The sequence below is a fragment of the Macadamia integrifolia genome, chromosome 9 (assembly GCF_013358625.1).
Source record: "Macadamia integrifolia cultivar HAES 741 chromosome 9, SCU_Mint_v3, whole genome shotgun sequence".
Taxonomy (NCBI): Eukaryota; Viridiplantae; Streptophyta; class Magnoliopsida; order Proteales; family Proteaceae; genus Macadamia; species Macadamia integrifolia.
Window position 1 is genome coordinate 38,019,446 of NC_056565.1, and position 72,089 is coordinate 38,091,534.

At 40.2% G+C, this 72,089-nt stretch overlaps 1 protein-coding gene across 4 annotated transcripts; it reads right to left on the reverse strand.

Annotated features, from left to right (window-relative positions):
- Positions 1 to 3,549: 3,549 nt before the first annotated feature.
- LOC122089195 (protein CMSS1) lies at positions 3,550 to 54,676 on the reverse strand. 4 transcript variants are annotated; one of them, XM_042658734.1, is made up of 7 exons: positions 54,212 to 54,673; positions 40,754 to 40,946; positions 40,495 to 40,567; positions 31,658 to 31,707; positions 16,748 to 16,861; positions 16,506 to 16,645; positions 3,550 to 3,870 (listed from the first exon to the last, which is right to left on the reverse strand). In XM_042658734.1, the coding sequence occupies exons 1-6, from the start codon at positions 54,510 to 54,512 to the stop codon at positions 16,522 to 16,524; spliced, it is 855 nt and encodes a 284-aa protein (XP_042514668.1). In that variant the 5' UTR covers positions 54,513 to 54,673; the 3' UTR covers positions 3,550 to 3,870; positions 16,506 to 16,521. The 4 variants fall into 4 exon arrangements, with proteins under 4 accessions (XP_042514668.1, XP_042514666.1, XP_042514669.1 ...); XM_042658732.1 differs by lacking the exon at positions 3,550 to 3,870 and adding an exon at positions 3,896 to 4,336 and having other exon boundaries at positions 54,212 to 54,672; XM_042658733.1 differs by lacking the exon at positions 3,550 to 3,870 and adding an exon at positions 8,017 to 8,222.
- Between the last annotated feature and the right edge of the window lie 17,413 nt (positions 54,677 to 72,089).

The following is a 72,089-nucleotide window of genomic DNA, read 5'->3' on the forward strand; positions in this document are numbered from 1 at the left end:
AAACCCACCCTGGCCCTCCCGAACAGAGCCTAAGCTAATATTTTTGGCCCTGAGGGAGGTTTGGGTTAAAAAACAAAGATGTTGGGTCAAGGTTGAGCTAGTCCTACATTGAGGCCTAGCCCAGCCCTGATTTTAACCCTAATTTATATAATATAATTAAAGGTTTTCATCCTATCCTTTAATTCTGAAAAATGAAACCTAGGTCAATGATTCTTATGGTCAGTTGTCCTGAACTTCTGTTATATGTTGCACTTCATAATTTAATTGTGTATTGACTAGGGGTGAAACAAGGCCAGGTTGGATTGAGTTTCTTCCTAATCCAATCCTAATCCCCCAAAATTCAACCTAGGCCCAACAGGGTTGGGTCGGCATGAGCCGACCCAACCCTAATTGACCTTAATTGGGCTGCATTAGATCTGGTTGAACCTAATTGGCCCTGATTTTTGCCATGATTGGGCTAACCTTGATTAACCCCGTTTTTACCGTTTGTGGCTAATGCATTAAAAAAAAAAAAAATGCATCAATAGTTCAAATGATAAATATATAGTTAGAAATATGAAGTGCAAGACATTTGACCATAAGAATCAATGACCCAAATTTCATTAATCTGAATAAAAAGATGGGATGATATTATTATTATATAAATCATGATTAAAATTAGGGTTAAGCTAAGCCTACGCCTCAAACCATCCCCAACTCAACCCTAACTTAGGGTCAATGTTTTTCAACCCTAATCCACCCCCAGGGTCAATCTTAGCCCATGCCCTATTCAGGCTTAGGGCGAGCCAAGGTGGGTTCGAACTGTCATGGACAAACTTAGGGTCATTTTTTTTTTTAATTTTATTTTATTTTTTTACAAATGGAAAAAACATGTTTAATCAGGGTTAACCTGAACCTGGCAAAATCAAGGTCAATTAGGGCCAGGTTAGGTTGGCATGAGCCCGATAAGGTTGGATTGTGCCTATATTGAGTTTTAGGGACTTAGGATTAGGCTGGGTTTTTAAGAAACCCAACCCAACCAGGCCTTTTTCACCCTTACATCAAACTTTATTGGGTTTTGAAGGAAGTGTTGGTTTTTGTGTTGATTTTGTAAAAACGGTCAAGTAGGCCTTTCCCCACCGTCAGATGGCGTTTAAAAAATGTGTAGTATTGGATTTGTTGGAATAAAAAAATCAATTTGATTCTTTTTTTTTTGCTAACAGGTATCCAGGTCTTCGGCCTGACTACTCTCGTGGGTCCATACTGACCCACAACTGCATGGGTTGGATCCTACCGGGGTTGAATGAGAACCATTCAACTTTCACTGAAAGCAAAAACAGTGAACAACACTAAATTTGATTCTAGCTTGCCAAATGAAATACATAATAATAGAATTGGTTATGAGAATCTCTTGTTTTCCTTATTTCTCAAAATCTGATGTGAGGTGCACCAATACTTAAAAAAAGTTCATGTATAACCTAAAAAAAAGAGTTCATGTGAAGATGGCGTTCTTTTATTTTCAGTCCTTTCTTTAAAAAATAACAAAATCAGTCCTTAAAACTTAAAGATATGGGTGTCCATATTCTCTTGGATTATGTTTAGTTGCAAGGAAAATTTAAAAGAAAAGGAAGTGAAATTCTGAAATTTCAAAAAAATATAATTTTGTAATGGTCCCAAATGACTGTATAAACTACTTAAATATTTTGTCAAATTTAGTACTGATACATTTTACATGTAATTTTTATTTTTTATTTTATAGTAAAAGATTTTGGATGCAAAGTGAAGTGATATTTAATAACTAAATATGGAATAATTTAGAGTTAAATGAAATAATCACATGAGGTACGAGCCGTAAACTAGGACGTCCTGAGTTCGACTCCCCCTAGGCACACCTTGGGCCACTCACACAGGGGTGTTTAGTGCTCTTCACTGCTTTCAGTGAAAGTTGAATGATTCTCATTCAACCCCGATATGACCCGGTCCATACAGTTGTGGGGTCAGTATGGACCCGCGGGCTAGTTAGGCCAAAGGACTGGATACCCGTCGTTAGCAAAAAAAAAGTTTCTTTCTAAATTTAAAATTTTCACTTCCCTTCCCTACCCTTTAATTGCCCTTGCAACCAAACGAGGCCCTGATGAAGCTGCATGAATAAATAAAAATGTCATACTGTCTCATGCTCGTGGGAGCAAAATGAGGACAATGGATTAATTACAAAAACCTGATTTGACAAGGATTTAGTGAGTATAATTCCTTCCACTACTTTCCAAATGAACATCAATTTTGGGTGAGTCTAATTTCCACATGCATGACCAAAATTTACAATCTAAATCACTAGAAGGATTTTGAAAACGTGGGATTAGATAAGAAAGCCATTGTAAGTTTTGAACTAAACCTCCTAGATACCAATATCCAATCATACTCACTGATGCAATTATTACTCAAAATGTTTGTATTATAGATGTTTTCATGGTTTATGGTTTCGTAGGAAGTGCACAGGAAGCTGAAGCTAAAGAAATCAAGCAAGGAATTAAGTGGGGAATACCAATGGATGTGCTCACACTAGAAGTATGGGCCGACTCCAATAGTTAGTAGACTGGTTCACATACAGAGAAACATTTCATTGGCTTAGAGAGCTTTTATAAATTCTTATATCTTTGGACTAATTTAAAATCCATTACTTTCATTTTTGCCTAAATAATTTATTTCCAAAAAAAAAGTAGTAGTGTTCACTCCAATCACATCTCTCTATAACTTAATAGTTGGATATTGACAAACTTTTTGCCTCTTTTTCAAGGTTTTGGTTTTCTAAACCTATTTCAACTTCCAACCAATTTATTGGTTCACTGCAGCTTTCCCAAGTTCCCAACCCACATTTTTAGTAGCCATGAACATGATTTCTTATTAAAATAATAATAATAATAATAATTCAAGAGTTTGCTGATCTCAGCCCAGGCAGCCCCTGGTAGAATTCTCAGCAATGGCCGAGCCTGAAGGATGAAGAGCCCACCCCAAACACTGTTTTGCGTAGCCAAACTTGCACCTACCCCTATTTCAAAGGTTAGATGGATGTTGATAAAAAAAGATGTTGGAGGTATTTCAAGTTCAATTAAATATATAAGTTTCAAAATTCTTTTTCTTATCTCGTAGATCTAGAAAATTTTCTCTTTCAAAATTTGGATCGGTTCTGATTCCAAGGTCAACAACATTCAATGAGTACAGAGTCCAACCAAGCTAAGCCAATTCCAGTTTAATCAAACCAATTTTGGCCAAGTCTGAACGATTGATTTATATCAGAATCGATAAAAACCAATCTCGTCCCAGATTCCAAGATTTTAAAACTTGGACATATCTTACCCAAAAAAAAAAACCGGTCATAGGTTGATTTGCATAGAAAAGTGTAAGGATCACTAAATAAAGAGATCAGTAGGTATTGCCTTTAAAAAATAATTCATAAACCCAAAATTCCTTACCATACACACACCACACCGGTGTACTTTCGAAGTTCCCAGTTGCTTTGAAACGAATTAATTACTAACCATCCACTCTTACTTCTTCAAAACTCTCCTTATCTAATTTCACCCCAAAATTCTCATTTAAAGAATTAAAGCTTTAGGGTTCGGTTAAACCAGTATGGCCAAACTGATGAACCAGGCTTGACCCTAATGTTTGGTGCAAATTCCAAACTTACAAAAACATAGGCTGAGCTGATCAAATCAGCATGTCAAACCAATAACCGTGGTTATTTGTTAAGTGTGGATGGGAAATTTTGATATAAATTTTTCTGCTGATTTCTGTGTACTGAGTCTGACCAAATTATCTGAATCTAGCCGAATAAGATCAACTCAAACCAAATTTAACTGATTCTTGGACAGTTACATGCCTATGATACACTTGACATTGCCAAAAAAAAAAAAACTTTTCTGGTAAGAAAATGAAAATAAATGCATTAAAGTAAAGATAGAGGTAAAGTATCATACACAGAGCATGAAATAATGTTCTTCCTAGCATTTTTGGCTAGCTGATGGCTACTTCAACCAGATTTCTGTTTTTCTTTTCCAACTTACTACAACTAACTAATTTAACAAATCCCTAACATCCATCAAAAAAAGGAAACATTTCCCAAGGCCATTCATCCTCTCCCTGCTGCAACATCTTCACCAATCCTTTGCAGTTGATCCAATTGGTGATGACTCTGATCTCTAATCACCTTGTGTGAGACAATCCTTCGATGATTCCTCTGGTTTCTAATTCCTATGTGCTCCTAGAGCTTCCTAACGCATTGCAAAATTTTCTGGTAGTGCAAAGTTGACCTTTTAACACAGCAACAAGGGAGTGGCCCACGGAGGTCTCTTGAAGTCTGTTGAAATCATTGTATAAAAAAAATTCTGTTGAAATCATTGTATAAAAAAAAATTCTGTTGAAATCAGTGTATAAAAAAATTCTGTTGAAATCAACTCCATCTAATAATGGTTCTCATGCATTCATTCATGTCTTCTGCATTATTTATTTATTTATTTATTTTTCTTTTCAGGCATCCATCTGCTCCATCTGAAGCACCGCAATGAATGGGCGCAGCCTTTGAGAAAACTCTGTCTATTAAAGTACCAGGAAAAACCCATTAAATTACCGACAATCAATGAAGGATAATTTACCAACAATCAGCAATTTTACCATGGACCCACATGAATCATACTCGGTTCCAGCTCCATCAAACCCCAACCTTACAGAACTTACTAGGATCATGGTGACACTGATATGGATGGATGAAGTGGATGACCACAGTGACAGTTCGACCCATGGAGTTTGCTAATGTAGGGTCCACAAACCCTAACCCTAACCTTAACCACTGAAATTAGGAAACTGAACCAGAGTTAGCACTGGACAGAATAAGGTTCAATAGGGATAAAACTAATAACTGAAGACAGGCCTAGGATGGGTTTGAAACTCAAGCAGAGTGAGAGCTTCCGGGTGTGATATGCCTGTTAACAGGTTGCTGCCAGAACAGAGCAGTCTGTAACAGGGTCCAAGACAGATATATTCCACTATGATAATTGAATTCAACAAGAAACAGTAGCACATGTTGAAGAATAAGTTGCAGAACACTCCAAACTCAGTAACAGAAGTTACAAAAAAAAAATCGATAGATCCAGAAATAGCTAGGAAAACAGAGCATCACAGGCTAGGGAAGGAGGGGTCAACCTGATCTTTTACTGTGGAAACAGAACCAGAATACAAGGAAACAAGAACAAAAATCACCCAGACTATGACACTGGGAATTTATCAACAGAACACCCGCTCGAGATTAACTCTAAACTCCCACTCATTCAATTCCTAAAAACACACGACTGATCATGCCACGTATTTATAGACTTCCTCCTTTCTCTTTCTAAGCACAACTCAGGATTACCTAAATTTATAGACTTGAGAACCAAGGAATCTGAAAATAGAAACTCTCAGAGCTTCTTAAGTATCTAAAAGCAGATTCAATAGTTCTTCAAAAAAAAAAAATAATAACGAACCCAAATAGAAACTCAATATAGACTAAATCTAAGCCTAAATCCTCCAATAAACCCAAACTAGAAAGTAAAACTAGCACCTCATCCATGTAGAATCAGCTACCCCACGCTATGGGCTTATAAAGTTGGCCCATTTACAATACAAACCTATTATGTTAAGCCCAATACCATTATGTTGGATGGAGTAATGACTTGGGTCAAATAGGACACTCCCCCTCAAGTTGGTGATATCTCATATGCGCAACTTGCAAACAATCAGATGAAACATCTTACTACTAAAACCTTTAATAAATACATCAGCCAATTCACTACTGGGAACAAAAGGCACAGTGATAAGACCCATATCCAGCTTCTCTTTGCTGAAGTTTTGATCGATCTCCACATGCTTAGTTTGATCATGCTGGATAGGGTTATGAGCAATGCTAATGATAAATTTGCTGTCACAAAAGAGCTTCATAGGAAGGGTGGCAAGGACAACCAAATCAGTGAAAAGACCATGAAGCCATAGGAGCTCACAACTATTATGTGCTATAGCACAGAACTCTGCTTACAACCACGGCTTGCTTCTTGCTTCGCCATTTAACAAGGTTACTACCAACAAAGGTGTAATAACCAGTAGTAGACCTACGGTCATTAGAGAAACTTGCCCAATCAGTATCCATGAAGGCCTCCACTAGAAGGTGATCATGAGGAGAAAAAATGATGCCACGTCCTAGGGCAGATTTCAAGTACCGGAGAATACGCAGCACAACTTCCATATGAGTCGAGTAGGGATCATGCATGCACTAACTAACTAGGCTAACGGCAAATGTTATGTCAGGGCATATATGAGAAAGATAGATCAAGCACCTCACTAATCTCTGATATCTCCCCTTATCCACAGGATCACCTTCCTTGCTACTTAGGTGACTGTTAGCTTCAATAGGAGTGTCTGCCGGCTTACACCCCAACATGCATATCTCATAAAGAAGATCAAGCATAGACTTCCACTGAGAGAAGTAGACCCCACGAGAAGACCAAGGAAGTAACGAAGTTGTCCTAGATTTTTTATCCCGAATTCCTCACTCAAGTATCTTTTGGGCAAGAGATTTCTGCCAGATCATCACCAGTAACAACAATATCATCTACATAGGCTATCAGAATAGCAATCTTCCCACCAGATCTCTTGATAAACAGAGTGTGATCCGCATTGCTTTGGGAGTAGCCTGTAGCAACCATAGCCTTATAGAAATGTCCGAACCAAGCACGAGGGATTGCTTCAGCCCATACAATGCACACTTCAGCTTGCATTGCTTACGTACATTCCCTTGGGTTTTGGAGCAAGTGAACCTAGGAACAATGTCTATATACACTTCATCCTCAAGTTCCCCATGAAGGCATTCTTCATATCTAGCTATTGAAGATCCCAATCTAAGTTAACAGTGACCCAAGGATTAAAGTATCGGTATCGGTCGCCGTATCGGTCTGCCAAAATTAAGATACGTATTGAAAGGTATCGTATCGTATCGGAGATACACTAAAATACACTAAAGATACGCATATAAATGGATATGAAACACCTTTTTAAACACTTTTTCATAAAAAAATTTGTTAAAAAAAGCTACTGATAACATGTATTATGCATAAACACTAAACGCATCGCACTACGAATTCAAGGTTTGTAGTTGTCCCATAAATATAAAATCCTTGTTCCCAACCTTGATTTCTACTTTAGTTAGAGAGAAATATGGCTGGCAACAACTTTGGAACAAAAATCCCTTAAAAAATCGTGTTTTTTAAAAAATACCCATCTTAGCCATTATATGACCATAGAGCATTGTATCGGTACATACCGATATGTACCGATCGATACTTACCGATACGTACCGATTGATACATACCAATATTCACAGATATGCACCGATACATACCAAAATGTATATTTCACCTCGATTTTATATTTTTTATAGAGTATCAATACATATCGATGTGTATAGGTGCATATTGGTATGTATCGTAGCATATATATCGATACGAAAGGATTTTAAAATTTTCATGTATCGTATCGTATCGGTGTGTATCGTATCGGTCGGCTAAATTTAAGATACGTATTGGAGGTATCGTATCGGTATCAGAGATACTTTAAACCATGAGTGGCACAAGCTAAGATAACACAAATTATGTTCATCTGAGCAACTAGAGCAAGAGTCTCCTGGTAGTCAATCCCATAATTGTGAGTGAAGCCCTTGGCAACAAGTCTGGCCTTGTACTGATCCACTATACCATCAACCTTCTGTTTTCCTGTGAAGATCCACTTGCACCCAATTGTCTTTTTTTGTGAGGGAAGACACACTAGATCCCATATGTCATTCTTCTTCAAAGCATAGTTGTCATGACGTCATAGTGATCCGAGGCGGTAGAGGGGTAGCTAATCAATTCGGCGATTAATCGCCTGTTGCGGTCAAATTGCCCATGTGTTATTTTTTATTTTCCTATTTTCTAAAGTTATTTAGTATGCTACAAGCCTACAATATATATCCTATAACATATAACATCAACATTAAGCATTATCAAATCATCAAAAATCATCATGAATTATTGACTTATACAGTTATACATCAATTCATAAAAAAAAATTAACATGTACATCAAGTCATAAAAAATCAACTTATTGGCAGGATTTAATGTGTGACTGACTCCTTAAAAAGGATTTAATGTGTGACTGACTCCTTAAAAAAGGACAGGGACCTGCAACATGTTATTCAAGAATCAATCATGAAAGCAAACCAAGATGGTTGATTATTATGGCTCTAAATATAAATGAGAAGAAATGAAATTATCCTAAGTTCCTATGAGGAAAATTTCCGGAGAACAGCATTTGACAATTGGTAGCTCAACCAAATTTAGGCCTCATATATACAACTTCTGCTAATGGACGAGTGCATTTTTTATCAGCAAAAGCGCAATTCAATGGATGTATTTAATCTGGTAATGATTTGAGATCAGGTTCCTTCAAATCCGAAAGAAAACTTAAAAGATGATTTTTTTTTTTGGGCTGTTTACCATTATTGATTATTGAAGACTTGCAGTTGCAGTGTTGAAGGGTTGAAGAAGAAGACTGAAGAAGATGAAGTAGTAGAAGAAGAAGAACTGAACTAATGAAGAGAAAGAAGAACTGAAGAGTGAAGACAAAGAAGAACTGAAGAGTGAAGACAAAGAGGAAGAGCAATCGGGGAAAAGAAAAACCAGAGTATTATGGAAGAAGAATAAGTGACGAGTGAAGCCAAAGAGGAAGAAAAGTCGGCCAAAAAAAAAAAGGAGAGAGGATTAAGGAAGAAAAAGCACTGAAGAAGAGGACTAGAGCCATAGAGACTTACCTGAGCTGTCAGAAAATGAGAATGTCGCGACCTATAATCTATCTAAGCCAGATGAATACTCGCCAAAGAGTACCAAGAATTATCGAAGCCAGCAATGAAGAACAGTTTCACTTTCACTATCGAGGGTTCACAGTCGAGGGCTCGAGGGTTTCACAATTCACAATCAAGAGTCGAGGACTCTAGAGGTTGAGGAATGAGGATTTTAGACAAATTTGCCTTTTGGGCTTTTACACTTGTTCAAATGTAGTGGCGTGTATGGAAGCATAATACACCTACAAATAACTTGTCAATAACAATCTAAAAAAGAGAATCAATGTTAATAACTAAAATAAAATAAATAAAAAATGCAAAGAAAAAACAACCGCTATGTACCCTAATCTTGTATAACACGCCGACTTGGCGACACCAATCTTGATATGGCGCACGCCAATCGTAACTCAAGCAAATCGGCCTACTGATTTGTTAGTTTTCCGCTAAGTCGGCGCCTTGGCGACGCCATGACAACTATGCTTCAGAGCCTGTATCTCTTCAACCATAGCTGCCTGCCATTGTGATTCTACACTCGCTTCCTGCCAGGTATGAGGAATGGGCACAGAGGAAAGAGAAGACACAAAACTATAATAGGAGGGAGAAAGTGAGTCACAAGAAACAATTTTAGCAATAGGATGTAAAGTACAAGACCGAGTGCCTTTACGAACAATAATAGGCAACTCAAGAGACAGAGCAACAAAAGGAGAATAACCTGGGTCCAAGAGGACAAGATCAATCTCGAAAGGAGACAACTGGCAAGGTAGGGTAGATGTTGGAGGTAAAGTGGTTTGAGTCCGCTGTCTGCAACTATAAACACATATCTCTGGCCGAGGCAAAGTAGGACTGTCAATCTCCCCCTGAAACAGAACACTGGCAAGGATAGAATGCTCAGGAGGTGGCGGCACATCTTCCACAATGGAAGGAGAGTCCCCCTGAAGAGGTTTCGCAGTATAATATGACGCAGGTTTGTGGAAGACAACATCCACAGTCACAAACCAACAACGAGTGGCAGGATTAAAACAACGATAGCCTTTCTGAGTAGGAACACACCCCAGAAAAATGTACCAGAGATCACGAGGATCAACCCTTCCATGAGGATGATGGTCGCGAGCATAGCAAACACTACCAAATACCTTAGGAGGAACAGGAAAATCAATGAAACCTTGGAGAAGATCCAGAGGGGAGCGGAAGGAATGGATTCAAGAAGGCATTCTGTTGATAAGAAAGACAACAGTGAGAATTGCGTCACTCCAGTACCAAGGAGGAACATGCATCTCAAATATGAGAGAGCGTGCTACCTTACAAAGGTGGCGATTCTTTCGCTCAGCAACCCTATTTTGAGCCGGAGTATCCACACAACTAGTTTGATGGATCATCCCATGATCGAAAAGGTAAGCCTGAAAGGACCCTTCGAAGTATTCAAGACCGTTGTCACTTCAAAGGATCTTAATGGTAGCACCAAACTGAGTCTGGACTATGTGGTGAAACTGCTGAAAGAAATAGGTCTCGCCCTTGGTTCGCATCATATAAAATCAAGTGGTCTGAGAATGACAATTAATAAAAGAGACAAACCACTGACAACCATTGACAGGCACATAGCGGGATGGACCCCAAATATCAAAATGTATCAATAAAAAAGGCGTGGTACTTTTATTTCCAGATTCAGAATAAGGGATCCAAGTTTGTTTGTCCAAAACACATACCTCATAAAAAAAAAAAGGATCAAACTATAATTTTTAAAAAGAAAAACCCTAGCAAAAGTTCCCAAAGGGGGATGTCCTAATCGACGATGCCATTGTAATAACCCAGACACGGGAGGTGACGTAGAAGTCTGAAGAGCCTGACCAGAGACCAATGCCGAGTCATCATCAAGCAAATATAGACCACCACACACCTTGCCAGAGCCACTGATTTCTCTTGTCACCAAATTTGGAAAACACAATGAGACGGGGAAAAATGTGACTTTGCAATTAAGACTGGAAGTAAGACTACTAATGGACAAAATATTAGTAGGGAAAAAAAAACGAACATGCAAATACAGTAGAAAGAGATAAAGAAGCGGTACAACTAACAAATCTCTTTCCTTAAATAGTGGAATAAGTCCCGTTAGCTAACTTGACCTTACCATTACAAGGGTAGGTAGTGTACTGTGAGAAAAGAGGCATGCGGCCTGTCATATGATCAGAAGCCCCAAAGTCTATAATCCAAGGGGTAGAAGAGGCAAATATAATATGGCCACAGAAGGAGATACCTAACCTAGAAGGGGTAGAATGTGTCGAGCTCACAGTGGCTGGCACAGGAGAGTCCGAATGTGTCAAAAGGCATCGGAGGTCAGTCAGCTCATCAAATGATAAAGGTTACTGAGGTGCTAGGAGCAGAGTCAGAGTCAGGGCTCTCAGTATGGTTGGCTTGCCAGGAGTACCGGCACGACCCTTCCCTCAACCCTTGCCAGATGTATCAACAGGACGGCTATGAAGTTTCCAACATTACTCCTTGGTGTGACGCTCCTTCCCACAGTAATCGCACTTCACTGAAGCTCTGGTAGAGAAGCCACCAAACTGTGAGGCTGCACTAAGAGACTTAAGTACCAGAGACAAGTGCAGATCTCTCAGTAGGAGTGGCAGCAAGCTATGGAAGCACAGTGGTATGTCAATTGTCCTCGAGTTGGATCACAGCATAGGCTTGATCCAAGGTAGGAAAGGGGTCACAATTCAAAACCTGGGACCGTAGCTGATCAAACTCCACATTAAAACTTGCCAGAAAGTCATAAATCCGAATCTTGTCCTCTTGCTTCTGAAAATGGTGACATCTGCAGGGGTGTAAGGAGTATACTCCTCGCAAAAGTCCAGCACAGTCATAGTGTCCACAAATCATAGTACTATGATATAGTGAGCCTCTTTACCTCAGATCATGAACCTTCTGGCAAAGCTTAAAGACCTGAGCATCATTCCCCGCCTGGGAATAGATATCCTAGACAGATTTTCAATTCTTCACAATGGAGTCAAGGAGATAACCACGTGAAAGTTGTAGCAACATGGAGAATTATTAAATAGGGTAAACAACCCACGATTCTGTTTTGGGGTTGTCTTCAACCTCTAGACAAAACTCAGAGGCGTTGGTTCTAAGGGGAAAATCTCAGCAAGCAAGCTTTCCTCTGATCTGAAATCTGGGGTAAAGCTTTGTAATCTCCAAGTCTCTTGAGATCAACTGAGCACATCTCCAAACTCCAAGTATTACTCGACCAAGTTGATGTTGAAACAAATCTGGCGTTCATTGGGATTCAGCCTTGTTCCTCACCACAGGGAAGGGTTTCAGCCTAAGGGCTCAAGGGTTTGAATCGTCTAGAGCCAAGCTTCCTTAAGTCCAAATCTTAGGGGTTAATCTTTTGGAACTAATGTTTCAACAAAGCTTTATTTTGGATCTGGTAATATCGCTCAGAACAGGGTATGGAAAGAACAGACAATAATAAGGTTGAAGAAAGAGAATGGAAGAAATAAAGTGAGAGAGAGACTGATATCGCAGGGAAGAAGAGGGCAGGGGAGGTGATCGCACAAGGGGGGTTTGCATAGATTAAAAGAGAAGGGGCAGGGGAAGAATCTCACAGATGAAGGAAGGAGAGGAAGAGAGGGGGTGGGGGAAGAGTCTCACAGAAGAAGGAAGAAAGGGTAGAGAGGTCGCTTGGAAGAAGGAGAAGGGGGGGGGAAGAAGACAGCAACGCAGGGGGGTTCCAATCAATTCATTCTTCGTTAATCAACTAACTCATTCCTTGGGTTACATGCCATACTTATATTAAATCAAAATAAAACTCCTAAGATTGAAATAGAAAATCTTAATTGCTTCTTAAATTAAAGTCTAATAAAATAGAAACACAATATAACTAAAAATTAGAAATTTCTACTTACCTAATAGCTACCCCAAAATAACCTAAAATAAAATATAACAAGTATTCTCAGACAAAATAAAATCATAAAATATTCTATTAATCTTGAACCCAAATTAGTAACTTGGAACACAAATTGGATATAGGTCTTGGTCCAGGTTCTGGAGCGGGTTTGGGTCGATCCATCAGAGCGCCGCTGCATCAACTCCCTTATTGTTTAGAAAAACTCGTCCACGAGTTTTATAGAAAGAGAAAATCAACACCACTCGATCAACATCCTCGATCAATGGCTCCAATGGGGTAAAGATCTAGCACACCTCGCGATCAATGGTCACAATCTTCTGATGGTCAACAAATGATACGATTTTGATCATAATCGAATGGTGGGGCTTCACAAATGAGATCGGGCCATCGATTAGTTCTTCAGAAGCATCCTTCATCGAATCGTCCCGTTCATCTTCAACATCGATAGCAAAGCTTGATGTAATAGTCTCTAGATGGGGGCACAGTTCTTGAGGTGTCGTCCCAATGTAATGAGTAACGTGACATTACTGTCCACCGGATTTCCAAATATGTGACTCTAGGGCATCAAGTGTTGTGTTAATGTCCTAGAGGGTAACAGCTTGTGTTTCCCTTTCTATCCTATATGCTTCCCTTTCTATCCTACTAGCAACCAATTATTTTTTAAAAGCTCTAATCATCTTCAACATCTCTTCATTCTATCGAAGTAACCGAGTCCACAGTACAGATGAGGGGGTGGTGTAAGCAACCATTGGAGTAAACAAGTTGACAGCAAATTCGCTCTGATACCAGATAATGCGGGGCCGGTGGGCCCAAAAATATTTGAACCTGGTTGACTGAGAATTTAAGCAAACCAGTGGCAATATTGTAATTTCTGGCACACTTTAAAACCCTATTAGAGTAAAATAGCCGAGTGGGGACAGATCTGGAATTAATTCCAAAGAGAACTCAGTTTTGGAAATTAATTTGGTGTTCTTTACAAAAAGTGGCAAAATTGCAATTATTGGAAACCAAGCTAAAAATTTGAAAACAAGTGAATGGAGAACGTGAGCTGAGGGAGGGGAATTTTTGGAAAGATGGGTAAGCTGAAACTTAGGTAATAACTAGGTAAGGGGAAGGGCAATAGAGGAAAAAGGGGTTAAATTATTAAATAGGGTAAACAACCCACGATTCTATTTTGGGGTTGTCTTCAACCTCTGGACAAAACTCAGAGGCGCTGGTTCTAAGGGGAAAATCTCAGCAAGCAAGCTTTCCTCTGATCTGAAATCTGGGATAAAGCTTCGTAATCTCCAAGTCTCTTGAGATCAACTGAGCACATCTCCAAACTCCAAGTATTACTCGACCAAGTTGATGTTGAAACAAATCTGGCGTTAATTGGGATTTCAGCCTTGTTCCTCACCACAGGGAAGGGTTTCAGCCTAGGGGCTCAAGGGTTTGAATCGTCTAGAGCCAAGCTTCGGTCCAAATCTTAGGGGTTAATCTGTTGGAAATAATGTTTCAACAAAGCTTTATTTTGGATCTGGTAATATCGCTCAGAACAAGGTATGGAAAGAACAACAGACAATAATAAGGTTGAAGAAAGAGAATGGAAGAAATGAAGTGAGAGAGCGAGACTGATATCGTAGGGAAGAAGAGGGCAGGGGAGGTGATCGCACAAGGGGGGTTTGCATAGATTAAAAGAGAAGGGGCAGGGGAAGAATCTCACAGATGAAGGAAGGAGAGGAAGAGAGGGGGTGGGGGAAGAGTCTCACAGAAGAAGGAAGAAAGGGTAGAGAGGTCGCTTGGAAGAAGGAGAAGGGGGGGGGAAGAAGACAGCAACGCAGGGGGGTTCCAATCAATTCATTCTTCGTTAATCAACTAACTCATTCCTTGGGTTACATGCCTTACTTATATTAAATCAAAATAAAACTCTTAAGATTGAAATAGAAAATCTTAATTGCTTCCTAAATTAAAGTCTAATAAAATAGAAACACAATAAAGCTAGAAATTAGAAATTTCTACTTACCTAACAGCTACCCCAAAAAAATCTAAAATAAAATATAACAAATATTCTCAAATAAAATAAAATCATAGAATATTCTATTAATCTTGAACCCAAATTAGTAACTTGGAACCCAAATTGGATATGGGTCTTGGTCCAGGTTTTGGAGCCGGTTTGGATCAATCCATCAGAGCGCTGCTGCATTAGTAAGCTTATGGGTTTTTGCTCTTGGTCCTAGAAGGCAGCCTCTAGGGAGCCAATCCAACCAGAATTTGTCAGTTTGGAATCTTTAACACCTCTAGTGCAACAGCGCAGAAGCCCATCCTTCCAGCATCTTTGCTTCTCTTTATTCAGGTGGTAAAGATTCCAAACTGAAAAATTTGGTTAGGTCCAAATTTTTGCTCCAAGAATCTGGCTTTGGGAACCCCAGGAGAAGAAGCTCGAGAAGCTTACCCACCAATGCGGGTAAGCCATCTTTCCGAAGACTTTCTAGCATAGTTTTTAAGGCGCTGGTAAGGCAATCTTGGCGTTGATGCGGTCTATAGATGGTAAGGCAATGTTCTGCCTCATGTGAAGTGGCGCCTTATGGTTTTTTTTTTTTTTTTTTTTTTTTAACACATTTTAAAATTACTTGATGAAGATTCCAAATATATATTTTTTATTGGTAGGTGTATGGTTTTTATTAACACTTGAGATGTATGGGATCAGCTTTACTCCACCAAAAATAACAAAAACAAATAAAACAAAACACAATTCACAAACAGGGTTTGGATTTTATCAAGGGTTTTAAGAAAGGGCTTTGAGAAGGAATCAAGGAACAAGGAAGAACCACTGATCCAGGCGATCATTTTGCTCCGGCAGCGGTGAGCTTCATTCTTCTTTGACAGGAGTAGAAATATAGTGGATGACCTTAGGGCTTAGGCACTCATTTTGGCATCATAGAGGTAAGTATAATAAATACTAGTATTTTTTGCCTTCTTTTCTTTATATTTATAATTTTGTTTCATAATTATGTATTTATATTATATGTTAATATGATTGATGATTGATGATTGATGATTGATGAAGATGAACTTAGTTTATTCACTTTATTGATTTGTTTTCTTGATGAATATCTTACATTGGTATGAATATGAACCTTTAATATTTATTTAACATCTGAGTAATAGGATTCAACTAGGATTTGAGCCAAATAGATTGGTTTTATAAAAAAATTACACAGGAACGCTTTAGTCGATAAGGCGACGTTTTATGCCTGCCTTATAGCTAAGGCGCTCCAAAAGACCCTCAAATGCCTCCATTGCCTTACCGCCTTAAAAACTATGCTTTCTAGTGATGAGAGCCTTGACCATGACCACTGGATCCTTTATTGCTGAAAGGGGTCGAAAAGAAAGCAATTTAGATGACTCCTAACATGCCAACTTTAGGCTGTCTAGCCAGATACTGGACTCTACAAATTTCCTAAATTTGATTGTGGAATGGTGATGATTTATGATGCATTTACCTCATTGGCTCTGTCCTTTTACTTGGCTTTAACAGAAGCCAATCAGATGACAGGATTACAGCTTCAAGGCTCAAGCATTTAATAGTGCCATCTAACATTGAAGACATAAGCATCCAAGAGAACAGCAACGGTGAAAACCTCAAACATATAACTGAATGAACAGAAAACATTATGGAAATGTAAGCTGAGCTACATGAATTATCAACATGATGCGTATATAGCAACTCAAAGTTAGTACCTTGGTGAACTGGGACTCATTCATCAGGAACTCCATTTGTCACCTCGGTGCCTACTGGTATAGGGCCATAGAGAGAGATACGTAAATCACCCTGGACCACTTGCTGGTGAAAATTTTTATAGAGGTCCCAGAACTCAGCACTGAAAAAAATAAGGAAATGGGAATTGTAATACAATGTCCAGGGATATACCTACTCAAAAACTAAGAAAACTACAAGGATATAGGGGTTTCCAATGTTAAACCTGACTTGTGGAAGAGTAAACAAGGAATATCCCTTGGCATCTGTTTGCATGTCAAGCACAATCAGTGCCAAACGTGAAAGCCCTAATGCATCCATGTCGATCAACTTCTTAATCCTGGAGCCAAAAAGGAGAGAAACATCAAAATAGAACTGACTGAAACAAGATGTAAAATTATAGAAAAATGATCAACTTAGACTGAATGTAAGGCACATCAATTGGAACCCAACATTATTAACTCAGTGCAGTAAATATGAGATCAGGCTGTGGATCTACCACTTTTTTTTTTTTTTTTTGGAGCTACACATTATGCCTATGGGACTAAAATAAGAAAAAAAATTAGGTTATCAACCAAAAAGAAGAGGTAAATGGAAGCAACAGCAATGCTCCCAGCAGTGGGATTAGAAATGTGGTAGTTAAGATTCATCACCAAGACATGTACCAACAAATGATCTATATTAGCTAGGGTCAACCAGTAGTAAAGAAGGAATAGATCGAGCGGGATGCTACCCATAAAACCAGAGCTGTGGAGATTAACTGGAAGAGTACTTCTTGAGTATTGCATGATTAACATATTCCTGTATACCTAAAATTTATGAAAAACATAGAATGCTGTCCATCTAATAACAGAAAATAGGTAATATGTGTACATGACATGTGGATGTTGAGATGGATGGGTGGCATGAGCAGAAAGTGTAAATCAGAAATAGAAACATTTGCAGGAACATAGAGGTAACACCACACAAGATGTCAGAAAGTTGATTGAGATGGTTCAATCATGTCCAAAAGGCAAAATGACTGTGTTGCTGAGAACTGATGGTGCAAGCTGAAGGAATTTAGATGATGGAAGAGTATTGGTAAGGGATGAGGACACTGTGAAGAGATGGGATGAGTATATCTATGACCCTACCAAATGGGGATGGTTCGAGTAGGAATGACACGGAAGATTGGATTATTCATCAAGACACCACACGTCATAGATAAATATGAAAGGTTGGTGTGGCGGAAGTTAAAGAAGCCTTAAGAAAGATGAAAGTAGGCAAAACATCAGGCCCAAATGAGATCCCAACAAAAGTGTGGAAGACCGTACGAGCATATGGAGTATATTGGTTACCTAACCTATTTAACAAGATTATGAACACACGGAAAATGCCAAATGAATGGAGGAGAAGCATTATTGTTCCGATCTACAAAAATAAAGGTGATATGCAGAGCTACAATAACTATAGAAGCATAAAACTAAGGAGCCATACCATGAACTATGGGAAAAAAGTCATTGAAGCCCACCTAAGAGAGACTCATCTCAGAAAACCAACTTGGCTTTATGTCAGGTAGATCCACAACAAAAGCTATTTACCTATTGTGAAGGCTCACGGTAGATCCACAACAGAAGCTATTTACCTATTGTGAAGGCTCACGGAAAGATATAGAGCTAGCAAGAAGGATCTCAATCTGGTCTTTATTGACTTCGAAAAAGCCTATGATAGAGTCCCTAGAGATTTAATTTGACACATTTTTGTGAAAAGTGGTGTGTCGAGTAAATATATGGATGTAATTAAAGATATGTGTGAAGGTGTGGTGACTAGTGTCAGATTTGTGGGAGGTCAAGGCAAGGAATTCCCAATAACAGTTGGGTTACATCAAGGATCAGCCTTAAGACCTTATTTGTTTGCGCTTATCATGGATGATTTAACCAAAAGCATTCAAGACGAGGTCCCATGGTGTATGCTCTTCGCCGATGATATCGTTTTGGTGGATGAGACAAGAGCAGGGATTAACGTTAAGTTAGAGCAATGAAGATCAACCTTGGAAACAAGAGGCTTTAAGATTAGTATATCGAAGATGGAGTATATGATGTGTAACTTTAGTCATACAATAATGGATAATGACACGGTGAAAATTGAGGAATTGAGGAGAGAGAGATACCACAAAGTAACTATTTTAGATATCTGGGGTCAACTATAAATAAATGTGACATAGAGGATAATGTTTTACAGAGAATTAAGGTGGGATGGATGAAATGGAGAGGGGCGACTGGAGTGTTATGTGACTGACGTATTCCTTTCAAGCTTAAAGTTTAAATTTATAGGACTGTTATATGACCGGCTATGATGTATGGGGAGGAATGTTGAGCAGTTAAAAAGTGTCATATACAAAAGCTATGTGTAGTAGAGATGAGGATGCTAAAACGGATGAGCGGAAAAACTATGAAGGATTAAGGAATGAACATATTAGAGCCGATTTGGGAGTTGCCCTAATTAATGACAAGCTCTGACAAAATCATATAAGGTGGTATGGCCACGTTCAACGGAGGCCTAGCTCCTGGGGATGCCCCAATAGGGAGTGATGAGTGATCTGATTCCAATTGGAGCTAAAAGAGCCAGGTGCATGCCTAAAATGACCATAAGAGAAATAGTGAGGAATGACATGCATAGTCTAGGTCTTCTCCCAAGTCTGACCTCGACTAGACCCTATTGGAGGGCAAGGATCCATGTAGCCAACCCCATTTAGTTCAGATTCTCCTGACTTGTTGGGTTATCCCTCCTCTTACTTTCATTTTTCATTTTTTTCATTTTCATTTTTCATTTCTTCATTTCTCCTACTTTGTTTGGACCTCAGTTTTTCATACTTTGTTTTGCATGGATCCATGTAGCCGACCCCAGTTGGTGTTGAGTTTGTTGATGCTGTTATAAGGCCTGCATAGAAGAGAGTAGGATGGTAGACAGGATTGTGTAGCGGGTCTCTACTAAGAAGATTAGGGCTTAGTTGAGTAATTCCAATTGTAATCAACGGTTACTGATCCATGAGAATTAAGGTATTTTAGTATGATACTGGTAGAAAGAATATAGCCCCTATTTTCCAATAGGGTATTCTTCCTCATCGGTGTCCTCCACAAGCCCAATGAAACAGTACTGAAGAGCAAAATCTCTGCTAAATCGTTGCAAGTACCAGATCTCCTGTTGTAAGCATCTGTTCTGTTGGCGGTTACACATGTTCTTTCAACTATTGTTTTGGTGTTCTTCCATAGCAGCTTTTATCTTTTGTTTTTCCCACGTTGATTGTGTGTTGAGACTTGATACAATTGCTATAGCCCTTAGTTAAGAGCTGGAGCTTTTGGGATAAGCGGTTGGAACATCACATCAAATCCAGGAAATCAGATGTTCGATTCCTAGTAAATGTGAGGGGTTTGTGTTATGTGTTGTCGTGCCCCTATGCTTTGTGCCCCTTGGTGCCACGTGATGATGTCACATGCAGAGTCGTGTGTGTGTGGACCTGCACGTATGAGGGGGTATTTGATATGTGTTGATATACATTGCTATAGCCCTTACTTAACAGCGCAAGCTTTTGGGATAAGCGATTGTAACAGCCTAAATATTTGATCTCTTTGCTTTGGCTGTACCTACTTCGTTGTACTTCACAGAATTGAAAGAACAGAGGTAGTTGCACAATGGCCTTTGGAAGTCTGAATTGACTGATTTTAATCAGTATACATTTGCTGCTTTATTTGCTGCTTTATTTCAAATCTCAACGGTCCTGGTGTAGGCAAAGGATACAAATCTGTCTGATTCGGCTTCATTAGTTCTAAACTCAAAGCATCAATGAGTTACACGGGTCACGGGATTAGCAGTTTTGGGATTTCTAATGTAATGAGGCAATTCTAAAAGACCAAAGGAATTGGTGTCCTATACAGGATTATGTGCTAGCTTTACCTTCTTAGGGTTTTTAGAAGGTTAAAGCAAGAATCAATATTTGGTTTCAATTTTTCAGTCCAAGTAGTTTCTAGGAAATTCTATTTACATGCCTACGTGACCTTCAAGTCTACATCTTTTGGAAAGTCTGAAAATTGTGTCGATCTTAAGAATAGAGGGTTTAGGGTAATTTAGTCAATAGATATGGAGTCTTATCATAATTTCAGTTTTTTGAATTGAATAAATGGAACATTAGAGGACTGGAAGGATAGCTATTCGGTGGAGCTTCAAGTGGGTAAATTCCCAGGGTCATAGCCTGAAGAGTTATGTTCTCACAGTCACAGCTACTGTTTGTTACCATTGTTTTTTCTATTCCAGTGTTATTTCAGATACTAACAGGTCCGATCAAAACCCATCCCTTACTCTGCTTTTTTTCCCGTGATAACCTGTTTGGACGTTGATGTAGGTTGAGTCGCAACTAGAACCAGTATTGCATCCCAGATCTGGTTCCAGGAAGTTCTGTCCAAATCTTGTTCAGTTTGATTTGGCTTGCTATGGTTCAGCTAGCCCATCGAGCCAGCCTAGATCTGGTTCAGTTTGTTTCCTTTTTGACTCCATCGATCCAACAATAGATTAGGTTACTTCTCTCCATCAAGCAGAAATATTTTCTCATCAGTTTTTGTCCTCGAAAGGTTCTTCTAGAAGCACTACAGCTCCCTTAGATTGAAGAAGAAAGAGACTTCTAAAAGCAGCCCCTTTAGCTCTATTGATTTCACCATCAATACTGCAATTTTGTCTTTTGTGAATGCTTAGCCCCCCAGTATCAATTTCGAAGGAATTTTGTTTCTATTTTATTATTAAGTCAGGTAGTAAGATTTGTTTCCTATTTTAGTATTTCTTGCTAGGCAAAGACTAAGTCATAGTTAGTTTCTAATTTTAAATCTTTCTTGGTTAGCAAGTTACGAAGTCAAAAGTTTTATTTCAGTTTTTTTGTTTCCAAATTTAGAATTTAAAATTGTAATTCAATTTCACAACGCTATTTGGTCAAAGAACGAAAGAGAAGTTTTTGAGAATCAAATTTTATGCTTGTTATGCATATTGTTTCCTGAGAAAGGATGATCAACAGCTAAAATAGCTGTGGGTGAGAGACCTAGGCTGAGATAGCCATTCCCCCCACCCACATCTATCCCTCTATCCTTTCTCCTCTCTATTTCTTCCCTCTTCTATTTTACTTGTTTTATTTGAAAGTTGAGTCACTAATCAAGCCCTGAAAAAGCAGCCTTGATCCGCCTAACAGCACCAATAGAATGAAGAACAGAACCTGCCCTGCTGCTCAGATCGATACTTTTTTCTCTTCGAGATTTCGACCTGCTGTAACTCCCAAACCAGAAGTCAGTTAGAGACAACCTTTGAGGGTTTTATTGGACCCCCTAGGAGAAAGACTCGACTAGCATTGGGGGCCTATCCGTGGGCTAGTTTGTGAGATATTACAAATCTCCCATGTTAACCCTAATTCTGCACTAATTCAGGTTAACGTTGTATGTCCTCAACCTGAGGTCAGTTCCTGCACCTGTTTGGAGGTTTTATCAAGTATTATAAGAGCCACACTTGACCAGAATATTGAGCCCAGATTCGTGAGTTATCAGGTGGAGGTATTTGATCTAATTTCTGAGTCTATTTCCCAGATCTGTATTTTCTATCGAATCTAATCTGTTCTAAGTGTTTGTTGGAGCTTGTTATGGACTTTACTGGGGCTGATTACCCCATGGTAATTTAGTCTGACATCAATTACTTGATGTAGGTAGGGTGACAACCCGAATCAGTATTGCAGCCCAGATCTGGTTCCAAGAAGTTCAGCCGAGCTCTGTCCAAATCTGGTTCAGTTTGATTTGGTTTGCTATGGTTCAGCCAGCCCATCAAGCCAATCTAGATCTGGTTCTGTTTGTTTCCTTTTCAACTCCGTCGATCCAGCAACAGATAGGTTACTTCTCTCCATTGAGCAGCAATGTTATCTCCTCATAAAGTTCTTCTAGAAGCACCACAGTTGTTCCGATCGATTGAAGAAGGAAGAGACTTCTAGAAGCAGCCCCTTCAGCTCTATCGATTTCACCATCAAATCTGCAAACCTACAATTTTGTCTTTAGTGGATACTTAGCCCCAAGTATCGATTTCGAAGGATTTTTTTTTTTTTTTTTTGCTATTTTAGTTATTAAGTTAGGTAGTAAGATTCGTTTCCTTTTTTAGGATTTCTTGTTAGACAAAGAATGAATTCTAGTTAGTTTCTAATTTTAAATTTTTCTTGGTTTGCAAGTTAGGAAGTTAGGAGTTCTATTTCAAATTTTTTGTTTCCAAATTTAGATTTAAAAGTTGTAACTCAATTTCAAAAGGCCATATAACCTTGGTTGATGGATTGAAACAGAAGTTTTTGAGAATCAAATTTTATGTTTGTTATGCAAATATTTTCCTAAGAAAGAATGATCAACAGCCGAGATAGTTGTGCTGAGAGACCCAGCCTGAGAGCCATTCCCCAAGATCAGCCTAACAGCAGCAACAGATTGAAGAACAGAACCTAACCTGCTGCCTAAATCAATACTCTATTATCTTAGCGATTTCGACCAGATGTAACTCCCAAACCTGAAGTCAGTCGGTCTGTTGGCCCCTCTAAGAGAGAGACTCAACCAGCATGGGGCCTGTCTGCGGCTAGTTTGTGAGATATTAAAAATCTCCCAAGTTAACCCTAATTCTGCCCAGTTCTGGTTACCTTTGTATCTCCTCAACCTGAGATCAGTTCCTGCACCTGTTTGAAGGTTTTATCAAGTATTATAATTTATAAGAGCCACACTCGACAGTCTCGACCAGAATATTGAGCCCAGCAGAGCCGTGATTAGTGGGTTATCAGGTGGAGGTATTTGACCTAATTTCTGTGACTATTTTCCATATTTGTCTTTTATATCGAATATGATGAGTTCTAAGTGTTTGTTGGAACTTGTTATGGACTTTATTGGGACTGATTACCCCTTTGTAATCTATTTTGACATCAAACCTAGTTATCAGCATACAAGTTTCATTCATAACTTAAATCAATCCCTTTCTGTTTCAGTCCATATTTGGCATATATGGAACCCCAAAATCTGTCAACCAACCCCTTTGGACGCCACCTTAACACCCTCTTTTTTAAAGTCTGTTTTATGCAATGCCAGAGGCCATACTCTATTCAAGTCACAACCCACTAGTGGGCCAATCACACTCCTTCATTTGTGGTGGATTTCAGCCATATTTTCGGACTGGTTGGTTCCTAAAGGTGGTTCAACCAGATTTTCAGCCTAAAAGAACGCCGGTTTATGAGTTATTCAGCCTTCTCCTAATCTGTTCTGCGCTAGCCCTAATCTGATACAAATTTTAACCCCGATTACTTACTTTAGGGTCAGAGTTTGTGCCCCCCCCCCCCAAAAAAAAAGAAGAAAAAATCAACTCCCCTTCAACGGATTGTTCATGTACCAACAACACCTTCCGAGTCCTGCAATGGATTGTCAATCAGTCAAAAATTATTTTTGAGCTACTCAAAATAAACTTAGCTGACTCGATGTTTCAGACTCAAGCCTAGATCAGCTTAGATTTCTCTGGAATATATTTTCACTCAAACAACCTGATTATTTTGTCCAGTGAAACTCAATCTCATAGGAGGCTTATGGACTATCACATTTGGAAACATAACATGGTACTACAAATATGATTTTGAGTTTGATCATGTCTGAGGATCTAGTCAGAGGAAGGCCAATATATCTCAGTTTACCAGTTAACTGAAATTTACAGAAATCAATTAAGTACATATTTATCGAGTTCAAACGATAGCAAATGCCTTCCCAAGCATGGATTGAGTTTGATCATGTCAGAGGATCTAGTCAGAGGAAGGCCAATATATCTCAGTTTACCAGTTAATTGAAATTTACAGAAATCAATTAAGTAGATATTTATCAAGTTCAAACGATAGCAAATGCCTTCCCAAGCATGGATTGATTTCCAATCATCTTTCCTGAGGTGGTTGTATCTACATCCTTATGAATCGAAATTCTTCTTTTATCAAATAATAAAGATGCCACCTCCATATTGCCCCTTGAATCTGGTTTCAGCTCCTCACCCTGAGAGCGACATCTCACTGCCAATTGACATCGATCCCTTGCCCCTTGCCGAAAATATGCCAACCTTGGAAACCTCCCTGACTCCCTCTTCCTGCGATACTCTCTCCACTGCCAACCTAACCTTAACCGATCGTCCTTCCTCTTATTCCATCCAATCCTCGGTTGGGCCCTCCTCTAAAATGCCCTTGGGCCTTACTGAGCCTCCTCTTAACCCTCTTCTTATTGGGCCTACCCACTCTTCTCTCCTAAATGAGCCTTCCCCGAATACTCTTCCTTCTAGGCCTCGAACTAAAACCCATCTCAACCATCCTCTCCCTTCGACTGAAGCCCATTCCTCTATTTTGGGCAACCCTCCCTCTCCCTTGGCCCACCGTCTTGCTCTGGCACTTAATACATCCAGGCCTACTACCAATCTATCCAATTACCCGACCCATGAGTCCATGTCCATCCATCCTGACCCTCACCCGTTGGCCCCTCCTCCTCCACCCGATCGCCCCTTGTCCCCTATTGCTGCCACTACCGCCCGAGGTACTACAAATATGCCAGCTCCCTTCTTCGGCAACGTCAGTTCAGCAAGCCTCCCTCGCACTGCCATTCCGAATCCCTCATCCGTCCAAGACACCATCTGTCATGCTTCCCTCGACACCGCGACTACCCAAGATACTGTTCGGCGAGATCAGGACCCAATTGATCTCATCGCCCCCTGCACGATGCCTTCTGATGAATCTGAGACTCACTGAGTTCCTGTTGGGCAGCTTGTCGACCAAGACCCCCCTATCCAAGCTGCCATCATCGTTCCTGCAGCCCCTCCGCCTCTCAGGAAACCTGCTCACACTTCGACCCCTCCTGGGTCCCTTATAACTGAAGACGCCATGACCCCTCCTGGGTCCTTGGCTACTGAAGGCGCCAATGCCCCTGCCATCGCTGTTCGGACTCCAGTTCAAGACCTTCTCTTTGATGCTTTGATCCACCACATCTCGCGAGCTCCTCTCGCCATTGTTGATGACCAATTAAGATCTTCTTGCAGGCCTGAAGCTCAAGGGCTTGCTCTGCACAGTGCAGAAAGGATCTCCCCCAACCCCTCCACTAATACTATACCCCCTATCTCCCCCATCCCTGAGACTACCACGACCTCTGCTCCTGAGACTAACTCGACCTCTGCCCCTGTGCTCCAGCTAGCCAACTTCACAAACCCCCCCCCAAATCCTCAACCAAATCCAAGCGTCCCCCCAAGTGCCTGCAACCTGCATCAACCAAAAAGTCCAGCCCGAAACCCTGCATCACCTCTGTTCAATCCTCTACCCCCAAGGCCACCACCACCCAACCTTCCCCCATTCGCGAATACCATCGCCGTACTAAGGGCTCCTCTTCTGCTAGCCAACAGCGTACCACTCTCAGTTCTTCGGAGTTTCTGATCCTATCTCCCTCCCCTTCCTCATGATCCCCTGGTGCATTTGGAATGTCCGAGGCCTAAACTTCTCAGCTAAACATTCATCCATCTGTTCCCTAATCAAATCCCCCCATGCCCCCCTTTGTTGCCTTTTGGAAACAAGAGTTCTTGAGCCCAATGCTGCCCGCATTGCCCCCTCTTGGTCTTTTCTCGCAAATTACGCCCATTGTCCCAATGGGCATATTTGGATCTTATGGGATCCTCTCCTTCTCAACATCTCCTCCTCAGGCGATTCCTCCCAACACATACACCTCTCCATCTCAGATTCCTCCGGAACCATCAATTGTTTTCTCTCTATTGTGTATGCCTTCAACCGTGTTGCCGAGGGGATCCCTCTCTGGAACAATCTCTGTTCCTTCTCCCCTTCTGTTGGCTCCTCCCCGTGGGGCCTCACGGGTGATTTTAATGTCGTCAAATTTAGGCATAAGAAAGCGGGGGGTGATCCCATTAACCTCCCCTCAGTTGAGGCCTTCAATGATTGCCTTGAGGACATTGGTATGAACGATCTCCGGAGGTCTGGCTCCAAACTTACTTGGAACAATCGCCGGAGTGGGTCTGATCACGTGGCTTGTAAGCTTGATAGGGTCCTTGTGAATGAAGCCTGGCTTGACTCCTTCCCCTCCTCACATGCCACTTTCGATCTTCCTAACATTTCTGACCACTGCCCCATCTCTCTCCTAGTTCTTCCCTCCACTTCTTTCGATCCCAAGCCCTTCAAATTCTTTGATATGTGGGCTTCTCATCAGGATTTCCTTCCCTTAGTGCGTGAGGCCTGGAATATCCAGGTTTATGCCTTCTCTTCCCCGCTTGTCTCCTTCTCTAGAAAGTTTAAAAATGTCAAGGCTGCCCTCAAAACCTAGAACACCCAATGCTTTGGCAATATCTCTGATAGAGCTGCCTCCTGTAAGTCTAGACTGGATGCTATTCAGATAAGACTGCAGACCGACCCCCTCAATCCCTTCCTAGCAGATGAGGTAAAGTCCCTCTCTCAGGAGCTCTCTACTCTTCTCGCCCAAGAAGAAAGCTTCCTCAAACAAAAATCCCGAATAAAGTGGTTAGAACTGGGTGATTCCAACAGTGCTTTCTTCCATCGTTCTATCAAGGCTCGAAAGAATGCTAACACCATTTCTCTCCTCTCTTCCAAAAACGGTGTGATGCTTAGTTCTTTAGATGAGATGAAATCTGAGGCCTCTCATTACTTCTCTGAGCTCTTTAACCCCTTGGCCGGTCCCACCCCCTCCCTACTATCCCTTGCTGATCAATAAATTCATTCCCGACCACCTTCTCCCCGGCCTTCAATCTATTCCCTCTGATGAAGAAATCTCCTCTATTGTCCTTTCCCATAAGGCTAACAAAGCCCCGGGGCCTGATGGGTTTAGCATGGATTTCTTTACCTCATGTTGGAACATCATCAAGGATGATCTTAACCGGGCTGTCAGAAGCTTCTTTCTCAATCTCAGCCAAATCAATGGTGTAAATCACACCTTTCTTTGTCTCATCCCCAAGACTGAGTGTGCCACCTCTATACAGGACTTCAGACCTATCTCCCTGTGCAATCTGTTATACAAGTTCATTGCAAAAGTCCTCTCCCTTCGCATCCAAAAGGTCATTGACAACCTCATCAATCAAAATCAATCAGCATTCATCTTTGGGAGGAGCATTGCCGATAACATCATCTTATGCCATGAAATCGTCCGCGGTTTCGAGCGTAAATCTCATGGCCCTGCTGCTCTCCTCAAAATTGATATTCATAAGGCCTTTGATTCCATCCGCTGGGACTTCCTCCGTGACACCCTCCTCCAAATGTCCTTTCTACCAAATTTTTTCAGATGGATCTTCGCATGCATCTCCACCCCTCGCTTCTTCGTTCTTGTCAATAGTAGCCCGAAGGGCTTCCATTCTTCAATTGGTATTCGCCAAGGCTGCCCCCTCTCTCCTATCCTATTCTATCTCTATCTAGAAGTTCTCTCTAGATCTATTTAATCTTCCACGGACCTCCACATCATCTCTCCCATCCCCAACTGCAAACCTTTATCCCTCTCCCATCTTACTTTTGCGGATGATCTCATGATCTTCTCGAAAGTTGACCCCGTTTCCATCTCCTCTATCATGGAATCCCTTCAGCTCTTCTAATGCCTCTCGGGTCTCCGCATTAATCTCCTCAAATCTCAGCTTTTCACCTCTGGTATCTTCGAGGCCCTCATTGCCCGCCTTCTTAATATTACAGGCTTCTCTCTGGGATCCCTCCCAATCAAATACCTAGGCCTTCCTCTCACCCCTGCAAGGCTTTCGAGCCACCATTGCAACCCAATCCTTGACCTCTTGCAGAAGAGACTCCAGCTTTGGAAAAGCAAGCTCCTATCCTGTGTGGGTTGCCTTGAGCTCTCCAGATATGTGCTCCAATCTATATAACTCTATTGGTCTGGGATATTTGTCCTCCCCCCCCCCACCATCAAAGCCATTGAGTCTCTCATCAATTCTTTTCTTTGGAAAGGATCTGATACATCCAGGTTCCTTCGTCCATACAGATGGAGCACTGTCTCCCTTCCTAAATCCAAAAGAGGCCTCAGCCTTAGGAAAATCAAAGACATGAATGAGGTGGGCATCAGCAAGCTTCTCTGGAGAATTGTCTCCAAGCAGAATAGCATTTGGGTCTCCTGGGTCTACTCCTACCTCTTGAAGTCCAACTCCATTTGGACTACTAACCCACGCCATGACTCTTCCTGGGTTTAGTGCGGCCTTCTCCGTCTCAGACCGCTAGTGCTGGAGGCCATTTCCTATTCCATTGGGAATGGAGCCTCCACCTCCCTCTGGCTAGATCCCTGGCAACCCTCCAGGATCCTACTCCATCTGCTTAGTCCAAGAACTATTTACTCCTCCAGGTTGGACAGATTATCTTCTGTCTCCTCCATCCTTCTTAATGAGGGGTGGGCTCCTCCCCCCCTTCCCTCTCTGAACAACATCTGGTCCTCTCTCCTTGCCTTCCCCTCTAGGCACAGAGATAGGGAGGATTCCATTCTCTGGAACCCTTCTCACACCAAGTTGTTCAGTTTCTCCTCCGCCTGAAACTTCGTTAGGACTAAGGCCCATCCCGTCCTTTGGAACAAAGTTCTCTGGTTCAAAGGCCACATCCGCTGCCATAGCTTCACAACCTGGCGGGCTCTCTCCAACTACCTTCCTACGCAATCTTTGCTCATCTGGCGTCACATTAATGTCCCCCCTCTTGTTGTCTCTGTTGGAGAGGAATAGAAGATATTGATCATCTGTTCTTCCCTTGCTCTTTCTCCTCCACTATCTGGAAAAAAGTGCTTTCTCGTTGTTGGCCTGCTTCCAGAAGAGTCCTCCCTCTCAAAAGAGAGTGGATTTCAATTGATATGACATTCCATGGCCCCTCCATTTGTGATGTTATCGACAAGCTCACCTTCTATGCCGCCATCGGTTTCTTTGGATGGAGTTAAATCTCCATAGATGGATGTCCAGCTCCCGCACATTCGACGGGATTTGGAAAGCCATCTCATTCGAGGTCTCCTCCAAGATTGCAACCCTGCCTCTCCGCACTGTCCCAGGCTCCCCCAAAAACAGGCATATCATAGATTCCTGGAACCTCCCAGCTTCCATTCTCCCCCCCCCCTTGAGGGGTTGTTTCCATTAGGATTTTGTCCCCCCTTTTGTTTGGGATTCTACCTTGGCTGGCTTTAGGCCTTCCCCACCCCCCTCTTCCCTTGTATATTTTCTTCTCTTGGGTTTATATATATATTTATTCATCCAGAAAAAAAAAAAAAAGGAATATTTTTGGTAAGAGAGCAAACATATGGAGCAAAACCAAGGATAAGAATTTCAATCTCAAGGCAAGTTTCAACCCAACTCAATATCGAGCTATGGGCCGAAACCTGCCAAACCTGGTAGAAACCAGGCATTTTTGGGGCAAAATTCAACATGTCATGGGCTTGCTGAAACTACCAAATGATGCCAAATTAAATTACCAAGCAGTAATCAGTCCCAGTAGGTCCATAAACTCCAATACGGGAATCAAGTCCAGTTTCAATAAAAAAAACTCAGGTCTAGAAAATAGGGTTGAATAGAGAAGATTTCAATTACTCATGAACCACAACTCAGATGGAGATGAATTTTGAGTCGAATGGAGATCCCATATGAGGGAACAAACCATCAAAATCTGAACAAATTCCGCTGGCCAGATTGAAACTTATGCTGGTTGCAACTTGCAAGAAAAAGGAAAGTTTAAGTGATTCTTCAAGAACTTGAGTTGGAAGCGTCAGATGATCCTCAAATTTGGATTGAGTCTCCCTCCTAAGGTAGTAAACAAAACCCTAAAATCCTGCAGCAATCAGAGATCTGATCTGGGAGATATGCACTCGAAATTCTTCCCGGGAAAAAATCTTGTAATTGGATTCAGTAGCCTGGTTGTGTGCTCTTCTGTTCAGCAACGCTGGGACTTTGTTCTCACAATAATAATGAATAAATTGAAGTAGAATAAGAGTAGAAAGCAGATAAAAGAAGTACAAAAGGAATAGATGTGGGTGGGGTGAACTCTCTCAGTCGTGGGTCTCTCACCCACAGCTATCTCAACTGTTCAACATCCTTTCTGAGAAACAAACCAGCAAGCAAAGCTCACAAATGATTAATCAACTTCTTGTTCAATTCTTACAAATAAAGGCCTATTTATAGATTTGGCCAGCTCATTACCAAATAGAAAGTAGTAGTAAATGAAACTAAACAAATAGGAAACTAATTACTAGGAAAAAAAAAATTTCATATGCTAACTAACTAGTTTGCTAAGAAAGAAGTAAAATAGAAACTTAGAATCTTCTAGAGACAACCAGCTAGGTCTAGTTACTAGTCAACTAAGAAAACACAAAAATAGAAACTAAGCTAAGGCTCCTAAAAGGAAACACATCTTGCTGCCGACCTAAGAAATAAAAATAGAAACAAACCTTCTCTTCAACTAAAATCAATGGGTGCCTTTTTCTTGCTGCCTAAGCCACTCCTCTTATAGGCAATAGAGTTACTATTCACGGGTAACTTATGAATAGTAATTTCTGGTTTAGGGCTGGCTTGATGGGCCAACATTGGGGCTGGCTGGTCCGGTTTGATGGAACCAGCAGCCCCCTTCTTTTGCAAACTCGATCTACATCACCGACACTAGCCAAAAGTAGTTGAAACTAGGCTGGTCAAATTTGGTCGAAATTGATCAAAACTACCGAAATGTGCAAAATTTCGTCAAAGCCAACAACATTTTCATTTTTTCGAACCATGGTTTTGTTTCAACCCTGCTCAAAACTGGGGAATTTACAACCAAGATTAGAACAATAAGCAAAACCAAACTTGCAATAGTCGAAGAAGACAAACAGAAAAATACCTAACACAATTCAGCCACTGGATTTGTGAGGTAATCATGCTCTAAACTCCCCCCCCCCCCCCCCTCTTATAGTCATGCATATTCAAATACCAATGGTGATTAAAAGCACATTATTATGGAAAATATATCCCCCATCCTTGTATATCTACAATACGGTGAACTAGTCTTCCATTAGAAAAAAGCTAGCCTCACAGCCGCACTCTCAAAGACCAAAAAGTCATGTAAATCGTTCAATTCTTTGACAAAATTGTATCTCACCTGCTTGGTGTACCACTAGCAATATTGACACGGCTCTTTAACAAGGAAACCTGCATCAACCAAAACAGAACAATCATCTTATATTTCACCAATCCAAGAGATACAAATGGGATTGTTTACAAGAAGTCAAAAACAAAATTCTGTGATTTCATACTAAGACAAGAGAAGTAGAAACAACTTGAAACAAAAACGCCTTATAATTTCTCTTTTCCATTATAAGCTTAATAAAGAAATAAACATAAGCCACAGATAAACACATCCATAAAGAAACAAAAAAAATTGAAGGGGAGTTCATGATATTAATTGAAGGGACAAAGTTTTCTGTCCGAGAGCGTCCCCTGCACCATTAATTGAAGCGACAAAGTTTTCTGTCGGAGAGCAGCCCCTGTGCCACAGACATAGGGGGCACACAATGACCACCGTGCCCCTCTTGGGGGGACATGCCCTTGTGTTTGGGGGCAGGGGCCGCTCTTGGACAGAAAACACTTGCCCTTAATTGAAACAGGCCCCTATTGAAGATTAATGAGACAGATTAACTTTCAGTACAACTGCCACAATGGCACTAGACCAATTTGGGGTATCTTTGGACATGGATTCTGGATTAATCTCAAGGCAAAGAACCACGAATGAAAGACTTGAAACTGCTAAATTTCCTGTCAATTAAACTCATGGTTCAAGGTTTCGGTTTCTCACTTTTTCCAGCAAGTTTCTGGGTTTGGTTTTGGTGGCCACATTGGCCACGTTAGGTCTTGAAACTTGTAGAACGGCCTAGTTTAGGCCTTCTAAACACAATGGAAACATTAGATTTTAAAAATCACACTCAAAATAGTAGTTGACCTCGGACCCTAGGCTCGTAGTCCATGTTGCATACAATCTCTACCCTTAGGCTATTCCACCCAATCTTTAGTACTAGAACACATATAATTTAAGTAAAACAACTTAAATAAGCATTAGGAATTAAGAGACATCAACTTATAAATCATTTAATAAATCAGGCATCATAGATGGTTGAATCATATATACTGATTTACAAAGTCACATATATTAGAGTAAACAATAGTGCAATACATGTGGATGACTCACCTTATGCCCATCCTACAGTCCCAAAATCCTAGTATTGCTGATAGGGAATCAAGTTTTCCTCCGACTGAATCACAAAAGTTGGGTACGATTTTGTTATTGTTGAGCAATAAAGCATCTTGTTCCAAGCTTCTTTCGGTAAGATTTGGCCAAAAAAAGGAGGAAATAGGAAAAGCAAGTGGTTTTCTTCACAAACAGGTCAAACTAGTCGAGATAACTGAGACTGGATTGAATTAGAGTCTTTATATGAAGTGGTGATGCAGATCCGGGTTCCAAAACCAGAATCGAATCGCTTATGGGCCCACAAGATTGATATATAGCGGCAAATCCATAATATCCTAAGCTAAACAGGTCTTTAAAAGTAAACTAATAGCAACTGGAGTAGTTCCGGAATTAGAAATTTAAAAGAGTGGGCTATTCTGGAAATTAAAGAGGGGTAAATAGAATAAAGTTCAGGCACATGGGGTTTTTGATGTAATTAAGATAATATGTCCTTGTGATTTTTGAAACTTGCCTTCTTCAATCTAAGAAACCCACAATAGAACATAGAACCAGCAAGGATGGGTTCTCTTGCAGGAAGGATAGCTCTCTGCTGGGACCCCAATCAAACCTGGGATTTCAGGCCTAGGATCGCACCTTCCAGCTCTATCAAGCCCAGCAATACAAGTTGCAAACGTCAAGGGACAATGAGTATTAACCTCCGCAAATCAGACCTGGCACACGGTACAAAACCAGATCTGAACCAGGTTTCGAATCTCTCAATAGGAGGACCTCTTGGAGATGATAATCTAGGGTTAAGGTCACCCAAGGAGGGGAAACCTTCGACCAAAACCTCAGCCTAACGAGATTAAGCACCAAGGAGATCTGAGAGCTTGATTAGGGCTGCAAATATCACCAGAATCAGAGGATTTCCGGCAAGGAGAGTACAGAAGAAGAAGGAAAAGGAAAAAGGAAAAGAGAGAGAAGAACAGAGGAAGGAGAGAGAGCTACGCATGCCTCTTGGCATCCAATTCTCAAAATCTATTCCAATCGTTGGCTACATTGGAGTATTCAAAGACTTAATGGTCCTACTTTCCTATTCTAAAACCAAAACAAACTTTTGCATCTAATCTAAAATAAAAATAAAATCTCACTCAAATAAGAATAAAATTTGACTACTAAACTAAATTCTAACTCTAAAAAGGAAAGAAATCAAATCAATCCCAATTAACTCAGTCATCCAACTGCATCAAGTGGTATGTAAATTTTTTCCTAAAACATAGCGATATGAAATATTGGAGGAACTGGTATGTAACTTTTTTCCTAAAACACAGCGATATGAAATATTGGAGGAACCTTTCACCAAGGAGCTGACTTTTGACAGACTAAGTCAAAATTCAAATCAAATAAAAACTTAGCCACGTGAAATAGAAATTGAGTCTTCAACAAGTCCAAATCTGTAACAAGAGGTTGGTAGACATTCAGTTCTTCCCATATGCCTTTAACTGCACTATAGTATTCTCCCATTTGACTTGTAACCTCGCCTAAAATTGAAGTTTTTCTCATAGAGATCATATATTTGGGACATATTTTTATCATGAGAAAAACTCTTTCAAATCAACCTAAACTCCTTTGGTTGTCCAATGGAAAAAAACATTCGCAGCAATAGATGGATCGATACTATTCCATAATCAGACTAATAATGTATCATTCTCACTCATCCAGTCATCAGAGTTTATTGAACCAGCAAACGGAGGTGCTGAAGTTAAATACTTCAATTTGTTTTTGGCATTAATATAAACTTTCACAGCCTGTACCCACAATAACTAATTAGTTACACCATATAGCTTGATAGAAATAATTTGGACATTAATAAATGGTTTAGAATTACCCATTATAGTAAAGCAGAGGTAGGTTCAGCACCAAGAACAAATCATAATACCGTCCAACCACAAGGCAGACAAAAAAAAAATAGTAGACAGATCCCAATTGCAGATTAGAAATATATTGGAATTGCCCCACAGAGAAAAGAATTAAGTATAACCATATCTCTGACCATAAACATAAACAATAACCAGGCAAAGGTAGCAATAATATTGAAAATCCACTTAAATTCAGGAACAAGCCATAACCAGAAGTTTTGAGTAGAAGAGGACAGAACTGCAGGAAGCAGAGAAAAACCAAAATTGCTAAGAAGGCTGTGAAATCCCTTGGGGCAAGAGTTGTCTAATAGTCTCGAAATTTTGGTCGAGTATCTTTATGAGGAGAGTATACCTGCAAACTTTCATGGAGTTCTGATATGACGAAGTGGACTTTTTGAATGAGAATTCTTAAAGAACTGCAGCAAACAAGGTTAGAAGTCCTAAAATTGAGATTAATCGACCACTAGAGACAGTAGAGCAAGTCTACAAAGTTGAAATGGTTCTGGCAAAGGGAAGATGCCTACTCAAGAATTTGTCTTCCACAAAGATTCCTCAAATTGAATCACAATATCAGAAAATTGATCAGAACATATCACAGAGAGTTGATGCGGATCCGGGTTCCAAGGACTGAAATCGGATCGCTTAGGGCCCACAAGAATGATAAAATATCTCAATAACAGGTTGAGGGGCAATTTTGCAAATTCAGGAATATTCAAGCACTTAAAAGAGTGGAAAGTAACTAATAGGGTCAAACTGGAATAGAAAAGTAAAAGAGGGGGTATTCTGAAATTTACCAAAGAGAAAAGAGAATATTAGAACACATGTTTAGAAAAAAAGGGGGTTCAATGTAAATATACCTAATTAAGGGACTTAAGAATAAAAGAAGAAGGTCATCTTCTTTCTTCTCACGCTGCTAACCAGAAACCTTGCTGGTTTCGGTTGATGGAACTCAGCCGATAGGCCTCGGTTTGGCCTGAACTTCCAAACGAAGAGTCGCAACGACAGGACGACAAGGTCTCCAGCACCAGCAAACCTCGACTGTTCAGATCTGAACTCGTATTGAACCTGCAACTGGACTTGGCGATGGCAGAACTCAGACCTGATTCTGGTTTGGGTTTCTTCACAGCAGGTTCAAGCTTTGGAGGGGAACTTCTAGGATTGGTGTCGCCTAGGGGAGGGTTACCTTCAATCAAAGTCTTGGCCAAAACAGCTAACACACAAAGGAGCTCAAAGCAGTTGAGTACAGCTGCAAGTATCGCCCAGAAACAGAGTATTCCCATATCAGAAAAGTAACAGTGACTACAATAAAGAATAGAGAGGAGAAGAAGACAAGAGAGGGAGAAGAAGAGAAGATCAGAGAAGAGAACAAAGAAGAAGAAAAGTTCAGGGATGGGAAGGGGGAGATGTAAGCTTCACGGCAGCCATGAAATTCATTCCAACTTTCAATTCTTCAAAATAACTTCAAATCTGTCCACAGTGGACTACACAGTTGTTTATAATGACACCAAAAAGAACCTACCTTCCTAATCTGAAAAAAAAAAAAATTAAACTTGCATCTAAATCTAAAAGAAATAAAAATCTCACTCAATTAAGAATACCACCAAACTAGTTCTAGCCCTAAAAAGGAAAGTAAACAAAAGATATTTCTAAATCTATTGCTCAACTGCATCAGCTCTCCCAATCTTAAAAGAACTCGACTCCGTCGAGTTAGGTCATGCTCCCAAGATTCCCTTGTAAATCGCTCGCCGATGAGGTGGCATATATCTCGAAACAGAAGATAGGAACATAACTCCAAGAGGAGGGAGAGTAGGCTAACGGGTCACTAGAGTAGGAGTCAGCCGACGATGTGGCATGTCTGATAATGCATGTGGCCTCATTAAATACATACAACCTCCTTGCTTCACCTTGATGGTGTTCCGTCCATGTCGCTGCCAAAGTCACCTTAGAAGAATGTCGCAGTGCACCAAAGGGGTGACCAAGCAAGTTACATGGTACTGTAATGGCCCAAACTGTAAATGTACTAGAACAATTGCAGTGGCCTCTTATCAAGCTATGGGTCCAAAACCTTGCACATGAACCTTCTTGAAGAGTTGCTTCTGCGGAAGGTTGTATGCTCGAACAAACTTAGCAGATATAAAGTTTGTTTCTGCCCCAGTATCAACAACTATGTGAACATCACTAGGTTTAGAACCGTGCAGAAGAGTAACCTTCTGTCTAAAGAGAGGAGTCTTGTCAACTAGTCTATTTGGAAAGGATGAAAAACTAGTTGAATGAGCTTCCACATCCTCATTATCATCATCGTCAATATCTTCATTGCCATGTTTAGTATCAACTGGCTCGTCCACCACTAATCCATCCTCGATCATGTTGCACACCTTATCACATAAGCATTTGGTACTCTCAGTAAGCTTTTGAGATTCCAATCGAAGTTCTTGAGATTCCGATCGAAGCTCTTTCAATCCATCATCAAATTTCTTCTTAAATTCTTCAATAAGAGTAATAAATTCAAGGCAAAACGCTATTGAAGTAAAGGATTTCGTAGGAAATTTGCTCTGATACCACTTGATGCGGATCCGGGTTTCAAGGAATGAAATTAGATCGCTTAGGACCCACAAGAATGATAAAATATCTCAATTTAAAGGTTGAGAGGCAATTTTGCAAATTCAGGAATATTCAAGCACTTAAAAGAGTGGAAAGTAACTAATAGGGTCAAACTGGAATAGAAAAGTAAAAGAGGGGGGTATTCTGGAATTTATCAAAAAGAAAAGGGAATATTAGAACACAGGTTTAGAAAAAAAGGGGTTCAATGTAAAAATACCTAATTAAGGGACTTAAGAATAAAAGAAGAAGGTCATATTCTTTCTTCTCACACTGCTAACCAGATGGCGGAAACCTTGCTGGTTTCGGTTGATGGAACTCAGCCGATTGGCCTCGGTTTGGCCTGAACTTCCAAACGAAGAGTCGCAACTACAGGACGGCAAGGACTCCAGCACCAGAAAACCTCGACAGTTCAGACCTGAACTCGTATTGAACCTGCAACTGGACTTGGCGATGGCAGAACTCAGACCTGATTCTGGTTTGGGTTTCTTCACAGCAGGTTCAAGCTTTGGAGGGGAACTTCTAGGATTGCTGTCACCTAGGGGAGGGTTACCTTCGATCAAAGTCTTGGCCAAAACAGCTCACACACAAAGGAGCTCGAAGCAGTTGAGTACAGCTGCAAGTATCTCCCAGAAACAGAGTATTCCCGGATCAGAATAGTAACAGTGACTACAATAAAGCATAGAGAGGAGAGGAAGACAAGAGAGGGAGAAGAAGAGAAGATCAGAGAAGAGAACAAAGAAGAAGAAAAGTTCAGCGATGGGAAGAGGGGGATGCAAGCTTCACGGCAGCCATGGCATTCATTCCAACTTTTAATTCTTCAAAATAACTTCAAATCTGTCCACAATGGACTACACAATTGTTTATAAAGACACCAAAAAGAACCTACCTTCCTAATCTGAAACAAAATTAGACTTGCATCTAAATCTAAAAGAAATAAAAATCTCACTCAATTAAGAATACTACCAAACAAGTTCTAGCCCTAAAGAGGAAAGTAAATAAAAGATATTTCTAAATCCATCACCCAACTGCATCAAGGGTTGATTGAAGACCAATAACCATTCACTCATGATCACAGTGGTGAAGCCTTCTTCCACACAAGAATCCCTTGTTTTCTGTTTCATCAAACAAGAGAATGCACCACAAACAATAGAAGTAGCACCAGTGAATGCACACCACAAATTTTGCTCATAAGGACTCTCAAACCATAAAGAGAACAAACAACAACTAACTGATTAATAGTGCACTAATACCAAGTGACAGAATCAGAAAATTTCTAACCAGCATCTGCAAACCAAGAGAAGAGGAGAAGATATGGAAAAAAACAGAATCTGGATGGGTATATTCATTAATAGCTAATTACAAGAAACCCCTTAGCATGCCCCTGAAATATAAGAAACATAACAAAATACCCCCTGCAGTATAAGTGTATAACTTTTAACAGAGACAATTTAGGAGTGACTCTGATAGAAGATAAGTGAAAGAGATACATTTGATGTGGTATGGACATTTGCAACGGAAGCCTTTAAGTGCAGTGGAAAAAGAGGAGTGATGTGACGGAAATTAGATAAGTTAAGAGACCAACGTGTAGACTAAAAATTACTTGGGAAGAAAGGTGAGAATAAATATGAACAGATTTGGGGTTAATCATATGGCATTAAACAGAGTTGAACAGTGAAACAGGATCCTTGTAGCTGACCCATTTAGTTGGGGGAAGGCTCAGTTGAGTTGTCACCATAGCAATTCAGTCGAAAAGATAAAATATCATAAGATGATACATGCCTAACATAATACTTTAGCAGTGACTCCCACAAACAAGAAGAAGATTATAACAACGACCAAAATTTACAGTAATCCTGTAAAAAGGCTACAAAAGATTATTTATTTGGTTGGTTTCATGTAACATGCAGTAATGCAGTGCTAATCTTGAACTGGTGAGATTTCGTGGGAGATAAGCTTCCAACAGGATGACACGTTAAGGAATAAAACTAGATATCCAATGCATTTGAACAAGGCTCTAATTGGATGAGAGAATATAATATCAGAAATCAGGCTTGATCCAATGGTCAATTTCTTAGGATATGATAATTGATAGTTGGTTCGAACAAATTAGAATAGATTTCAGTATCAAATAACAAGCCTAATGATAGTCAGAAATCTGAGATCAAAATAAGAAAACAGAACTTGAAAATGAATTAAACATAAATCAGACTTGTAGTAAGAAAATAGGAAAACAGTTTCATGTTTGAATTTTGAAACCATAAGAAGGTTATAAAGAGAAACCAATTGCCAAGTATGGAAGCAGAAAAGAAATCCAAGGTTAGATTTGAAGTTCCAGAAAATTCCTTGTTGGAGTAGGAAGTCAATTAACAAGAAAAAAGACAGAATTTTATGCCTAGAATAAAATCAGAAGTAAAAATCAATATAAAGAGAGAAGAGATTGCAAGAACTAACCTTGTAGTCAATGGAGGAGAAGAAGAAAAGAGAAGAAATCAGCTGTGAGGTACCAATCCCATATGCCAAGCTCAACAGCTTACAATTATATATATATATATATATATAAATAACCCATTCTTACCCAAAACCTCTCTCATTAATGGACGGGTTTATTACAAATACAAATACCTTCTAAAATTCCTAAATTGGCTCATAAAAGGACTCCTAATCATTCTCTTACATGACTTAAAGTATATAGACTTAAACAGAACTCTCAAAGTATGTGACGGACTACCTTGCAAAAAAGGCAGCGAAGAATGGTGTTTCTGAGGTGTTGGTTAGTTTCCGACTCATATTCTAGAAGAATTAACGTGTGATGCTTGGGACAAGCCAAGATTTAGATTCTGTTAGGTCTAGGCATGCTCTCTCTGCTGATGGCCATGCCGAAGGTGGAGTTAGTAAGTTGACCTGATGGTTTCAGCCTTTGTCTGGTTTGTAATTCAGTTTTCTAAATTTTGCTCTTAATAATATTTACCTTTTAGCAAAAAAAAAAAATGCAGAACTCTTAAAACTATTAAGTATCCTAATCTAACTAAAACACATCCTAACAAATAATCCTGTGTATTAACTTTACCCCAGTTTATGGGCTTATAATTTACAAAAAAAGACCTCTTACAATGAAACCCAAGAAAATAAAAGTCCCAAGGACCACAGAACCCATTGATAGGCCAAAAAAGGTCTTTCGAGGTCCAATCAAACAATCTGAATGCATCATGCAAACGTTGCATACATAAAGAAGTGAAATTATGATAGAGAAATGACCTGATCATCCACCTTCATATGCTTTGAGAATAGCTTTGCACCACAGCACTCTTTAGTCAACGGCCTTAAACCCCTACAGATTTGTAATAACCATGTAAATCAGTAGCAGCTAAATAACAATGGTTGCTTGACGTTAGTTCCAGCAAAAGACAATTGCAAAAGCCCCATAAAAGCACAAAATAATATGGATCCCCATGACTTCCTAATCCTATCCTCTCGTAACAGTTCAAAATTCAGACACACAAAGAGCTAGAAAGACCTGAGAAGCTCCAATGATCTTATAGCAGATGTGCTGATAACAATAACTGCTGGACTTCCTGGATCACTGCCCTCTAAAATCTTCCCTTCACAGAGCACTTCTTTCCATGATGCTCCAAAAGCAGCCTTCACATGCTTGCTCAATGTTTCAGCATCTCGCTCCAGGCCCTGAGATAGCTCCAGAATGCATGTATCTTCACACACACACACACACACACACACACACACACACACACAAAAAAAAGAAGAAAAAAGAAAGAAAGAAAGAAAAGGAACTATCAAATGATATATACAAATGTATCTACACATCTCAATAGACAAGAAAAATGAAATATTGTGGAAGTCAATAATCGTTAGGAGTTAGGACTCAACAATTTGCTAGGGATGACATTTATGGTCCAGACCAAATGTGCTAGCCCAGGCTCAGATACATCCAACTTTCCTGGTATATCAGGCTCAGGCTTTGAATTTGACCCAAGCAATATTAAACCCATAATATATCAAGCACATATTTACTGTATGCATATCATAACTGATGTAGTTTGAAGTATGAAGAAGAAAAGTAAGGACCAGAAGTATTCAGCCAGCCCATCGGGCCAGGCCAAAACCAGGCCCAAACCTGAGTTAACGGCCTGGTTCTTGGTGGATTTGATAAAGTACATCTTGGTTGACTAGACCACTAATGGGTGGAGCATATCTTATAAGCTGCAGATTATGTGGAGTATTTTTCCAGAAGATACAGAGCTGCCAAATCTGCCTTGCAAGGAGAAGATTATGAAGAGATTGATATTATATTAAGTAACCATTTGATTATTTTCTACTTTGCGTGCTTAGTCATTAGCAATGGAACCTTCCAATAGGGGAGTTTATCCGGGACGGACAATGGAACCTTCCAGTGGTGAGTTCTAATCTTCTTAATAATATGTTCAGAATTATTAAGGAGATCAGCCTTCCTCTTGGTCAGGTGGAGGAGTTTGTGCCTGGAAGCTGTCGCCTATGGGAACCTTTCCACGGCTTCTGCATGGGAAGAAATTAGGGAAAAATCTCCAAAGGTTTCTTGGTTCTCTCTGGTTTGGAGAAAAGGGCTTCCCCCTAGGTACTCTACCTTAGGGTGGCGGCTTGCCCACAAAAGGCTCCCAACGGACGATCTGGCTAAAAGGAAAGGCATTCAGCTGGTATCTAAATGCTTCTTATGCAACCAGGATGAAGACTGCATTGATCATGTTTTTCTTCGATGCCCTTATTCAGTCTGCAAATGGGAAAAATTCTGCGCATGCTTAGGAATCTCTTGGCCAGTGCTTCTTTTTGTTGAAGGGCTGCTCATGTGGTGGAAGTCCAAGGCAAGAATTTTAAACTTAAAAAAATCCATGGTTAATGAGCTTTCCCATTATTGCTGCTAATATCTGGTGGGAAAGGAACAGAGGGTGTCATGAGGATAAAGCTAGAACCGATGCCCATATCATTGAATTTATTTGCAAGGAGCTTGGCCTTTATTTGGGAAAATCGAAGGGAGAGGTGAAGAATATCAGCGATGTTTTATGCTGCAGAAAATTGCGTTTACCCACTGAAGCCCCCATTTTTGTTCCCCCTCTGGAAGTGCATTGGTGCAAACCTCCTCCGAACTGGATTAAAATCAATGTTGACGGTAGCTCCCTGGGGAATCCAGGAAGGGCAGGCGCAGGTGGTGTTGTGCGAGACAATGAAGGACAGGTATGCAATTCTTTCAGCATTTTCTTGGGCATCAAGAAAATCTCTGAAGCTGAGTTTGAGGCGGTCTTGGAGGGGTTGCTGATGGCAAAAAATTCTGGAGTTAGGGGAGTGTGGATTGAGTCCGATTCTGCTGGTGTGGTGGCTGCAGTGCAGAAAAACCAGATTCCATGGTTTGTGCTCCAACGTTTGGTGTCCATTACCCCATTCCTGAACTCTTATCTCGTGGAAAATTTCACACTTCTTTCGCGAGGCCAACGCAGTTGCTGACTATCTTGCAAAGAAGGCTTCAAAAACTGGGATTTCTGAAACTGCTGTGTCCTTCCCGAGGCACATAGTGATGGAGTTAGAGAATGATGCGATGGACAGGCATAGATTCAGATTCTGCTAGGGCCCAGCTTGCTCTCTCTGCTGATGGCCATGCAGAAGGTGGAGTTTGCAAGTTGCTCTAGTGGTCTCGGCCATGTTCCATTTATTTTATTTTTGCTTTTGATATATCTTCCTTTTTTCTTCCAATAAAATCATCTTTTAGCAAAAAAAAAGTCATTAGCAATGCTAGGCTTTATTCAGTTTCTATTTTGAGTTGTAATTAGTTTCTATTTTGTAAGTCTCTCCACTAACCAAGGAGAGTTTCTAGTTTTTGATTCAACACAGTTAATAAATGTAAAGGTGGCGGCAGTCTTTAAACCACCACCACCCCCTGATTTTTATAGCAAACTTTTGAGTGCTTTATGCATGTGTCTGCTTGTGAGAGATGACCACTGCTGTGAGAGACAGCCCCAGGTGAGATGCCTTTGAGAAGATAGGTTGGAGACCTACAGGTTGGGGGGAGACCGGTATGTCTTATTGTTCAGTCCTTCTTCATCTATTTTTCTTATCCTCAGAGTTCCGTCCTCATTTTAACTCTGCCGATTTGCATCAAGTTTTCTACCCCAATAACCTGCGCATGGTGCTAGAGGATTAGAGGGTATTAGCTGCCGTTTTCCAGCCTCTTCCCAATTTAGAAACTTCTCTTTCTTTGCTTTCTAATCTGGTTTTGCAGCACTTCTTTTATGGTTTCTACAACTGCAATAGACTGGATCAATAATCTCCATTTATATGCCGTTTCCTGACTTCTAATCCTGCTTTAGTATACTATCCATAGTTTTTAAGGCGGTAAGGCGACGGAGGCGTTTGAGGGTCTTTCGGAGCGCCTTAGCAATAAGGCGGGCATAAAGCGTCGCCTTATTGACTAAAGCGTTCATATGTAATTTTTTTATAAAACTAATCTATTTGGCTCAAATCTTAGTTGAATCCTATTACTCATATGTTAAATAAATATTGAAAGTTCATATTCAAACCAATGTAAGATATTCATAAAAAAAACAAATCAATAAAGTGAATAAACTAAGTTCATCTTCATCAATTATCAATCATCATAACATATTAACATATAATATAAATACATAATTATGAAGCAAAATTATAAAAATAAAGAAAAGAAGACATACAAAATGCAAGTATTTATTATATTTGCCTCTATGATGCCAAAATGAGTGCCTAAGCCCTAAGATCATCCACTATATTTCTACTCCTGTTAATGAAGAATGAAGCTCACCGCTACCAGAGCAAACTCACCGCTACCGGAGCAAAATGGTCGCCTAGATAAGTGGTTCTTCCTTGTTTCTTGATTCCTTCTCAAAGCCCTTTCTTAAAACCCTTAACAAAATCCAAACCCTATTTGTGAATCGTGTTTTTGTTTTGTTTGTTTTGGTTATTTTTGGTGGAGTAAAGTTGATCACATACATCTCAAGTGTTAATAAAATCATACACCTACCAATAAAAAATCTATATTTGGATCTTCATCAAGTAATTTTAAAATGTGTTTAAAAAAAAAAAAAAACCCATAAGGCACCACTTCACGTAAGGCGGAGCACTGCCTTACCATCTCTAGACCGCATCAGCGCCTTGTAGTAAGGCGTCGCCTTAGCAGCGCCTTAAAAACTATGATACTATCCAATTCTGTGACAGACCTATAATCCCACATGCAGATGTTGGATGTTGATCACACTTTGAGGTTTTATTTATCATGTCCACAGGTACATTCGACCAGAATTCTGTTCCTATCAGATTACACTGTTGTGAGTTACAGAACATCCCTTATTTCTGGCTTTTCTCTAGCCCTGCAATCCTGGTTATTCCTGGTTTTCCTTATCACGGTGATTAGGATCCCATCAACATCTATGCAAAATTACTAACAGAATTTTTCAGTTTTTCTTACACATTGAATATATATTAGTTACTAAACCTAATAAGTTATGAATAGAAGTTGATATAGAATACAAAGGACAAAGTTAAACTCAACTTTGAACATATCAACTGTTGATGTGTGTTTATATAGATTGTTGTAGCCCTTACTTGAAAGCTTGAGCTTTTGGGATAAGCGGTTGTAACATGGTATCGGAGCCAGAAGGTCAAGTGTTTGATCCCTAGTTTTTTTCTGTGCTGTTGTACCCGTACACTTTGTGCCCCTTGGTGCCATGCGATGGTGTCACGTGCAGAACCGTGTGCTTATGGCCTGCACATGCAAGGGCATGTTGATGTGCATTGACATACATATGGTAGCCCTTACTTAAAAGCTCAGAGTAACTTATGGAGTTTGATATGGAATTTACATAAATGTGTCAATCTAACAGATAATGATCAAAGATAAATAGATTAACTTGAGAATAGCCTAATGCAAGTGCAATTTATACATAAGGGAACAATGGAATAGCCCTAAACTATATTGTACATGTGAACTCATAATGTAATACATGTCAATGGTAAATATTGGAATTTTCTCTTGCCCAGACAAGCCAGGTTGAACCAGACAGGAGGCCTCTCTTTACAGCTCAGAGTTGTTGGTTGGATTGGGGCCAGCCCAACCTAATGCCCATAATGTGCAGTGCTAAGCCCAGAGAACCATCAAATTTCCTTGCTTGCCTGGTAGCTTTGTGCATGGGGGTAGGTACTAAACAAACTTGAAGCCAAGAAAGCGGAAATCTATGCTAATCGGTGAAGTAATAGCTTCAGTTCCCATTGTGTTAAATCAATATGGTGAGAACCTAAGCCATAATAGTTGAGGAAAACTCCAAGCTTCTATTCACATTATTTCTTTTTCCTCATTATTTTATAACCATATGATCCTGAATTATTTTGTCACCTCATTATAATGCTTCATATATTACTGTCATAACAGATCCTGGAGAAATTATTATAAATAAAAAAAAAAGGCAGGTTTTTTTTCTTTTTTATGAACAATCTGAGAGAATAATTCATGATTGTGTGTGTGTGTGTGTTTTTTTTTTTCTAATGAATAAATAATTCATTACCAGGAAGAATAATATACAAAGGGGGGGAAAAAGCCAAAAGGCCAAACTAAAGGGGGATGGGGACTACAAAATAGGAGGGGGGATTCTATAGGATGGCCAAATGGATTTGAGAGCCTTCTTCTAGATAGAAGATGAGAAGGTACAAGAGAAAAAGAGGTGGTCAGCATCTTCAGAACCCTTCAAACACAGGTAGCAGGACGGGGGGACCCGGATGTGTCAATGGATGACGAAGGATTGTGTAGGGAGGCAACTGGAGAGAGCATGCCAGACAGTGAAACTGTGGCGAAGGATATGGCCTTTGAACCAAACAGTTTATGCCAAAGAACAAGCACAATTTTGGTACGAATAAAATCCCACGCAGAGGCAGAAGTGAAGGAGCCCGTAGAGGAGGGCGACCAAATAATCTCGTCGCCCCTTCCACGATGCCCAAGGGGATGGGCGTAAGAGCAGACCAGAGATCCGAGAGGGGGGGAGGAGCAGGGGGACCAGCCGTTGGGGGAGGATGGAAGACACCCTAGAACATCTGGGAAGGCTAGAGGCAAAGATAGCTTTGGGAGGGACCAAATTGGCGAGGATACCTGAAGGATATTATGGATCAAGCCAAAGGGAGGTGGAGGAGCCATTGCCAATACATAGGAGAGGTCGTTAAAGGCAGCAGGCCTAGATGAGAGGATAGAGAGCCAAATAGAAAAGGCACCTAAGGAGGGCACAGCAGACCAAAGGGATTCATTTTTAAGAGGGGAGGAGTAGATCCAAGAGACCCAAATGCAGCGATGTTTGGAGACAATCTTCCAGATGAGCTTGAGGATGCCGACAGAGTTGGTACCAGTAATTGTTCTTAGACCTAGCCCACCTTCAGCCCTTGGGGAGCAGACTTTAGACCAGCTGATGGGTGGAGGAATTTGGAGGTTTCGACACCTTCCCAAAGGAAGGAGCAGAGACGGGAGTCAATGGATTTGGCAATGGAGGGGAGGGTGGAAATGCCAAAACAATAAAGGTACAGGGATTAGAAGACAGACTTGATGAGGACAAGGCGACCAGCATAAGAAAGGAGTTTTCCTTTCCACAGTGGAGATTTTTCTTGATGGAGTCAAGAATGGGGGAACAATAGTGAGCAGAGAGTCTGGAGGAGATGAGGGGGAGCCCGAAGTACTTGACCAAGAAGGAGCCTAGGGAGAAACCAGAGATGGCCAGGAGGTGATCTCTGCGGGAGTCCGACACACCCGAGAGGAAGATGTTGGATTAAGGAGGTTGTTGCGGAGGCCAGAGAGGGATTCAAAATGGTGGAGGGAGGTCATGATAGAAGAGATGGATCTGGGGTCAACTTTGGAAAAGATCATGAGGTCATCAGCAAAGGCGAGATGGGTGAGCATGTTGAGCATTTTTTATATACAAACTAATTCAATTATTTACATCATTTAAATCCCAGAACATAGCTACTTTAGGTATTTTCTCTTATTTTCAGAATTCAGGCCAAAAGTGAACCAAATGGAGTACAAGTGTCAAATTCGGCCCAAGGAACCAAACTCTAGCCATTCTAAAGATTCCCTATTCGCAAAATCTGCAGAATAAACTCTAAGGATTTCTTATGAAGTGAACGATTTCTACAAGGAAGATTTAGGTTGAGTCAACCTTCTATTTTGGTTTTAAACCACATGTTGGGATGAATTTTTAATAGTTCATATTTATGATCTTCTATACAACAACAACAACAATCATAACCTTATCCGAACTGAATGAGGTCGGCTACATGGATCCAATATGGAAAATAGAAAGGAAAGAAGCATAAAGGATAGGTTAGAAAAAAGAAACATAGGGATAATAGAAGAAGGTACAACAACATAAAAAGATGCATCATGGAAACATCCCCTATAGGGGGTCAGCAACACGGATCCTTGTTCTCCACGCAACTCTATCTGAAGTCATACTAGGGTCGAGCCCTACACTTTGCATATCTTTTCGGACTACTTCATTAATAGTCCTCTTAGGCTTGCCCCTACCTTTTCTAGTTCCTTCCAAGTGAATCTAGTCATTCTTCCTTACTGGGGCCTCCATAGGTATCCGTTAGACATGGTCATACCACCTCAACCGGCTCTCACGAAGTTTGTCTTGGATTAGTGCAACCCCCAAATCATTTCTAATACACTCATTCCTTACCCTCTCTCCTGGTCTTGCCGCACAGACCTCTCAAGTCTCAACATTCTCATCTCCGTTACAGTCAATTTATTCAAAGTACTCTTCTTGACTGCCCAACATTCCGCTCCATACGTTATAGTTGGTCATATAATTGTCCTGTAAAATTTTCCCTTAAGTTTAATAGATATTCTTTTGTCATATAACACTCCCATCGCACCTCGCCACTTCATCCACCCCACTTTAATCTTATAGGCAACATCATCCTCTATATCCCCCTCTTTATCAATGATAGACCCCAAGTATTTAAAACAGTCCCTCCGGGGACAATATTCTAGAAGAATCCTATCATATCTTCTACTTTGGGATTAAGAGAAATATTGTAAAGGGAATTAGATTATCAAATTTTGGGTAGTTTTTATTATAGGTTTTGATTTTTATTTGCTTTCTATTTTTCTTTCTTCTCATTCTTTAGGTAGCTGAACTCTATAAATAGAGAAGCTCACTTCTCTCTGAGAAAACCAAGCTCCCTCTCCCCTCTCTTTCTTCTTTCACTTCATTAGTTTAGCTTTGAATATTTTATGTTTAAAAGTTGTAATTTTTTTAGTTGTAATTTTACCTTAAGTTAATAGGAAGATTTGGCAATTTTCACTTTTTGTAATCTCCATACAAGTTATTGGAAGCAAGGAAGATTTGAAGATTATTTTACAAGCTGGATTTTTCTCTTCTCAAGCCTCTGCATTTCTCCATTCAAGAAAGTTCTTTTTTTCTTTTATTTAATTTCCAGTGCTATGTCTTTTATTTTTAGTTAAATTAGTATAGTCAACTCTCTTAATATTTGCACTCTGCCTAATTTGGAAGTGTGTTAATTAAGCACTTAGCCTCCCTGAGTTCGACCCATAACTACAGCTGATACTATAAGCTTGCAGTTAGTATAATTAGTGTGGCTTACATTTGAGCCCAACAAAGCATGAAGGCTTTAAATTTAGGGATGGGAGAGATGAAGTGGAGGTCGGTAGAGGATTGGATAGAATAGGATAGGACCTTAAGGGCAAGAGAGAGAAAAGGAAGGGGAAAAGGGGGCATCTTGACCTGATGCCAACAGAAGAGGGAAGTAACCAGTAAGGCTACTATTGATGAGAACTGAGAATTTAGGAGTAGAGATGTGGGAGTGAATCCAATGAACGAAAGATGGAGGGAAGGACATCTAGAGAAGGATTTATTAATGAAGTCCCAGTGGATAGAGTCAAAAGCTTTGTGGATGTCAATCTTACGGAAAGCCGTAGAGGAGTGTGACTTACAATCAAATCCTTTAACGATCTCGTGACAAAGGATGATATTGTCAGCAATGCTTCTGTCGACAATGAAAGCGGATTGATTGAAGCTGACGAGGGAGTCAATAACCTTCTAGATCTGATTAGCCAGGATTTTGGCAATGAATTTGTCTAGGAGGTTGTAAAGGGAAATGGGCCAAAAATCAGCCATAGAAAGGGTGCCCTTTTTTTTTGGGAATGAGGAGAGGAAGGAGTGGTTGATGCAGAAATTTAGCTGGGTTTAAGAAAAAAGCTTTTGATGGCGAAGATGAGGTCATCGCGAATAATGTGCCAATAGGAGGAGAAGAACCTCATACTAAAACCATCGAGGCCCAAGGCTTTGTTGGACTTATAGGAAAGGATGGCAGCCAGAATCTCATCATCAAAAGGGATGGCAAGGAGGGAAGAAAGGAGATGATCGGGGACAAATCTGTTTAAGAGGTTGGGGGGATTAAGGGAGAGGAGGAAGGTGGGGTAGGGTGGAAGAGGTTAACAAAATAGGAGACCGCTTCGGACTTGATCTCAGAGGGCGACGTGAGGTCAACCCCAGAGGAGGAGAGAAGCTTAGTGATGGAGTTGGAATTGTTATGGACTTTTTAGAGACCGATGAAAGTATGTAGAGTTGGAATCCCCAAGCTCGAGCCATTTGATTCTGGATTTTTAGCGGAGGAAACTTTACTATTAGGAAAGAAGGGAAGTTAGCTCAGAGGCAGTCAGCTTTTCTTCCTCAGCAAGCTCAACATTGAGGATATCGAGTTGGAGCCTGGCTAGGATACAGTCAAGCCTACCTTGACAATCCTTGACTCTATCAGAGATGTTCCCAAAGGAGGAGTTCCAAGCTTTAACTGCTTTGACATTTTTAAGCTTTTTGGCGAAGGCAATAAGAGGGGAGGAAGAGATAGGAATTGGAATGGCCCAGGAGTCGTAGACAATGGGAATGAAGTCCTCATAGAGGGTCCACATGGCAAAGAAATTGAAGGGACTGGGGCCAAAAGAGATTTGGGTTGAACATAGAGGGAGATTAGGAATGATTAGAGATGCCTGGGAGATCGAAGCAAGCATGAGAGGAGGGAAAATGATTGAGCCAAGTCTCATTGACTAGTCACCCGGTCCAGGCCAGTGCGACGATTATGCCAAGTGAGCATAGAGTCAGACCATCTAAGGTCACTCATGTTTATGTCATCGATGCAATCGTTGAAAGGATCAACAGAAGAAGGATAAATGGGGGCCCCTCCAGATTTCTAATGGGTAACACGAACCACACTGAGGTCACCCCTAATGCCCCAAGGGGCAAACGAGGAAACGGGGGAAAAGGAGTGGATGTCAGCCTAGAGAGTGTGCCTTTCAGAAGATCAATTAAGAGCATAGACACCGAGAAGAAAAAGGGAGGGGATCCAACAAGAGAGGAGAAGTAAAAGTGAACGACTTGAGGGGAGGAGGCAATGGGAGTTACGTGCAAGAGGAGAGGGTTCCAGAGGATCTAAATGCGACCATTGGGAGAGTGATCATAGTTAGAGTAGAAGGACCAAGAGGGGGCTAAAGAAGCAGCAATATGGGAGGCATTAGCCTGGAGGATTTTGGTTTCCAAGAGGTAGCACAGGATGTCTTTAGAGGATTTGAGGCGAGAACAAATCACAGCTTGCTTTGCAGAGGAATTGAGGTCTCTGACGTTCCAAATGACCCACAAGATCATTTAAATAGGGGAAGGGGGGAATCAAAAGCTCAGCAGAGATGGGAAAGGACTTGGAAGACGAAGATGAGATTTTGGTCTTGGGTTTGGGTTTGGGTTGGGTTTGGGTTTGTGTTTGGGTTTGGTTTTGGTTCTGCAGTGGTATTCTTTGAGGGGAAGGGCTGGTGGTTGTGCAGGGGTTTCCCAGTCGCTTTGGATAGAGTGCAAGGTTTGATGGGCTTCATCTTTCTTTGGGGGGCAAAGGATGGGAAGGTATGCACAGGGGTGGAGGGAAGGTTGGTGGTAGGGTTATTGGGGATTAGAGGCCGAGTCACAGGGGAGGTGTGGTTGCCATGGGGGAGGTTAGCAAAGCTCTCCTCAAAAGACAAGGGAGAAACTGAGTGAACAGGGAGTAGTATGCTATTAGTATCTCCAACTAGGGTGTTAACAGTAAGCAAAGGGGCTTGCGGACCAAGCAAGGGGGCCTAGGAAGAAGGCAGCTTCAGGGGGCACAGGGGTTCTTTGATCGAACCACAGGCAAGTCATTCTTGTTCACAAAGGGAGAGGAGGTGGTGCTAACCCCTTCAAAGGCAGTTTCGTAAAAGTACGCTTCAGGGCCTTGGAGAGGCCAGGGATGATTATCTGAGTGCCAATAGCTGCTGACCAAAGGCAGGCCAGAGAAGCCTCAAGAAGGACAGAGGAAGGAGAAGTGGTGTTGGCGCCTTCAGATGCGGATGGAGACGTGGCGTAGGAGACCGGTTGGACACAACCGATCACAGACGAGGCTAACAAGGGGGCCAAAGACCAGTGGAAGGCGAGCTGGTGTTGATGCCTTCAAAGGCGGTTGCAGACATGGCTGAGATGGTCGACTAGCCAATTTTGTCCTTCAGTTTCAAGGGAATAGACCGTTGGATCAAGGGAAGCAGGCCAAACGATGGGATCAGAGTCTTCGAAGGCCTTCGGTTGTGCCATACGGCTGCTATTCCAGCATCGGTGTCTTCTATGAGGACTAATGGGTTGATCTTGGACCGAAGAAGTGGAACGATCTCTTGTAGTTTCCTCTGGCAAAGAGGCATGCTTATCTTGGTGAAATCTGACAGTGTTTATCAATGGTTTCATTACCGTACAGCATGAAGTTTGATGCTTAAAGGTCTTGCATGAAGTGCAATGAGGAGGGAGCCACTCGTATCAAACCGATTGAGTGAAGTAATATTCCTCATTTCGTAAATGGAAACTAAGGCCGGCGGGATGCAATCAGCAGTAATTTCAAACAAAAATTCAAGCGTAGGATATTTTGTCCATTGTCTTAGTTCGAAAATCCAACAAGAGAGGCTTTCCAATGATAGATCCCATGATACTGAGGCCCTCCAAACACTAAAAGTGAAGGGGCAGCGATGGGAGGGTGATCCATATCTAGATGGATTTGTAATCAACCTTGCTAAGAGAGGTAAATTTGTCCCATTGCCTAAGGAAGATGGACTTGCGGCCTACTTACCAAGGGACGGCTTTGAGGGCAGTGGTCTTGTCGGAGACATCTAAGAAATCAAACACGAAAAGGCCATTGTCCAGCATAAAAGTGGAGAGTCTACCCTTGATACACCATTGTTTAGAGAGGGAAGCTTTGACAATGTGGAAAGGTGGGCAGCTGCCTAGAAAATGTCTAATAGGCAGTTTTTCCATTTAGCATTCTCGGACGCAAGGATCCCAGAGGGGAAAATGCCGACAGGCAGGTCGCTGATGATCGAGGGAGGAATGAAGTGAAGGGTATGTCCCGCAGGGGAAGGAAGGAAGGAAGGAAGGAAGGAAGGGAGGGAGAGGGAGTAGAGGCAGAGGCTACAAGATTCCATGGCTTGGGGGTGGAAGGGGGAGGAGGAGGGAGAGGCGAGGGGACCATAGGTGGATGGAAGGTGATGGGAGGGGGGAAGGGGGAGGGAGGAGAGATCCGACGGGGAGAGCCGTTGGAGAGGGTTCGGTCATCCAAGAGACAGTGACACACAATTCATGATTGTGTATTAACTGGCCTATCCAATAGATTGGTCATCCATAAATATTTTCCAGGCATAAATCATTTGTATTGCTCATCTGTGAAGCTAATCATGCACAATTACTACTCACATCTATGTCTAAGTTCTTGGAAATTGGCTCGGTTGAAGCTTGGCTTGACAGATAATTATGCAAGGGCCTACTTAAAACTAAACATACTGCAGGAACACCACACCTACCTCAAGTTCTGCAATACTGATTTATGATAAGCTACTATGAACCCTCATGGCTGAAAATTGTCTAAAGGATCAGCAATTTCTCTTTTAGAACCTTTAGGCCAAGGCGATAGCCATTGACCAAGCCACCAAGGCATTCCAGAGTATAATGGATAGGGATTTTCCCCATACTGTATCCTAAATTGAAAATTTAAAACAGTTGTCCACATTTCCATATCAATCAGTACATGTCTTTGTCACCATGAAGGCAGGAAAGTACAACGAGTCTGGGGAGATCCTGACATTAAAAGAATCTCTGATGGACCATGTTCTTGCTGAAATAAATCCTAAGGTCCTGTCAAACCGCCAAAATCATTCTCCCATAACTCTGTCTCCATTCTGTTAAAATCATTCTCCCCGTAACTCTGTCTCCATTCTACTATGGCTGATTCCATTCATAAAACTTTGTGTCGATAAAATGCCACTTCACTATGTTGTGACTTGTGATATGAAATAGACAAAATTGTAAATTAAAGGCTGCTCATTCTTCTCATTCAAACACTGAGTCAATCAGTGTTACATCACACTCACACATATAATTGTGCTGTAAAAGAATATTTCAACTGTTGGGTATCACATCATATATACATAATCGCAAAATTCATAACCATGTTTCCTCTGGGTCAAATCACCAAAAGTTTGTCTAGGTGCATAAGAAAGTCAAATCATTTAAACCCCAAAAAGCGTATGTTTTAGACCCAATTACATAGGCATACATTTAATTGACCAGAGACAGAACACAACACTTAGATGAAGTGATGAACTCAACCCAGTAGAGTTGGAATGAGTCAATATAGGACTGTAAGTTGGTTTAAAAAATAAAAATAAAAGGCGTAAGTTTTAGTGAATTTCCTCAATTACAAATAGTAACAGAGATCTTGTTGGATTCCTCTGGGCCTAAAAACATCTTTGAATGCAAGTTTTTCCCATTTTCCTGGTAGTAGTAGAAGTATGAATTTCATGGGTTTTACTCATAATTTACAAACATTTAAACAGAAAATTCAGAGAGAGAGAGAGAGAGAGAACCTTTGATTGCTTCTAGCTCGAGGGAAGAAAGCTTTAAGCCATTGGAAGATTGGAAACGATCCAGGAAGAAGTTAAGCTGCTGAGAAGCAGTAGCGTGGTTTGAAAGAAGTTGATGAGCTTTAGTTTGTTTTTTGTTGCTCTTCTCATTATCGGTTTTCACCTCCGTCTTCTTCGACTTGGCTCTGTTAGGACCAAGAGGTATTCGATTAGGGTTTTTGAAGGAGGTGGTCTTTCTAGCTCCGCAGTTCTTGTCCTTTGGCCGCTTCTGTTTCTTGCCTTCACTAGGTTCGCCGCTCCCCATGTTTCTAGTCGTTGCTCCTCTACGTTCCCTCTTTACTTCAGTTTATTATGACCGAACATGTTACAGAATACAGGGTTTGGACTTTCGCACCTAAGTAGCAGCTGAATTGGCAATTTGAGTACAGGGCTTTTTTTTTTTCCTTTTGGGTGGGGGGGCGCGGGTGGGGCGGGGGGTTAAAGAGACTGCAGGGTTTTAAGAACAGGTATAGGTCTCTGCCGAACCCATTCAAATCATCTCGGAATCGGCCAAAATCAGTCCAATAACCCTAGAATCGGCCATTTGATCTAAAAACCCATCGATTCAAGGGAATTTTTGAAAGAATACTCCGATTCAAAGCGGCAGAAATTGGGATCAGTCCCGATCGATTCTAAGGTGAATAGGCTGATTCTCGATCCTTGAGTTTCGATGATACCACCTGAGAGAGCTAGAGAGGATTGATTGGCCATGGAGCAAACCAAAGAAATGCATAACGCCAAAAGAAGAATATCCCAACTCAAAGATGATAACAATCAAGGAAATGACACAATCTTAGTCGATGCAATGTTGATCTCTACTGATGCCCAAGGGCGAGACCCACGATCAAAAGAGAATCCCACATAGAGATGAGATGCACAAAGCCCAAAAATAAAAAAGGGAACCTCATAAATGAAAAGTCGGTAGGAGAACAGGAAAACAACAAGATTCTCAATTTCTGGAAGATCCGACTAGTCACCATCCAACATGAGAGTCACGAGGAATTCTACTATTTTTTAAACCCTATTTGAGTGATGATGTGTCAACCTAATTAGTGCTCGGACTGATCCCCGCCTAAGCCTGACCCTTTAATCACTAAATGAAATTCTCATTTTACCCCCAATGCCCAAAAGCTAAAGATAGGCAATGTTAAGACATGTTTTTAATATAAAAAGGGGGAAAAATAGGTTAATTGAATCTTACCTTCAGCTAAATGGTTGGGGGTTATAGGATTTGTCTCATAGACATGTTAAGATATGTTTATAGTCAAAGCCCGTTGATTGTTAAATAGGCATTTACCCTATTAAAGGCCTAGTTAAGGAAGCTCGATTAAAGCCCTAGCCCGACCAAGCAAATATAAATTGTACCATACCCACCCAATGTAAACAATCAGTCATGGTGCAGGGCTTCAAAATGGTCAAGCCTAATTACACCCGGCCAAGACCGACCAAGCCCGACTGACTAACACCGCTAACTAGAGTAGTCATCCTGGGGATGATCATTATCTAAGGCTTGTGTCTGTTTGTCAATAAATGAATATAAAATAGGGGAAAACAACCATAATTGGTCTTGTTCCCTACACCCTCTCACATGTTTCTGTGAAAATGACCCCTCTGCCCCTATGTGCTCATTGGTGGATACCCGTGTGCACTCCCCCATTGCCCCAAGCCTTGGCATAGTAGCCACATGACCAGTTATCGTTCTCTTGCCCAATAAAAAAGAAGTATCTTGAAAAGAAGGGGAGGGTTCCCTCTATTGCATGTGTGCAGTTTCAGGCATTGGAGGAGGGTAATTAAGGAAACCCTGAAAAATATGGGGGTTAAATTAGACATTTTAAGGGGGATGAACAGTGTGAATTGGGTGGGGGAGGGAGCACTAACACGTAATTTTGCCAAAAAACTGTCAGCATGAAATTTTTTATCTTTGAAAGGAAAAAAGAGGATTAAAATTAAGGGCAATATATTGCTACCTAGTTGCGTGGCACTTACACTAGTGTGGGGGCCGACGAGATCTTGCACAGGAGCATCAACATATATGGAATTTTTTATCTCACATGGGGCAAGACGATAATTTTGCACCCTTCTATGTTTGGTCATAAGGGCCACATTACTAAATAGCATTTTATCCCTTAAAGTAATAAGCAAAGAAATCGTTTAGAGAAACAGGACTTGCACTACCTAGAGTAAGCAATAATAGTTACAAATATTATAGATCAACTTTTTTTTTTGGGGTGCAAATCAACTTTTCATTTGAATTTTACAATCTACGCAAAGAATATTTAGTATTGAGAGAATTAAACAAGGTTAGTGTTTGTGACACGTCTAATACAGAAAAAATCAACGCCCAAGGCCAACAAGCTTGATCAATAAGTAGCATTAAACCAACGAACCACTTCCAGAGAATCTATCCAAATCTCTATTGTCGAATATCTTACATGCAGTGTATAATACCCCAAGTATTCAAAGTACTTAGATTTAGGAATTCACACTTTGAGGATTAAGCATACATGAGATTATTAAATTAAGACGTGTGTAAGGAATTACAATAATTCTATAATTTAAAACACTCCAAAAAAGAAGTTAGACCACCCACTCACCTTGTTTGCTGATTAGGTGAAGAGTTTTTCAAAATGAATGCCCAAAGCAAACCCCGCTATACCTCACAGGAATTGATTATTTTCGGCCTAGTTACAAGTGTTAAAAATGTGTTGTAAAGGGTCCCCAAAAATTCCCAAAATTGGTCTTGAGAACAGTTCAACAGGATCCACCAGTTGACGCCACTAGTAGATGTCTGATCTACTGGTGGAATCAATCGGTGAGCCAAACAGAAACTTATTTCAATTCTGTCCCTCAGACCATCCATTGGTAGATGTTTGCACTATCTGATCTACCAGTGGTACAAACAGGAAATTTTCTTTTGTCTGATCATCCACTGGTAGATGGTGTCGATCGATGGTTGATCTACAGGAGGATCTATCGGTGGCAGTTCAACACAAGTTCTTCACTTCAGGTTTAAACTACCTTGGATCCTATAACCATATTTGGTTTGTGGGGTTTATAAAGGATCACCCCAGCTCTCATTTAAGTATAGTTGATCGTAATTCCACTAGGCCAATTGGAAGTTACGCCACCCAAGTTGAACAAAAGATGCCTCTGAGAGCTCAAGAAGAGTGTGGGGGAGTCCAATACACACTAACCATGTTCTCTTTGGTCATTAGGATTGAGATGTACCTCACCAACCTAGTGAAACCCCAATACCTAAGTCTACCTAAACCCAAAAGTGAAAAGGAAGTAGGATTGAGCTTCCTTACTTGAGGAAGTGTCAGAAACTAAAGGGAAGTGGCCGAGCTTCTTCTCCTTCTCCTCCTTCTCCTTCTCCTTCTTCTTCACTTCTTCTTCTTTCTCTCCCTCTCCCATGTTTTAAGGGTTGAAGTAATGAGCTTCTAAGCTCATCTTCTATTTTTGTAGACTCACTAGGGCCTGTTTGCCTACCGGGGGAGATTGTGTCAAGTGAATTAACACATGTTCGAGATTTAAAAGGAACCGCAAGCGTACGGATCATCATAGCTACGAGTAGAACACAAGGAACCATGAAAATAAACGGGACCTCTTTACATGTAAAATTGGAGATATGGCGCCCGATAGTCCTTAAGGCCTTTTAATACAAAACCTGCAAAAAGAAAGAAAAACCCAAGTTAGCTCCATTTTAAGTATATAAAAATGCATGCTTTACTACTTAAGATTTCACAGATAAATGTGCTCATCAGAATACCCCCATACTTAGACTTTGCTAGTCCTCGAGCAAAATAAAAAGAGTAAAAAGTAAAAAACCTAATTCACTTTCATAGGAATCACGGTTGCACTTAGCATGTGCAACAAGCCTTTAAACCACTACGACAACCCTAGAGGACGAGTTGTGTCTCGTGGGTGTTTACAATGAATATACATCCAAAATTCAGGAAAAAAAAAACAACAAACCCCAACCATGGGTAAAGGTAAGGGTCATACTGATCCGGAGCAAAGATAATTCTTCTCATACTTGATCTAGGGACCCCCACATCAATTTCAGACACTAGCATATTTATTAATTCGGAACTCACCTTGTCTCTTCCAAAACATCCTTATCTTAAAGCAAGACCACTTGTGAAGTAATAGGGAATCAAGGACTAAGGCGTTAGAGTGTTTTTGATTAAACATGTTACTAAGGCATTGATGGTATTTGCACATACTTTCCTACTGTGTGGTTCATGGAGATCCATGACTTCTTCACTAGCTGCAATAGGAAGCTCGAGGAATGGCTTTAAATGCTGACTATTAACCTTTGAAATTACCTCTATTTTTGGATTCAGAATCTCCACATCCCCATGGGGATTTATGTACAATAAACGGGTCATCCCATCGGGATCTAAGCTTACTAGGGAAAGATGCAATCGAGAGTTGTACAATAAGACCTTATCACCAATTGTAAAAGATTTGCGCAGAATGTGCTTATCATAGAAGGCTTTGGTATTTTCCTTGTAAATCCTAGAACTTTCATAGGCATCATTCATAAGTTCTTCCAACTCAGATAGTTGGAGTCTACGACAAATACCACATCAGACAAATCAAAGTTGAGCTTCTTAATGGCCCAAAAGGCCTTATGCTCCAATTCAAATAGTAAGTGACATGCTTTCCCATATGCCAAATGGTAGGGAGACTGACCAAGGTCAGTCTTAAATGCAGTCCGATGGGCCCACAAATACAAGGCATCAATGAGCCTAAGAGACCAATCCTTACAGTTAGGATTAATAGTTTTCTCTAAGATTTGTTTGATTTGCCTATTAGACACCTCTACTTGGCCACTAGTTTGGGGGTGATAAGGGGTAGCTAACTTATGGGTGATCCGATACTTTTTCGTCAAGGCCTCGAAAGGCCGATTACGAAAATGAGTACTCCTATCACTAATTATAGGGAAAAAATATTCTCTTTGAAAAACTTAACCACCACTTTGTGGTCATTAGATTTACAAGGTATGACCTTTATCCATTTAGAAACATAATCAATGGCCAAAAGTATGTATAAATTCCCGAAGGAATTAGGGAATGGACCCATGAAATCAATACCGCACATATCAAAGATCTTAACTACCAAAATAGAGTTGAGGGGCATCATGTTCCTTTTATTGACACGGCCGAAAGACTGGCAGGGGAGACAAGCCTTGCACAAATCAAAGGCATCTTAAAAAAGAGTGGGCCAATAAAATTCGCATTGAAGAACCATTGTGGCAGTCTTCCTAGGGCCAAAGTGTCCACCATATGCATGATCATGGCAAAAATATAAAATCGAGTGTTGCTTATGATTTAGCACAACGCCTGATAATTTTGTCAAGACAAACTTTAAAAATATAAGAATCATCCTAAAAGAAATGCTTAACTTGTGAAAGGAATTAATACCTATCTTGGGTGGTCCAGTGATCTGGAGTCACACCCGAAACTAAGAAGTTGATAATATCAGCAAACCATGGTTCACTGGACATTGCAAGCAACTGTTTGTTAGGATTTTAAAAGTAACCACAAGCGTACGGATTAGTCTAGCTAACGGGTCGAACACAAGGAGAACAACCACTTATTTTAGGCTTCTTCTAGTAATGCGAAAGTGCACAGATTCATTATGGTGATCTAATTCTAACTACCGACCTAACACAAGTGCATCTAAAAACGACATAACCATTCACATCTAGAAGTTTAAATACTTAAACCACGCAATTAAAAATCAAATAAATGAAATAAAAAGTGCTGAAAAATAAATAAATAAAATAAAAAGGGGAAAAAACTAGAGAGAGGCACATAAGTAGGTATCTCTACTTAGCCCGAGGGATGCACCATAAACAATATGAGCTTCCCTACTTGACCAGAGAGTACTCTTACAAGGGCTATTCTATTTGGCTTTATAGGAAGGGCTGAAAAGTAAATAATCAAAATAAAAGGATGGTTCCATAGCTAGAGAGGGGGCAAAGCCAACACATGCATCTGGCCAAGGATCTTGGGGGAAAGGGAAAGTATCAAAGTAAAAACTGAAATTTAAATCCTACTTTAAGAATGAAGGGGTAGCAAGAAGAGGGAATGAGAGGGGGTGAGAAGACTACTGAATGAGCCTACTTTCTTGAGCTTCAATCCTTGAACTAAAAACTTGATCGATTTGAGATTCTACCAGTACTAAAAATCAGATCTGGAATAAACCAAATCTGAAATTTCTAGTACTAGAGAAAACAAATCTGAAGAGAAAAATTGAACTTGAAAGACATGCTCCATAGCTTGTTCTTGTCACCTAGAACTAGAACTTGAAAATTACAACTTCAATTGCTTAAACAATAAAAATAAGAGACTGAATAAAAAAAAAAGTGCTTGCATTAATTGAATAAAAAGAACTTACAAAAGTGTTTAAAGAAAAAACCTAGAACTAGAGCTAGAGAAAGAGAAAATTAGAGAAAAAAGATAAAGAGCAAATAAAAAAAAAACCTAAGAAGAAAAGTAGAGAGGAAGAGAGGGACCACCCTTTAGGGTTTTGTGAACTCCCTTTTGAAAGGAATAGGAGAGAGAGGAGGACCCCCAAGGGTGGATCACCTTGGACAATTTTGTGGTGAGGTGGAGGAGAGAGAAGAGAGAGAATTGTAGGAAGTAGAAGGTTTTTTTATTTCTTACCTTTTTTTTCCTATTTTTTCTCTTCTTTTTTTTTTTCTTTCATTTTTCTCTCTCTTTTTGAGCAAGAAACTCCCTTGGCCGATTTTTCTTGCTTGGATTTGGAAAATATTTTATTTTAATGGAAAATTCCATCTATACCCTTGTCTTTTTCTTTTCTTTCTTTTTTCCCTATTTTTTCTCTTTATTTTCTCTCTCTTCTTCAAACTTGAGCACAACCTCTTAGCCAACCTCCTTTAAGCGATGAGTAGGAGAGAGAAAATCTACCAAAAAAACCTCCAAAAAATGACAGTCAAGGTTTGAACTTGAGACCTCCTAATAAACAAGGGATTTTGCACACCACAACTCACCAATTATGCTAGGTAGTTGTTACCAAAAACGAATCTTCAATCACTTAAGGGTGTGGTCCATCGATCCTTGTTGCCATTTGAAATATTCATTTTATCCCTGGGACAATTGCAGATGAGCTAGTTCCACATCTCGGTTCAGTTCTAATCCATTATTCTTTTTTCTGACCGAAAAAGAATAATCATTTGTACGGGTGACCAAACGGATGTGTACTCTAAATTGAACACGTCCGTCTTACTCAGAATTTCATTATATTCACAATCATGAAGGAAACATGACCTCTTTATCTGTAAAATTGGAGATATAACGCCCAATAGTCCTTAAGGCCTTGAAAATATAAAACCTACAAAAAGAGAGTAAAACCCAAGGTAGCTCCATTCTAAATATGTAAAATGCATATTTTACTACCCTAGATTTCACACATAAATGTGCTCATCAGAATTCCCCCACACTTAGACTATGCTAGTTCTCGAGCAAAACAAAAAGAAAAAGAATAAAAACAAAAAACCTAACTCACTTTCGTAGGAATCACGGTTGTACTTAGCATGTGCAACAAGCCTTTAATCCCCTAGGTCACCCTTAGTGGATGAGTTGTGTCTCGTGGGTGTTTGCAGTGAATATACACCCAAAATTCAAGAAAAACAAAATCCCAACCTTGACTAAAGGTAAGGGCTATACCGATCCGGAGCAAAGATAATTTCTCTTATACTTGATCTACGGACCCCCACACCTGAATTTTTATTACCCTATATCAATTCTAAGTACTAGCATATTTCTTAATTTGGAACTCACCTCATCTCTTCCAAAACATCCTTATCTTAAGGAAAAACCACTTGTAAAGAAATAGGGAACCAATGACTAAGGCGTTGGAGTGTTTCTGACCAAACATGTTACCAAGCATTAATGATATTTGCACTTTTTTTTTCTTTTTTCGCTTAATAAACTCTATTCTACTCCACTACTTTTGGCCTGAATGACATGGTGGAGCAAACACCAGACACCCAAGTTACTATGTAGCTTCACTTTTTGCATATACCCACATAGACAGTGATGCCAGAGTTTTTTTTTTTCAGAAGTTTCCTCCCTAAGAGTTTCGATTAAGTCACTACGCTTCCTAAGGCGCAATGCCTTATCTAGTTCTAAGAGAATCAACTCTTACTCTTCTTTATACCATATTTCACACTTCATTTAGAATTGTGCATTTGTCAACTCATGCCAAATTAAAAATAAGTTCTCAACTCCAAATCAAGAGTACAAGGAAACCAAAGACTTACATATGGTCCAACACCATAAAACAGGGGTCTCTTATTTTTCAAACGAAAGTCCCATCGCAAGACATAAGCTTGTTTCTTTCTTCTCAATGGAGTTTTTATACGTTCAAGATGGGTACCTTAATTAAAACTTTTATTTTTATACATCAAGCAACCGAATGGTATGATCATTAGCCAAAAGCCAAAGTAGAACTTCATCATTAACAAGCTCAAAAAAAAAAAGAAAAACAAACAAAACAAAGTGAAAAAAGCAAAAAACTGGTTTCCCTCCCCCACACTTAAGTCATGCAATGTTCTCGATGCATGGAAAGAATTAAAAACAAAGACAATGCAAGGGGGATCATACCTGGATAAAAGTCAGTCATCTGTGTATAGAGGTTCATGGAGATCTATGACCTCTTCACTAGCAGTAGTAGGAAACTCGAGGAACGGTTTTAAACGATGACCATTAACCTTTGAAATTACCCCTGTTCCGGGATTCAGAATCTCCACAACCCCATGGGGATAAACATTATGGACAATAAATAGGCCATCCCATCGGGATTTAAGCTTACCAAGGAAAATGTGCAACCGAGAGTTGTACAATAAGACCTTATCACCAATTGCAAAAGATTTGCACAGAATATGCTTATCATAGAAAGCTTTGATATTTTCTTTGTAAATCCTAGAACTTTCATAGGTATCATTCATAAGTTCTTCCAACTCAAATAGTTGGAGCCTACGATGAATATCAGCATCAGATAAATCAAAGTTGAGCCTCTTGATAACCCAAAAGGCCTTATGCTCCAATTCAACTGGTAAGTGACAGACTTTCCCATACACCAAATGGTAGGGAGACTGACCAAGGTCGGTCTTGAATGCAGTCCGATGGGCTCACAAGGCATCATTGAGCCTAAGGGACCAATCCTTACAGTTAGGATTAACAGTTTTCTCAAAGATTTGTTTGATCTGCCTATTAGACCCCTCCACTTGGCCACTAGTTTGGGGGTGATAAGGGGTAGATAACTTATGGGTGATCCCATACTTTTTTATCACGGCTTCAAAAGGCTGATTACAAAAATAAGTACCCCTATCACTAATTATAGCAAGTGGTGTGCCAAAGTGGGAAAATATGTTTTCTTTGAGAAACTTGACCACCACTTTGTGGTCATTAGATTTACAAGGTATGGCCTCTATCCATTTAGAAACATAATCAACGGCCAAAAGTATGTACGAATTTTCGAAGGAATTAGGGAATGGTCCCATGAAATCGATGCCCCACACATCAAAGATCCCAACTACCAAAATAGGGTTGAGGGGCATCATGTTCTTCTTATTGATATGACCAAAAGACTGATAGGCGAGATAAGCCTTGCAAAAATCAAAAGCATCTCTAAAAAGAGTGGGCCAATAAAATCCGCATTGGAGAACCTTTACGGCAGTCTTCTTAGGTCAAAAGTGTTCACCACATGCATGATCATGGCAAAAAGATAAGAGTGAGTGTTGCTCATGATCAGGCACACAATGTCTAATAATTTGGTAAGGACAAACTTTAAAAAAATAAGGATCGTCTCAAAAGAAATGCTTAACTTGGGAAAGGAATCGATACCTATCTTGGATAGACCAGTGATTCAGAGTCACACCTGAAACTAAGAAGTTGACAATGTCAGCAAACCATGGTTCACTGGACACTGCAAGTAACTGTTCAACTAAAAAGTTCTCATTGACTAGAGAATCAACAGTCAAGAAATTAGAAAGTCGAGATAAATGGTCTGCAACAAGGTTTTCAATGCCTTTCTTATCTCTAATTTCCAAATCAAACTCTTGCAAAAGTAAAACCCACCTAATGAGATTGGCTTTGTCATCCTTCTTCTGAACTAGGTATCTAAGAGCATAATGATCAGTGTATACCACCACATGTGCCCCAACTAAGTAAGACCAAAACTTTTCTAATGCAAATACAACAACTAAAAATTATTGTTTAGTGGTTGTATAGTTGAGTTATGCATCATTTAGAGTCCAAGTAGCATAGCAAATGACAATAGGTAACTTATTAATCCTTTGACCCAAAATCGCTCCTATAGCAAAATCTGAAGCATCACACATCAGTTCCAAAAGTTCAGTCCAAACAGGTGGTTGAACAATGGGTGCATTGGTCAACTCCTTCTTAAGTTACTTGAAGGATTCTAGGCACTCTTTAGAAAACTCAAAAGCTTGATCTTTGGCAAGTAATGAAGTGAGAGGTCAGGCTAGTTAACTAAAGTTCTTAATAAACCTTCTGTAGAAGCCCACATGCCCTAGAAAAGACCGGACGCCCTTAACAGATTGAGGAGGTGGTAAATTATTAATTAAATCCACTTTGGCTCTATCTACCTTAATTCCCTCCTTGGATATTACATGGCCTAAAACAATACCAAATTTAACCATAAAATGGCATTTCTTCCAATTCAAAACCAAATTCTTAGATATGCACCTTTTCAAAACTAGGGAAAGATGGTGAAGACACTCAGAATAAGAATTCCCATGAATTGAAGATTCATCCATAAATACTTCTAAGAATTTTTTGACCATATCAGAAAAAATGCTCATCATGCATCATTGGAATATAGCAGGGGCATTGCAAAGCCCAAAGGGCATACGCCCGTAAGTAAATGTTCCATGTGGGTATGTAAAAGTGGTCTTATATTGGTCCTCTAAAGCAATTGAGATCTAGTTATAGCCAGAATATCCATCAAGAAAACAATAATATTCATGTCCTGCAAACCTCTCTAACATCTGGTCAATGAATGGCAATGGGAAGTGATCCTTCCAGGTTACTATATTAAGTTTTCTATAGTCTATACACACTCTCCACCCTGATTGGACATGGGTTAGAATCAGTTTGTTATTGGCATTGGGAATTACAGTAACACCAGACTTCTTGGGCACTACATGAACTAGGCTTACCCATTGGCTATCAGAAATAGGATAAATTATTTCATGATCCAAGCACTTTAGGATCTCCTTCTTAATGGCTTCCATCATCACTGGGTTAGCTCTTCTTTAGGGTTTCGTGGATAGTTTGGAATCCTCCATAAGATGTATATGATGTTGCACAATTGAAGGACTTATACCCTATATATCAGCCATGGTCCAACCAAGGGCTTCCTTATTATCTTTTAACACCTTAAGTAATTCCTCTCCCTAGCTAGAAGTCAAGTCTGAAAAAATTATTACTGGAAGAGTCTGGTCAGGCCCTAGGAAAGCATATCAAATGGCAACTTCTTAAGATCTAGCTTTGGGGGCTCCAATATAGAAGGTTTAGGAATGGAATTAGAAAGGGCTCCTAAGGACCCTATGGGTGGTTGGAGACTCCAAACCTCAGACATAATTTCATCATCAAAACCACCCAATTGTTCTATACACTCTTGAAATTCAGAATCAAAATCAATATCAAAATATGTCTCAATGGAATTTGGAATTTTCTGGAGCATATGAACTTCTTTCTCATGGGGATTTGGTTGCTTACCCAACCTAAAGACATTAAAATCCACAGAAGTGTTGTCAAAAGAAAGTTTCATGGTACCGTTCCTACAATTAATTATGGCATTGTTGGTTGCAAGGAACGATCTACTAAGAATAATTGGGATCTGATCCCGAATGTTGGCAACTGGTTGGGTGTCTAAAATAATGAAATCAACAGGGAATAAAAATTCCCCAACTTTAAGTAGGACATCCTCAACCATCCCTTTAGGAATCTTAACAGATATATCTGCCAACTGAAGAGTAGTTCCAGTGGGTCTCAATTCTCCCAATCCTAGATGCTTATACACATGGTAAGGCAAAAGATTCACACTTGCGCCAAGTTCAAGTAGGCATGCTCAATGTAGGTGTTGCCTATGACACAAGATATGGTAGGGCTCCTTGGATCCTTATACTTGGTGGTTATAGGTTGAGTAATTATAGAATTAATGTTACCTGGCATGAACGCCTTTTGGGGCACACTAGTGATACGTTTGTGAGTACATAAATCTTTCAGGACCTTTGTATAGGCGGGGATCTGGGATATGGCATCTAAAAGAGGGATGTTCACTTCTACCTTTTTGAAAACTTCTAAAATTTTTTCCATGGAAGCAGTCTTCTTTTTGTTTACCAATAGATTAGGAAAGGGGACAGGAGGGACAGGAGGAACATAAGCATTGTTAGGATTTTGCTCTTTTTCAGAAGAATCATATTTGGCTTCCTCACTCAAATCATCTTTAGTTGCTTTAGGTTCATTAGACGAACCTGGAATAAGAGGCACACTTGTGTTCTCAACAGAAGGAGAGTTAACAGGAGTAATAGATGGGGAAGATTTAGGAACACTCTGTTGGTACTCTTGGCCACTCCTAAGAGCATAAATAACATTACATTGGTTGAAAGGCTCTAGTTGTGGGCTCTTTTGAATTGAATTCAACTGATTTGGAGTTGGTTGATGATTCATATTCTTATTCCTAGGATTTGGTTCAGGCTAACTAGGCATCTTCCCTTTCTCCCTTTCATGCAAAACATTAGCAAGTTAGGAGATTATTTCTCCATGTTATGTTGGCTTGTCATGAAAGTACTCATGAGAAATTCCATGCTTTTCTCTAAAGAACAAATCCTAGCCAAATCACCACCTCCTCTCATGAATCCTGGAGATTGATTTACATGAGGTGGTGGAATAGCAAATTGAGTAGGGATCCTAAAGTTGGTCTGCTGATTGGGGGGCATGTTCCTTTGATTGGATTGTTAGGGAACAAACTGCCCTTGACTCAAGGGTTGAAAATTAGGACCTACTTGATTATTGGCTTGATTCCAAGGGAAGTTAGGATGGTTCCTCCATCCTGGATTATGGGTCTGACTATAAGGGTTGTTTTGGGACATGACATTCACATTTTCAGGACCTATATTTAAACCATTCACACGAGAAATATTAGGGTACTCCTCCGTCACATGAGTGGGAGATTGGAACCAACTAAACATAGGCACAAAATGATTTATTTGGTTTAATTGGGCAGGTCCTTAGACTACTATGGCTTCGAGTCTTTTAATAAGACTCTCTCTCTTACTCACAGGGTTTTCTAGGGTTTCGGGTAGGAGAATGTTTCTATCATCATCTCTATTGATCAGAAGCCGAAAGTCGGATCCAAGATCCATATTTCATCATAGCCAGAGAAGGGTGAAAAAATTGAGTGTCTACAGTATATGGCACTAGACACCATCATCTAGTTAGCCTAACCCTCCAGGATAATAGATGCAACATCTTAATTTCATAAATGCCATCAAGACCACAACTAAAATCAAAGTATGCTAATAAAATCATACAAATATCGCTGGTGATGTACTAAAATGATAATTACATTATACAATTTCCATGTCTGAAAACAACCATAAATTACATTATTACTTATTACATTTTTCATAAATATTTACATTAAAAGGAGTTAACAGAAATAACAGCCATCAGCATCCTAGTGTCTCACAGACACAAGCCTCACAACCGCTACCGATGTCCAATCCTACCTCAGCATCAGTTCCACCATCTAAAAATAGTAATCAACGAGGGGTGAGCTTCACAAGCCCAGTGAGGGATGTACATGCAAGTACACACAAAAAAAAATGATGTAATGCATTCTCAAACAAATTAGATGATGCTCATAATCCGATTTTAGCAAACAATTACTAAATCCAAGATAGAGTATCAATGCTATTGCAACATAGGTTATATCCTTAGTCTCGAAAAATCCATTGATCACCTAGTGATACAAGTTAGTTGTGAGGCAAGAGCCTACAGGTCTCTACAGCCACGGTCCCGAAAAACCCATCGGTCAACTGAGTTGTAGAACAGTCATGGTCTCAGAAATCCCCTAGGTCACCCGTGATGTGGGGCATGCAGCCAGTCTAAAAAAACCCATCGGTCTCCCATGCTGCATCACCATCCCCTAAGATCAGCCAGTATCTAACCCCCTATTGGCAAGGGGTGTAGCACTAGGGTCTGTGAAACCTAGCCAAATGCAATCTATATGCATTCATACCAATCTATACATCGATGGCCATCACTGTAATACCTGTCACACCCTGCCATATCCTTCATATGGCACAGGCATGCTGGCACTGGTTACCTTACTGTACCTAGGCAGCTTGCTTACCTCATAATCCTACTCTAGGAGAGTCCACGATATACATAATTGGAATCAGAAGAACTTGCAGCGGATAATATAAAGTCAAATAAGGATAATACTCACCCAGTGCATCTATGTGGTACTTGATAATATATATACAAACTTTCAGAATATTACTTACAGTAATCCATTATTTTACAATAATCCGAGTATAAAAAAAAAGTATATATATATACACACAAAAAGAATCCTTCCACTTGTCAAACCATCAAAAACTGGTCTCCATATCCATCCTCATATATAGATAAAAAGGTCATAGTATCATGTCTCAAGAAAATTGTCCACCATATACACAATCATCGCACTCGCAATCAGGTCCATGACTGAAATCCTCAAAATTGGGAGTACATGCCAACTGATCCATAACCAGAGCATCATACTCAGTACTAGTAGCCTATAGGTGACTGCTCTCCTCATCTATAGATCAAAGGAAAATGGGGATGAGCATTAGTAATGCTCAGTGAGGGGTGGGGTAGAACAAACACATGCATCCATATGCAATGCATGCTCCATGAATCCATTTATTTAACTATACAAATTCCCTAGTCCTTTACTAAGTCTCATCACCTATGGGTATAGTGCTACGCAGCATAGGTGGCATTCCCTACCTTGTACATTGGGCCCTCAGGAATACCAGCTCGTTGCAGGCAGGAGCCAGTCGGTCCTGATTAGAGCCTCGATCCTCCAGCTAACTCCTAGATGGTAACCCCGTATAACAATATCCACCAGGCATACAATACGTCATATCTTGTGCAAATCCATAACTAATATCACATATCTCATCACAAAGTGCACTGCTGATCAGGAAGCCACATATATCGAGATTTGTCTGTACCTAACCCCATACGGACAAGGGGTGTAGCACTTGGGATTGTGATACCAAGCCAGCATACTAAATGATGCACAACCATTCATCCAAACCACACATGCATATATGGGCACCTGCTTGTGACCTATCTCACTTGCCTTACCTTCCACATTTCCATCACCGTCAATTCATCATACCACAAACATGAAAGTAGATGCAAATGAAGAAAATAAATGTATATGCACAAACACAACAAGTAATGTATGAACAACAGTAATAAACACACCAAAAGAAGTAAGATAGAGGGGCACCCACTCACCTGGACAATCTGAATCAGTTTCCACTTTTCCAGGTGCTGAACTTGTTCCCTCACAGTTAACTGGAACTCCTAAAATTCAAAAAAAAATATATATATATATATATATTAAAATAGACTTTAAGTTAAATTGAGTTACTTTATCCCTATAAACCCTATAGGTCCCTTCTCAGGCTCACACTTTGCTGTCAAAACCTGAGGGTAAAATGGTCTCTGGAAGCCTAACCGGCTAGAGACCTTGGCCTGACTGGCCAGCCGGATGTCAACCACCGGTCGTGCCTTTTTTGCAGAATTTCAATTCTATTAGCTCTCCCTACAAATTTCTCTCAATTATTCTGGTCATTGTTGCATTGTTCCTGTAATGAACTTCCACAATAGTAATACACTACTTAATTTCCATCACTTTATTAATCAATTCATTAATCCACTAATTAATTCTGATCAATTATACAATTCAGTTGGAATCTCCAAAATCATACCTCTTATTTCCATAATCTCATTCACAAGTAAGGATTAGAGTAAAAACTTCAAAATCATACCTAAATCTAAGGTTGTATGCATGAAATTCATCTCTAATTTCACTTTGCATGTACGAAATTGAACTTCAATCATCATGCATGGATTCTCACAACCTTAGAACAGAAAATTTGGGTAAGATTTCTCTTAATCCACATGTATTATTTCTGTTTTAAGAATCTGAGTGAGAATCCTCACTCTCAAGTCCCAATCGGCCATGGTAAGTGTGCATCCTTACATATCTTTCAAATCAGTTCTTCAAATCAAGAAATCAAACTTCATAGGATGAGGATTCTGCTGAAATTTTTCCAGAATTCCTTCCTTACAACAGAATTCAGTCCTACCCTTCTCTATTTCTAAATTCTTTCTTACTACTTGTTCATTTAAGTGAGAAGTACCTACCTCTTTGCTGAATTCTGCAGAAATCTTCCAAGTAAGTCAATCTCTTCTCTAATCTTCTTCTCCTCTTCTCTTCTTCTCTTCTTCTCTTTTCTCTTTCTTCTTTCTTCCTCTTGCTGTCCAAGTGATTGTGTGAGCATATGGTCGGTGGTGGCTCTTATATAGCCCCACTAACCCATAATACATATATATATATTACTTATACAATATGATGTATATATATATATACATAATTACATATTTAAAACTAATTATGTTCCAAAATTAAATTAATTTTATGATTTTATTAATAACTCACTTAATCATGTCAAACCCATGGGAATAGGTCCACATGTCAAAATTTTCAAGAGTGGGACCCATTTCAGCCAATTCTGGCCATTCTGTTCACATGACATGCCTACCTGTCATGTCCAGAATTCTCTATCCGGTTGAGCCAAACTTGCCCCCCTTGGGTCTGTTGTATGCCCTATCATATCCAATCTATCTTAAAGGTTAGTAATCACTTGTTGGCCCACTTTGCTTGCTAACTCTTCCAACATTGTTGGCAGGAGGCACAGGTACATGTTGGGTTATCCTTCGCTTCCTGGCATTCCATTGTTGCCAGCCAAGCTAGTGTTGGCCTCTCCAACCTGCTACTCTTACCTGTTCACAGTCAATGTATAGAGGTAAGATTTGGGGTGTTACAATACCGACCTCTGAGCCCATAGTACCGGATCCTCCTCCCTCCCCCCAGCTATTCCGTGCCTTAGACCATCGACGTTACAACCATTACCACTCATTACACATCATGCAACACACATCCTCTGACCTCTAGGCCCACGGTACCGGAATGCACCTTAGCCACACCGTGCCTTAGACAGTCAGAGCCACAGTCATAACTATAGTACTGACCTCTGGGCCCACTATACTGGAATGAATCTCTGCCACACCATGCCCCAGACCGTCAATACCACAGTTACAACTGTAGATCTTAACCACCGAACCACAATCGCTTACCTCACTTACCTCTGTCGTCCAAAACCATTCCTCAGCCTCATACTTCCATATTCACAAGTTAGTAGTAAAAATAACAGAAGAGTAGCAGTTCAATTATGTCACAATCACAAGATAACAAATGCATACACATTGTCACAATTCACACACATATGCATGATTCACACAAAATATAAAAGAATGCAAAAACACTCCGTAAAATAAAGTCAAACATCCACTCACATCAAAATCCGAATCACAAGTGAGATAGGATTCGCGAAATCAACTTCGTATCCTCACCCAATTGCTTTAGGTTCCTAAACCAATGTGTATCATTTTTGTTAAATGTCTATACTCCTAATATGACTATGTATAGG

What these genes read in the sequence shown, in the direction of transcription:
- LOC122089195 (XM_042658734.1), bottom strand. Translation starts at nt 54,512, where the DNA reads ATGGGGAGCGGCGAACCTAGTGAAGGCAAGAAACAGAAGCGGCCAAAG. An exon ending in CGAGCTAGAAGCAATCAAAG is followed by an intron (nt 40,947 to 54,211) that starts GTTCTCTCTCTC and finishes GTGTGTGTGAAG; the next exon opens with ATACATGCATTCTGGAGCTA. An exon ending in GCTAGTGGTACACCAAGCAG is followed by an intron (nt 16,862 to 31,657) that starts GTGAGATACAAT and finishes TTTTGGCTCCAG; the next exon opens with GATTAAGAAGTTGATCGACA.